Source organism: Phaenicophaeus curvirostris, chromosome 2 (assembly GCF_032191515.1).
Source record: "Phaenicophaeus curvirostris isolate KB17595 chromosome 2, BPBGC_Pcur_1.0, whole genome shotgun sequence".
Lineage (NCBI taxonomy): Eukaryota > Metazoa > Chordata > Aves > Cuculiformes > Cuculidae > Phaenicophaeus > Phaenicophaeus curvirostris.
In genome coordinates this window covers 66,275,130-66,336,077 of record NC_091393.1, presented here as the reverse complement: position 1 = coordinate 66,336,077, position 60,948 = coordinate 66,275,130, and the positions used below count along the sequence as shown (strand labels likewise).

Here is a 60,948-nt window from a genome sequence, read left to right as displayed (position 1 = left end):
AACAGGAAACTGCAGTCTCAACTGCATTTTAATCAAAGCCAGACCTCACTAGAAAGATCAAAGTATGAACATCCCCAACGAGTATCACATAGGCAGTGTCTGTCATGGGAGATGGTACAGCCCTAGAGCAGCTTCAGTGAATGCAACAGATTATTTTGTTGACCTGTACCCTGAAGTTAATTAAAAATACATCTCTGCCCTCTATGCAACGCTCTCCCTGCAAGGTGCTTCACTCCTTGCCAAGGGTGTATTTAAACTCTCTGCACCTTGTTGATGCCTGAGGCGCTGTCAGGAAGGCAAGAGGATTGATAAGTTAAGTCCATTGCCTAAAATGAGTGTTCTGAGATTGCTTGAAGTAACTATGTAGTCCTTCCTTTTGGTGGGTCAGCCCATGCTTCTCTGAGCTATGAAAACCTTTTGCATTCTTCGGGTCAACACAAGGCACAAACAGCTCCCGCTTAGCAGGCTGCTCAGAGTGGATGGACTGGAAAGGGGTTACAAACCTTCTGGCTCTCATAGGGTGCATTAGCTCTTGTTTAAAACTTGTTTCAGACACTTAGGACTATCTGAGGCAGAGAGGACTTGGTGCTGCCACAGCCTCACCCATGTCCCCATGCATCTTCCCCAGGGTTAGCAGGCACAGGGACAAGTCCCTCCTATGCCGCAGCCCCAGCTGTGAGGAGAGGGATGAAAGGAAACCTGGGAGTCCCGAGGGAGACGGAAAGCAGGGTGGTGGGGGCATGCTAGCTATCACCATACTCCTTTTCTGCTCCACAGCCAGAGCCCTGCCTCTCTGCAGTTACCATCCTGGCTACTGGCGGGAGAGTGGCACCTTGGTTTCAGAGCTTGTGCTGAAAAACACATGTTGAAAGAGTGAACCAGGAATGAGCTGAACCTTTGACAAGACGTTTGTTTTCATCGCCCAGAGGAGCTCAGCCTGCTTTGCCTATTAAAAAGGACATTGAGGGATGCTCATCTTCTTGGGGCAAGCTGATAACTAATGTAATGCGGTCTGTCACCTAGCAGACAAACACATAACAAAGCCCTATAGAAATGCTGCTTTTTGAACATTTCATTAGAAATTGTGCAGCCAGACAAAGGAAACAGGAATTTTTTCACACAGAATGTAATTAGCTTCTGGGACAGGGGATGAGAACTGGGGCAGAGTCTCTGTCAGGCTTGGAAACCTGATCTGTCCTAATACAACTACTGCTAAGTCTTGGGTCCCCTAAGAGGTCAGGGAAGAGCATCACAAGGATCATTTCTGCCTTTAAAAGACAGAATTGCATCTTTTCTCTCAACATCTCCTAATTTTTACATATTCACTAGTTCCTACTTCTCTGTATTGCTTTGCAGTACACTTCAAACCACCCTCAACTCAGTGTGGAGGATTAGAAGTTAAGTAACTTCAAAAAGCAGCACCCCTGCCTTTGATAAACCTCACGTCAAATTAATTCACTCCTTTCTTCACATCACAGCAAGTGCAGGTCCTTCTTCAGCGGCTGGAGCAGGCTGTCTGCCTCTGCCCCCTCCAAGTCCCACAGTGTCCCCTCTTCTACTGTCCATCTTTGCAATTTACCTTCAGTCTCAGAGCAGCTCTGGCCTCTCTTCTTGCAACCCAGGGAGGCTGCTCTCAACTTGCTGCTCCCCAGGGCTGCCTCATCTCCTCAAGGCCAGGGATGTTATTTGCAAGACATCCTAGGCAAATACTGCCTGCCTCCATCCTCTGCATGGGTGTGAGCAGCCAGGGAATTTTCTCAGCTCTGTGCATGGTTCAGCAGTACCACATCAGCCTCCCTTGGAGGCGGAGTACGAAATTAGGTCATCATTTTCTTTTCTATCGATTTGTTTTCTTAGAACATGCAGGAGGAATTTGAGTTAAATGGAGCGTGGATTTTAATTTTTGCATAATAAATTTCAAACAAGGCCTTATTACCCCATGCAAATAAGATTAAACTTCAAAAGCCACTAACTAAAAATATGGGGGACTTATTCCCGAAGGTTATATTGTACCTTATTGCTGGACATAAATATATTTGTATCACTGGTCATAAAGCCTCAAATCACAGCTGCTAATTGCTAAACAAATTCAACAGATCTTTGCCAATAATCGGGAAACCAGCCCAGGAATGCAGAATTAGGATTTTCTAATTCCCATTTAGAGTGATACTACTACAGTTTGCTGTCTTAGCAAGCATGCTAATTAATTTCTGCCCATGCGTGGCTAAGACAGAAGCTTTACAGTTGTAGGGTAATGTGGCATTGCAGGCCAGAATAAAATTAAAAGTCTAAATAACGCCCAGAAGCACAGCAACAATGCACTCAAAAAGAAGAAGGAAGTAATTTAATTCTTCTAGATGAGCTATTAGTTTTCATAGTCATTACGTTACTAGCAGCATGAACTTTGGCTGACGTACAGAGAGCACAGCTGGGTGAGTTGTACAGTCCTTATATGCCAGACACTGGAACAAGTTTGAAATGTAAACTGGTGCACCCAGTGGTGGCCGCATCTGAAGTTAATGTACATGCATGGGCAGGGATGGGGCTTTCCCAGTGAGGTGCTCTCACTTCACCTATTGTCATTGCTACCCCTCCTTAGGGCATATGGTATACGAGTCGAGTCTTCTTTTACTTAATCTCTCCTCACTGCCTGCTGAAGTGGTCCAGCAAGGTACCAGTGAGCCCTTAGGGACAGTCAGTAAAATATTGCCAGTCATATTATTAAATGGGGAAGATAAATTCAGAAGGTTGACTAAGTTTACTAGTCTCAAAAAAACCAGGCATAGAGAAACTTGAGTCCAAAATCTCTACGCTATTCTGGATACTTGCACATATACACCACATGTTCAGGACTAAGAGACCTCTGGGATTAGCACAATATGGGTTTGAGGAGCTTTGAGCCTTCAAGGAAAGTGGGTTTCTCACTTTTTAAGGTAAAGCTCTCACTTTTCTCTTTTCAGACATCTTGGGCTTTTAAAAGAGAGAAAGCTCCAATGCCGGGCAGTGCCCTGAGCCACATTTGGCTCTGGAGAGTTTTCAGCAGTGAAGCTGATTTACACTTCAGGCTTACGGGTCTGAACCTTTAGTGACCTTAATACAGAAAAGCCTGTTACGATAACAAGTATAATTTGCTTCTGAGAGAGACAGGCACCATCTACACTGGGGAAATGCCAATTCCCCAATTCATGGTACTTACAGTGCAAGTGAAGTAACAGAAAGCTACAGACAAGTAGTGAAAAAGCGTAATTCCACTGAACTTCATTTTGGATCACTTTTGGCAATGTCCTTCCTCCTGCTCTTCTCTGGAAGCATTTTCTTCTTACTCCTAGCGATAGGCAATGAAGACTGGTGAAAACTTTGTGGTTGCTTAGCAGTCTGCTAGTATGATTTTGTTCTGGTGTCGGCTGTCAGCCTGTGCACCTACTCCCAGCCACACTATCCCTCCTCATTCCCTAAAATTTGTCATTTGGCCCCAAATGCCACACATGAGGTAGTCTCGTTGCAGCTCAGGCAGTGGCTCTGACAAATCATCACCATCAGCAGCAGCAAAACAACTCTGCATCGCAGCACTCAAAATCGGGGACAACATGATGATATTCAAAGATCATTGGGACAAGAAAACCATGGTATAAAGCAAGTGGAATGGTAACTTAGGAAGTGACAGGACTAACACTGTAGGCATTAAAAATTACAGACTTCTAGTGCCTAATATACATTAGTGAGCATAAGAATTTGCAGTTAGTCACAGTAACTTCAAAAATTACTGTTTGTTTGAAACAAGCAACAAGAAGACATGCTTTTTTTTTTTGCTATCTAGAAGGTTCTTGATATCTATTGTGATAATGATGGTTACTAGTGGAACTCTCCATAGAGAACAGAAACCGTCCTCTTTTGTACTGGTGTACATCTGGAATAACACCACTTTCAGCTATAACAAACATCCTTTTGCTTCAGTAGAAGCAGAAACTAGAATAATAAATAATAATGGAATAGCATTAGGGCAGTAATGTTTCTAGCAACAGTAATGTTTCTAGTTCATCGCAGTGTATTTCTCACTACTATTTAGAAAGCAAGTGGTAATATGGAGTTGCAAGACTTAGCATCAGCAAACAGGTTCTGTGTGTATTCCTATCCACCCAGAAGGCAGCAGTGCATAAAAGGCCTTTCCCTGCGTTTCTTCTGGTTTTCAAGAGACCATCCCATGTAGTCACACTGTTAGTGCTACCCCACCTGGTTACTGCAAAGCACTTAACTTGAAACTGCTTTGTAGGAAAGCAAGAGGTAATTTTCATTTGCTCCTGCGTGGGACAGTCTTACTGACCAAAGCAGAGTACATACACTTCAGCTTAGCACATCTTCCACACAGCAAACGTACACTGACTGCCTATACCTCCTCGATACCATCACAGATCCAGAGTTGCACATTGGTGGGAGCTAGGAGGATATTCTGGGGAACTGCTGCTACATGCTTTCTCTCTCCTTACCCAAGTTCACATGTCTGCTCTTAGCTATTGCCAAAGACAAAATACTGGGCTAGACAAACTGGGCTAGTGGAATCCATGACTGCTGCTCTTGTGCAATTATTCTGACATATATGCCCAAACAGGTAACTTCTGTAGTGCTGGCATTAAAGCTGCAAACCACCCAAGTCTCTGAACTACTCACTTCAAAAATTACTCATTTCAGCCTTAAGCAAGTTTTGTGTTCATCCACACTAGGTGCGATTGGTGGCCCTGGGGAAGATGACATGTTCTCAAAGGGACAAATGTGGCTGTTGCTCAGCTGCAAGGTCTAACTCAAGTGGGTTCTTCCATTTTCTTTCCTCCAACACAACTGAATGGCCTGCCAGTTCTTTCCCTTGAAACAATAATAAAACATATTTATATTTAAAGGATGAAAGATAAAGAGAAGATGGCAAATGTCAGCTGTAACATGGGAATAAAGCTATTAATGGGATATACGCCTTGATCACTTGAAGACAGGAGAGTGAGGATAGGACCCAGGCATTTCTCTTCCGTGTACAAGTCATATGCTCACATTTATAACTTCCTCTTGCAACTCTCGTTTCAGCACCCATGCCCTTCATTTGGGTTTACATACACCCACTTCACAGTTTTCTCTCTGAAAAAGACAGGCACTTTATACTAAGGTTCTTGCATGACAATCCTTCTCCTAACCTGGATTCCAGTTTTAACTATTCTGATCTGGTGGGTTAGCTTCACAAGAAGATGTAAAAGCTGTAGGGAATAAAGGCCATTATTTTCATCAGTAGTACTGATAAACTACAATGATATTTTTTCAGATTTCCTCAAATACTGGACTAGTAAGGTTATAAAGACAAGATAAATGTTATATCACTATGTTTTTTTATTTGCTATAATCAGTCAGCATCTGAAACAAAGCCAAACACACTTCAGAATGCTTTTTTTTTATATAGGAATAATCACAATACTAAGCTACAATTAATATCACGTTTAGATAACACACTCTGGCATTAATCGTTCCTTCTTGAGTTCAGGAAAATTAACTGAAGGATGGACAATCTTGACAAACACAGACAGAGTTTTTGCATGGTACGTGCACACACATACCACTCAAGAAAACACTCCCCACTTCATAGTGCAGGCAGGCAATAGCCAGACTTTTTATTTAAGTTTGAAATAACAAATACTCACCTACATCACAGTATACCGCTTAGTTTATCGCTTCTGCTTTGAATTCTGTGCTTTCATTTCACGTGTCTACATTTTGCAATTGTGTACACACTGCAAAATTAACTTTGTACATCATTTAGCATCTGTGCATATCCTTTAGAGCTTAATGTTACACTGAATTTAAAAGAAATCTTGAATTATAAGGTACTGAAAACAAAATTCTACTCAAAAAAAAGGTATAAATGTTTCTTGTAGTAGTACAGTACTCTTGATTTTATGTCAGTGTCATTTTAATGCCATAGTTTTTAATTATTCACTGTATAAAGAGAAGTCTAGGGGAAAAAATACCTAAAATGCCATTCCTAAGTCTGTTAAACTCTGGTGATTTATGATATATGTACAGTATATAAATATATTTATGTATATATGTACATATATATTGGTTAACATTCATTATAAATAGACCTGTGTTAACTTAAGCAGTATAAAAATAGCCACTTTCCTGGGAACATGCAAACACAGTATGCTCTCATCTAAACTATAAAACCCAAAACAACCAAAACCTTTAGCTCTGGTCTTCTACAAATATAAATTTTAATTGAAGACTTTCAGCTGATTTAACCTCAAACTAAGTGCTTCCAGTAAAGATATAAAATCTGTTTGATGCTAGTTATAATTAAGCTCAAATACAGTATATTTTGGGTTATTTACTTTCAAGTATTTTTCCCATGTGTGCTAAATCTAGACACACTGCATTTTTTTCTTTTACAGTAAAACACTATTCAGCTCTAAACACTAAAAGCCAAATTACAGGCAATCTGGCATGCTAGCGCTGCAGGGAAAAGGCTCTCCTCTACATTGTTCCTATGTGGGAAGCTGTCCTAATATGGCTATTTGTGCTCCAGATCTTTTATTCATTCCAAAGCATTATCAAGATTCCCATATTGTAGATTCTTAAGGCCAGAAGAGAGAGTACTACAACCACTTAAGTTTCATCTCTTTCACTCTGAGGTCCCTGCATTCACCACAGTGACTGGTAGCTGGACTAATATGCCTCTCTTGTTACAGCCAAAGAGGTTCCAGCTTCAGAAGTTGAGCAAGATCTTGACTTTTTAGTGACTTTTCCCAAGGGGAAAAAATTTCGGTTCCATCTGAACCAAATGTGACATTTTTCCTTTTTTCTTGCCATCTGAAAAACTGAAAAATTATTTTGCCCTGAAACATTCCCTTCTCCTCCAAAGTGCTCTGAGTACTAGTTAGAAAAGCATAAGGAAAAAAAGAGGCTATGTTGAAAAGTGATGACAATTCTATTTCTCTGCTTAGCTATCAGCTGAGCAGAGAGCACACAAGAGGTTGGACTGTGGAAGAAACAGCACTGAGTCCTTCTGCTGAAGAGATTTCAACCATCTACCAGGAGAATGCCACAAGCACATGCCAATTGTGGCATATGCTGAATTTCAGTTCTCTGTTTCATTCCACTCCACATAGCTAAAATCCCACTCCCACCCTTTCCTACTACTTACAGAAAACAGAGAACTGAAATGCAGCTGTCTCCCTTCCCCACAACCCCATCCCGCCTAGATTGGTCTCGCTACCTCTCAAGAGTTTACAAAAGCATTTTATACAAACAGCTTGGAAGACTCAAGGCACACTCTCTTCAGGACAACATTTTTCTTGTGATTGGGGGACCTTTTAAGGAAGTAGGAAGTAGTAAATGGCATGGGCAAAGGAGGGATCAGAGCCTTATTTTTTCATCCCTAGAATTACTATTTGTATCTGCAAGCTATTGGGCAACAGAGGGATTATCTAGATACTTCCCCCTCCAGCAGATCTATAGATATCGCTCTGGAAATGTTTTCAAGATGTTTGGTGTGTTTGCATTAAATCTGTGACTACACTTGTGACAATCAGAAGTGCACATCCCAAAATCTGCTATGTCACCGAGCTGTAAGATGGGGCATGCAACTAAATGAGTTGGATGCTGGTGAAGGCCTGCTCTCCTACAGATGTTGGATGAAGCTGCTTATGCAAGCCTTTCTCCCTGAAAGTGGTACACCTAATTCCTTTTCCCTCAAGCAAAACGGCCTAATGTTCCCAGCCATCCTACATGTTTTCCCTTATTTCCACAGTTCCAGGGTGGTTCCCGTATTTTTCCCAGAAGTCTTTTCTATGTTGGAAGTGACAAATCCTTGTTAAAGTACACAGTCTTCCAGCTTTTATATTTTCAGGAAAAAAAAAACCAAAAAAAAAGAGGCTTTGTATTTCTTACAGTAAGTAGCATAAATGCACCAAAACATTGGTATGGAAACCCCTGTATTAATTGTTTAGAGAGCTGTCATTGGAAGTTGGGGACTGGGAAGCCACAAAAGGCTCATTTGCCTTCTGATCGTCCTTCATGGAGGCTGCTTGGTCTGAGATGGAAGAGAAGGAGAGCTGGTCATGTTCCATTATATTCACTTGGTCCTCTTCCTTGTCCTTCTTCACATAAAATAACTTCCTAAACTTTTTGAGTTCATGCAGCTCACAGAAAGTCTCAAGAACCACCAGCATTGCGATAAGGCCCAGCAACAGATAACCTAGGAACAACAACAACAAAAAGTCTTTTAATTATTAGTAATTGGGGCTGGAACAGTTTTAACCCTGCAGTTTTTCCCACCCCTGTCATCTCTGACTAGTATGTTAACTATGTTAAGTATGTTAATTTTCTTTATGACCCAGTTTCACAGTTGGACTTAGGACTGTCAAATTATTTTTTCCCCTGCTTCACTGTACAATCAATAAGACCTCACATAATCAAAAAAATAATGCTAGTAATGCTGTACAAGAAAAAGTGTAAAGGCATTAAGTGAAACAGAACACTAAATTTGCCATGCGCACCCTCCCATGCTTACTTACAACCTGGACGATCAACTGCTCTTCAACACTTTTTCCCCTTTAATAGTCCTACATGTTACAAATAGAAGTAAAAATATGGCAGCTAACTGTGGTTATCTGTTGTTTGTACCAGTTTAGCAGGACAAATCACTTATATTTATCACAAAAAGTACTGAATTATTTTCCTTTAAAATCATAAGATATCCAAAACCTTGAAGTGAGTGGAAAAACAAAGCAACTAGAAATGCATATAAAAACAATGAAATAAAAATGAAAAATCAGTGTAGAATTACTGCAGATATTTTTAAAACCTGACAAAGTTGCTACACCTTATGACATCTTGAAGATTATTTTCAATGTTTCACTAACATTCATAAACTATCCAAACTTGGAAGCATTACTTAAATGATATTACTGATTACTTTGGTGGTGTACTGACTGATTTTCAAACATGATAGACAGCTCTCATAGACTGAGACTCTTGGAAATGGAGCTTTGTATGGTTAACAGCGCTTTGTAGTTTTTTTCCCCCTACTCTCTGAAAATATCCACCTAGAATTTGAGGGAAGGTGTTAAAATGAGCATTTCTTCATCTCCGTGTTTCATTAGATCCCTGCTACTTTTCATTACAAGGAGCATGACTGCTTGAATATTTTATCATTTCAATGAGTGAATCAAGTAGAAGCTAACTGTATAGTTATTAGTACAACATGCTCATCCAAAGGCTGAACATTAAATATAGTGAAAGATCAACACAGATTAATTATTGCAAACTACATATGGTCACTGTTCTGTTACCTAAAGGCATAAATATTTCACCTCTAGTTACAGATTATTCACGGGCAATAACACTCTTCCTTCCAGAAGCACCATTAAATCAATATTACAATAGCAGGTACTGATCTAAATCAGCACTACTGCTAAAATTTATGAATTGCTTTTAAGCTTTATCTCATAACATCAAATGGGAGCTATGCATTAACACAAGGAAGAAATGACAAAGCTGTGCTAATTAAAAGGCATCTATAAATCTGCACTGAGAATTTTGTAATTATCTCTGAAACTCAGTCCAGCTGAGCACCATATGATTTAGAACAGGATTTGTGTTCTCCAAAAAAACTTTTGAAAAGCTCTTAGTATTTGTTCAGCACTTTCTGATGTAGAACTCAAAAAATTTTCTTGAACAAAATTTACAAGAGACATTTTATATATCCTGTTTGGTTCCTTGAATTGTTCACATGAAAGGAAAAGGAATAATTTAAAAGTTACAACATTAAAAAACAATGAAATGAAATAGTCTAAGGTCATAACTTTGTCTAAAAACTACTTTTTCCTTTAAGTATTTCCTGCAATTTATTTTCTAAGTGTTCTGGAACTTGTTAAAGGATAATGTGAGCCATAATGCTTTCTTCTGATTTTGATCTAGAGCAGCTAGAATTTTTATAAGGCCTTTACTATGTGTGACTTTCTGCATTCACTTCATCATTTAGCATCCCCAAGTCAACGCTGCAGATGAGCCCGGTAATAATTAAAAGCTACTGCTGGCAAGATAAACATGACAGGTCAAGGGGGATACCTCCTGCAGTGACAACGGGCCTGGAAAGAGAATAAAGGGTTCTGTTGGCTAGTTAAAAGCCCTGCTGCAAGGAAAGAAAATTCAAGGCCCAATCTTCCTTTAGGTAAGAGACCCAAGAGGAAAGGTTTGGGCTGTTCAGATCTTTTAACTGGTGTGTCCGATGACCCAGGACTGCACAGCTTGAGGCCATATCAGAAACTGAAATGCTTCAAAACTCTGTCACTGCAGAATATGTATGACCTCAGCATACTTTCCTTCAGTATGCCAACACAAAGACAACTTCCTTACCTTCACTTTGATCTAACAATTGGCCACTGTGCCTCTCTTCTGTGTCAAACATAATTAAACAATTTAACATTCGTGGTCTTTCTTTGTTAACCTCTCAACCTACCTCTATCTCTTTGACACCTGGTATGCAGTGCCAGCTTTAGCTACCTTCTGTACAACTGCATCCAGAAACTTTGCTATTCTGCCTCATCTCCCATTGCTCCTTGATTGATCTCTGTCTACCTGTCATCTCACCTCATGAGATGACCTCAGGTTATGAGGATCGTCTTCCTGGCTCTGTGATGCACTGAAATCTTAGCCCAAGATGCTCATAACCGCTTTCGTAACAGTAATGTGAGCATTTTTTTCTACTATCAATAATAGAATACGTACCTATGGTTTAGCAAAGTGGAATTCTAGTTTTAGCTTTTTCTTTCTCAGCTAATAAAACTGACCTTATTTAAAAGTTTCCTCTTTGCACAGCTACCTGAAATGCCCAGTTTGCTAGCTGACAGCTCACAAAACAAGCACCATCCACAGAACGGAAAAGGAAAGTCTGATTTCTTTTTTAATATAAATAAAATGCATTTTATTTAGCTAGTTATTTTGAGACTTACATGTAATTCCAATTTTATACAGCTCTCGGAATTTTTGATTGTAGCCTTCTCCTGGCACATAGTCTCCGAGGCCAATGGTGCTCAGGGAAATGAAGCAAAAGTAAAAAGATTCCAAAAAATTCCAGTCATCTTCCAGAACTGAAAAAATGGCAGCTGGGATTAAGAAGAAGCACGAGACAGTGATGAACCCAAGGACTACGGCATGGATGATTGCAACAACCTGCTTGGAAAAGCCCCAGCGAATGTGGAAATACAGCACAGGCCGCCTGGTGACATATACAATGATGCGCTGTACCACTGCTGTCAGGAAAAGCAGTGTAAATGGGATCCCAATGACCGAGTAGATGATGCAGAAGGCCTTTCCTCCATCAGATAAAGGCACTGTGTGTCCATAACCTGCAAGGAAGCACAGGAGGCATAGGTTAAGCCAAAGCTGGGAGCTCACATACCAGCTTGATATTGGCTATTTTACGAGAGTTAGAGATCTGCTTCACTACTGCTAATTCTGAATTGTGCTGTTCTTGACAAATGCCGTTCAAAGGCCTGTTTTAAGAAGGCAAACAAAGCCTGAATACTAGTAATAAGAAACATAATTGTATAAATGTTTATTTTCAATGAGAAAATAAAGCCTAGCCAGGAATGGGAACCTATGCCAGGAAATCTGTTTTATTCTGGGTTTTCCTGCTGACCTTTTTGTTTAGTTTCACAAAGTGATGTAACTTCTTTTACTTGCCTTGTCAACTGGAATAATGTATACTTCAGAAAAATGTTCCTAGATCTACTTTGTAGAAAATATTACAAGACCTTTTGTGAAAGTCATTTAAAAAGTACTGTAATCAGCATTCCATGCTATATAGTATATAGCATGGAATATATAACACTGCAAGATGTTTAGATGATAATCCAAGGATATATAAAAACAGAGCAAATTTTCACAGCAAAATTCCCCGAGATCTAACCACTGTGGCTGGATTTTTGCCTACTCGTTTGCACACTACATGTATCAACAGTGATCTGTTTAGAATGCAGGAATATGTCCATTGTTGGATATGCTGATCATGACCAGAAATCTCAATTCCAAAAATGTGTGCAATTACTCTTGTACCCAATGCAAGCAGCTGTGCTGTCAAAAGATACTCTGCCAGACAGTATGGTTTTAAACGTAAATCACAGGCACAGAAAAGAACAATAAATCCAGCATAAAACAGAAATGTTTGCCAATCCTCAAAAAAAAAAAATAAAAAAAGTATTTTGCTTTCATTGGTTTTCCTTGCAGGAGAAGTAAATTTCTTGAAATCTAGTTAAGGCAGTCTTTGCACTGATAACAAACCAAGCAAGCACAGACAGGTCCTAGCAATCCAGGTTATGTTAGTGCTGTACAATGAGGCATTTTCCAGAGCTACTGCAACTAGTTATCTTGAGGAGCCCAGGCAGTTCAGTATGCACAGAGCTATGCTGCTTTGCATCTCTGAACTGGGCTCACTCTGCATTTGCCCAGTCTGCCCAGTGCAGCAATACAAGAGACCTCCACTCTACAGTACTGAATTTAATAGTAGGAGAATTGCTCTTTTAAGTTTTCCATTGGAGTAAGAAAAGGAAATGTTCTTCTTATTAAAGATGCATAGAGACGCTTCCAGACAACGAAAGACAGGCAAAACATCATATCATTACAACGTACAAAATATTAGAGAAGAAATACACGAGGTATAGTTTTCCTCTGTGTTAGCTAACCTGACAGGAAACTTCAGTAGCATTTAAATTTTAATCACATTATGAATAATTGACCCAAGCTCAGTCTTTTGAACCCCAGAAAATCATATTAATTAATGACTTTTTTTCCTTGATCACCTTCTGTTTGCTTTATCCGTTTTGAGATAAGAGAACTGGAACTGCACAGAGCATGCCAGATGCAGATGAGTCACATTTATGAAGTTGTAGAGGTTTCTCACCTTATGTTCTACTCTGTCCGTAACAACACCCGGCATTTGACTGGCATTTCTCGGTATGACTGAGCTGACACTTTCTTGGCTCTGCTTATCACAACTCCAGCATCTTGCCTCTCAGAGGTATCGGAGGAGATAGCAGTGCAGAACCTATCACTTCCTATGTGAAACTATGACTGGTTTTGCTGTATGCAGCACTTAACATTTTATCTACATTAATTTTCAGGTGCTATTTTATTGCCCAGTTGCACTTCAGCTCTTCTATTATCCTTACTGCCTTAAACAGGAAATTTTTGCACAGTGAGAACAGTCAGCCATTGGAACAATCTCCCCAGGGAAGTGGTGGATTCCCCTACATTGGACACAGATCCAGGGGGACAGGGTGCTGGGCCATTTTGTCTATACTGTGCTTTTGGAAAGAAAGGTAGGACCAGATGATCCTTGAGGAGCCTTCCAAGCTGGTATCCTATGAGTCTACAAAATAATTTTGTGTCTTTAATAAACTTTATTACACCCCTCTTTCAGGTAATTTATAAATGAGTTGAACAGCACAAACCCCAACACAGGCCTCCAAAGAACACCCCTTGTGACACTGCCCTACTTCAAGTACTCACGATTTTCTCCTACTCTGTTTTCTATCTTTCCCTACCTCATATCCATATAATGATCAGTCCCACTAGCTTAATTTTCCTGAAAGCATCCTGTGACAATCAACTCCAAGCTTGGAAGAGAAGATAGATATATATTTTGAGTAGATCGAAGGTTATCTAAAACCGAACCATGTAACAAACACAAAAAAGGCAACTGCAATGCTCCATCACCTTACGATGCCTTCAGTAAACTGAAACAGAAGCACGTTATTTCGTTAAGACGCAGCTCAGAACTCATCTGGACTAGTCTATCTCATTCTGTATATTCACACTTAAAGAATTAAGTCACACTGGAAGAAGAGCAGAGCAGGGTTACTAAAACCATCAGAGGAAATAGACGCTATTTTGAGAGGAAGATAAAAGCATTTGGCTTCCTCAGCACAGCAGAATGGAGGCTGAAAAGTGATACAGTACCTCCCTCTTAATGCATCAGTATACAAGTACTACCAAGGGAAAAGAAATGCTTTGGATGAGGAATAATATTGCCACACAAACAAATAGCTTTGATGTAGCATGAAAAAATTTAGCGTAGAAATTAGAAAAAGGGTTTTAAATTTCAAGAAGAGTTTTGGTGCAGCCATTCACTTTCAGTACTGGTAAAAGAACCCAGCTATGTTTAAAATGGAGCCTGATGAAGCTTAGTAACTTTATGGATGGTGCAATATCATGAGGCTATATGTGACAAGCAGAAATTGAGTTTACAGACCTAGAAAGTCCCTTGCAAACTCCAGCTTCCTAAATTTAACATACGTTTGCACTGTACAACTTAATTCAAGCTTTCATTAATTTCAGCCCTAACATCTGCACCATGTGTACAAAAAAATAAAATATCTCTGACCTATTTGTTGGTTCATTATGCCCAAAGCAGGCTGACAGTGACTTAATTCCAACCTCTGCACTGACTCAGGCAGCAACCAGCTCATTTCTTGGTGAGGAGGGGTTCTGTTATTTCTCCAATACTTGTCTCACAATTCCTTCTGAAGGACAGAATTGTCCTTCCAGGTGCTACATAGTATGCACCTAGACCCAGAGGAAAGCAAAGAATGAAAAGACTTTACTAAAGTATAGTTTTCAACAAATTTATATTAAACTAGGTACTCAGACTAGCCTGCCTGCTTAACTCTTACAGAAATTTTTCCAATTCACAGGATTAGTTGAGATGCCTGAAGCAGATGCTACCTTCTAAGGTTTGCTTTGCCATTCTGGTGACGTTGCCACATCACTTAAGGGATAGCTGAGGGGACTGTGTATCTGCTCATCAACTGCTGACAGTTACAGATACATAATACTAAAGAGCTATGGCAGTTTCAGACTGAGAAGAGAATATATGCTCCACTCAGCTAGCAGCAGTAACAGGATGACATCTTCCAAAAGCAATGGATGAGTGATCAATGTTTGCTTGCTACTCAGAGTCACTACATGGGAATAATTATATTGAAAAGCTTGAGCTAAAACAGTTACAATTTACGAGGCTATGGCAAGCAGGGAGGAAAATAATCCGTATTTTTTTCCCAGTGTGAAATTGCTTATGAGATTTTTCCCTAACAACGTCTATAAATTTAGTCAGTGCTGTACAGAAATCATTAAAAAAACCCAAAACACAGCCGTGCATTAAAAGAAAGGAAATTGCAGATTCGATGCAGGAGATACTCCACATCTGCTTTCAACCACTTGTGCTCTATTGCCTCCCATCTCTGCTCCTGCACCTGTTTGCAGCTTCTTTGTATTGCAACCTCTCCAGGGAAATTCCCTCTATAATGCCTCTGTAAAGTGCCTAGCACATGTGAGTTCCACATAAATAATAGATAATAAAATGTATGTTGATTTCTCCTTTTCAGTGGAAACTACTATCTTCAGAAGCATTACAACTGCAATCCTAAGATATTTATTTTGTTATGAGAAAAGGATAATTGTGAAGAGTGGACTACTTATGAAGATATTTCTTTTTTCTATCAAGGAGACTAGAATTAAATTGCCTATGCAGCATATCTGATAAATGTATTACTGACTATGAAGACAGAGAAGACTTACTGAATTCTGCATTTTCCTATGTATAATGCAAATATCAGATAACAATCGCCTCTTTAAAAGCACTGACTTTTGAAAAATCGGACCCTCAGATAACCTGCCTAATCTCAGAAGGAAAGCGACACCAGAGACAAAAGGATATTACTCACATAATCCTTTATATTATCTATTCATAGCTTAGATATACCATGCATTCAAAAAACCTCACTGAAAAACACACATGTAAGACCAGCAGAATTTGCTAATTTAAAAGAGATCAACATTCCACCTAGCTCAGTGTCAGACAGGCCAGATCATACAAAGAGCAAAGCCCCACAAGATTTAGACAGCTGGCTTTCAGTTCTGTCCACATACGCGAATTTCTTCCTTAAAAGTAATTTCCTCTTATGATTTGAAGGACTTCTACTGTTATAAGTTTACATAAACATACAAAATGTCTTCATCTGTTCTGATGTAATTTGGAATGTCACCAGAGTCTAGAAAAGTCCTTATTCTTAAAAATAATTTTAAATGCTTAGATCTTTTTACATTGATCTTGGTGCTACATATATAACTCAGTATATATCTAAGTTATCCAGGTCAGTTGTGTTCAATAAAATATTTACTCTTCCATTTGCTGTTTCTCAATTTAGTCTTTTGCTCTTATATTTTTCTAAAAAGGCTTGGGCATGACTTCTCTATACTTTTCAGCACATAGTAGTCCTCTTGTGCAAGTTCCTCCTTTAGTTATTTTCTGTACTGTTTCACCTGTGTCTAATTGCTCCTGCTAGATCATGTGACAGAAATATGCAGAACTGATCCTCGATTCCAGGCAAGATATATTTTCTCCTTCCATTTTTATATACCATCAAATTTTGTTTTTCCCCAGTTTCTCAGTAGCTTACAACAATGTCCAACTCAGAACAGCCACTGCACATGAACTTTTCATGGAATTCTTCCACCCTGTGTTAGCTTGGTGCTCGGTGGCACTGAGTGTTTTCTCCTTTCATCCTTCTCAGATACTGCTTTGACCAGTCTAAGAAGTCATATGTTATCTCTGCTTTGCCTCTTCATAGTTCAGTCCCTTTTGTAACTCATTAACTGGCCACTTAAGAAACAGTGGCCTTCTTACAGGTCTTTTGGGACCCTGAATTGAGCATTTAGTGCCACAGTGCTGAGGTGTTGCAGTTCTGTTGTGATAACCCAGGCGGGGACTTCCATAGAGAGGACCTCAGAGGCTGCCCTGAAGACCAGATGTTTGAATCACAGAATCATAGAATCACTAGGTTGGAAAAGAACCCCAGGATCACCAAGTTCGGCCATTCCTATCTGCCACTAAACCAGATCCCTGAGCACCTCATCTACCCGTCTTTTAAACACCTCCAGGGATGGTAACTCAACAACCTCCCTGGGCAGCCTCTGCCAGTGCCCCATGACACTTCCCGTGAAAACTTCCTTTCTGTTATCTAGTCTGAACTGCCCCTGGCAGAGCTTGAGGCCATTCCTCCTTGTCCTGTTCCCTGTCACTTGGAAGAAGAGGCCAGCTCCCTCCTCTCCACAACCTCCTTTCAGGTAGTTGTAGAGAGCAATGAGGTCTCCCCTCAGCCTCCTCTTCTCCAGGCTAAACAACCCCAGCTCTCTCAGCTGCTCCTCATAAGACCTGCTCTCCCACCCCTTCACCAGCTTCGTTGCTCTTCTCTGGACTCGCTCCAGAGCCTCAACATCCTTCTTGTAGTGAGAGGCCCAGAACTGAACACAGGATTCAAGAAGCGGTCTCACCAGTGCCGAGTACAGAGGGAGAATAACCTTCCTGGACCTTCTGGCCACTCTTGGCCACCTGGACACACTGCTGGCTCATGTTCAGTCACTGTCAACCAACACCCCAAGGTCCTTCTCCTCCAGGCAGCTTTCCAGCCAGACTTCTCCTAGTCTGTAGCACTGCACAGGGTTGTTGTGCCCCAAGTGGCCTTGTTGAACCTCATGACATTGGTCTCAGCTCAGTGGTCCTGCCTGAATGTTATAAATGGATCTGACATCAGATGAGGCAAGCAACAGGCAAGCACAAGTTCCACAGCCCTCAAAGTTTTCCCCCAGACAGATTCTCCCTGGCTATGGTCACAAAGCCTGGAAGGTGTGCACACAGGCTGCAGCACCGGCTCTCTATCACCCATCTGTTACACACTTAGAGTATCAACTATCCATAATTGCTCTCATGGGCTGGTCCCATGAATGGGGACCACCATCCACAGCATTAAAGCTCATTCTTCTCCCTTCATGAATTAAAAAGTCAATGGCTTTCTACAATCTCTTTTCTTCTGCCAAGTGCTCTTCTTCCTCTTTCCTACCACAGGTTTTGTCAAGCAACTGCTTCCTCAGGCCCCTCTAGTCCCAGGTGACCTGTTGCAACACCATTAGCCCTATATGTGGCATGAGTGAGCTTCTCAGGGCAGGGAGGGGGTTGACTTCAGCACATCCAGCATCCTCCCCAGCACACCCACTCAGACAGCAGGATCATCACACCCAACTCCAATGTGTTTGTACAACATGATAAGCATGCCCAGCCCTTGGCTGGTTTGAGTCAGTGTCCCTGAAGAGAAGTCAGCCCTTTAAGTGAGCTCATAATCTCAAAATACTGCAATAGATGAAATGAATCATGTACTATGTAGTAAAGTTACGCAAAAATCTTTCATTCATACCAAGTGTAACATGACTCACTAGAATAAGATGATGATCAAGATCAATGATAACATTAATAAAACTTCTACACTGTTCTTTTTATAAAGCTTTGACATTTTCCACTGTGATTTAAAGTGAAATACATCCTTCTTCATAACTGGTCTATTGCCTTCTAAGACAAACAGGAAATGTCAGGTGACTGTAAGAGAGATCATTAAGTAAGTCTCAAATATTTTTGCTGTTGCAAGGAAAAGCATAACAGCAACCAAAACTATCAGAAACTTGCCCAATACAGTTCTAACCAAGAACATTATGACTGAAGTAGCTGATTAGGAACATTGTGTGAAGTACAGCAGCTGACTGGACCATAAATTTGCACGCAAAAAGTCACCTACGAGACAGAACCAAAGAAATGAGGAAAAGAAGCATATCTACAGGTGCCAACACACCTGCTCAGAAGCAAACTCATTCAGAAAAGGTATTTGCTTTTTCTGCTTCTATAGGGTGTGCACTGGGAAGGAGCAGCTTTAAAGATGGCTGATAGGTATGTAACCAGACTTTTAGCACACCACTGCACATAAACCTTTCTTCCCTGCAATACAGATAGAAAAAAAAGAATGTAAAGGACTAAACAGGCATGGGAAATGGTCCATAGATAAAAATTAAACATTACATTTTACATTAAACAATAGCATTGTGCTGCTAGAAAAGGCTTTTTCAAAACTCTTAGTCAAAGTTTGAAACACAGAAATGCCATTAAAACAAGACATGAATACAGAGTTATATGTTAAAATGGGATAAAAATGAAAAGTTCACCAACGCAGTTTTCTTAAGCAAACCTGAGCACTTTGTTTTGTAGCCAGGCTGAGGAAGATTACCCTATATAACAGAAAGGAGGAGGAAATATACCACTATGACAGGCATAATTAGGGAGGCAATGAAGGGTGTGGCAGAAAAATCTTAAACCAGTTTTCCCACTAAAGAAAACATTTATTAGGTTCATCTGCACACAGCATCACTTAGGGTGATTTAAACTTCCAGCTGAGGTGATTCAATACAGTGCTGTGCCAGTTCCCCTCAATAATATATCCCTCAAACCTCACTAGAATAGAAGTGGTAAAACCATATTTAAAGTACTAGATTAACAATGAGAATTAGACCTTCTCCATAATGATTTCTCACATAATCACTTCTCAGAATTGAATTATTTTGTTTTGCCAGTTTCTAGTGCCAAGGGGCTTAAAAAACCAACCAACCAAAACCAATCAAAAGAAGCGTGGCCAGCAGGTCAAAGGAGGTGATTCCACCCCTCTATTCCTCTCTTGTGAGACCTCATCTGGAGTACTGTGTCCAGTTCAGGAATCCTCAGTGTAAGAAGGATACAGAGCTGTTGGAACAAGTCCAGAGGAGGGCTACAAAGATGATCAGAGGGCAGGAGCACCTCGCATGCAAGGACAAGCTGAGAGAGCTGGGGTTGTTCAGCCTGGAGAAGAGAAGGCTCTGAGGAGATCTTATAGCAACCTTCCAGTACCTGAAGGGCTACAAGAAACCTGAGGAGGGACTGTTTAAAAAGACTTGTAGTGATACATCTGAACATATGTCTGAACATGAGCCAGCAGTGTGCCCAGGTGGCCCAGAAGGCCAATGGCATCTTGGCTTGTATCACAAACGGTGTGACCAGTGTGTCCAGTGAGGTTATTCTCCCTCTGTACTCGGCACTGGTGAAGAGGAGGCTGAGGGGAGACCTTATTGCTCTCTACAACTACCTGAAAGGAGGTTGTAGAGAGGAGAGAGCTGGACTCTTCTCTCAGGTGACAGGGGACAGGACAAGAGGGAATGGCCTCAAGCTCCATCAGGGGAGGTTCAGGCTGGACATCAGAAAAAAAAAAATTCACAGAAAGGGCCATTGGACACTGGAACAGGCTTCACAGGGAGGTGGTTGGGTCACTATCCCTGGAGGTATTTAGATGATGGGTCGATGAGGTGCTGAGGGGCATGGTTTAGTGGCAGATAGGAATGGTAGGACTCGATGATCCTGGGGTCTTTTCCAACCTGGTGATTCTGTGATTGGAATAGGGGCAGTGGGTATAAACTGGAGAGGGGCAGATTTAGACTACAAATAGGGAGGAATTTCTTCACCATGAGAGTTGTTAGGCACTGGCACAGGTTGCCAAGGGAAGTTGTGGAAACCCCATCCGTGGAGCTGTTCAAGGCCAGGAAGGACGGGGCCTTGGGCAGCCTGATCTAGTGGGACATGTACCTGCTCATCTCAGGGAGGCTGGAACAAGATGATTTTTACAGTCCCTTCCAACCCAAACTATTCTATCTATGATTCTATGATTCCAACACACTGATTTGCACATATCTACTAAAGATACATGGCTGCAATTCGTTCTGAGACTCTCCTTTGCCACCATTAGTTATCAAAGCCAAAAACTGCTAAGTCCTCAGAATCAATGTCCTGCTAGCTAGGTTTGGAGTTGCCCTGGAAAGGACCAGGTTCATATGATCAGCTCACGAATGTCACCTGCTGCACCAAGAAAGGCTGAAAAGAATTTGAACACAATTTAGTAATAAGGCTGTACCAGTAATTTGGCTGACTGTCAGCAACATCTGAACCCAAGAAACAAGCCAATGATAAGGATATATTGGCTTCTATGTTCACAGCCAGTTTCAAAATTAATTTGTACCAGAACAGCTGTATGTCAGAACAATTACACCTTACAAAGCACATGAAGTGTGCCACATTCATTCCTTCCCAAAGAAACCAAGCTAGAAATTGGGAAATCCAGACGTTGGGAAAAGGGGATGCTGATGAATGAAACCAGGGGAAATGTTTGAATGAGGACAAGGTATTGTTTAAACCATGCAAGGATTTGTACACATGCTAGCAAATCACTGATGTTCAGTTCCTGTACAAATATGATCTGGATCAGCCTAAATAACCAGTGTAACAGTGGGCATAGCTACCTATTGATATATAATGCATCCACATTCAGAAAGCATGGCAACTGTTAATAACAAGCAAACAAACTCACTCACTCAACATTTCATGCCAGGAACAGAAGTAGTAATGACTCCAATTTCCTATTGCGTCCATTCTGAGCCCTCTGAAAAGTTATCCACTTTCCTGCAGTGAGCCAAATCCCATCTCCATGCCTCTTCTGCAAGTCATACATGAAAAGACAGCAAAAGCTCATACTGATCTGGACCTATGTGCGGGGTAGAACTTCTGGTGGAAAAACACTTCTATAGCAATAAAATAAATAAATAATTTTTTAAATACTGAATTTTTAACGCCTTTTCATATGGATAATTATGTATATAATATTATTTTTAAATAACTGTAATAAGCATTTAGAACTTGATACATAACTATTTAAAACTAAACTAAAACTTGCATGAAAGTATTTCCTATATCCCATGGTATCACCACTATTTACATTCTTTTCAGTTGTTGTACACTTATTGTGCTACCAAAGCAGAATAAAAATATTTCCTTGACCTCAAAATGTACAACTTCAGTATAAAATATAAGGCAGCCAGTGAATATGAATGGAAATGCGGAAAAGAATAAGATGATACAGGGCAGCATGCAACACAACAGCATCTGTATGCTACCTGCATCATCCCTACTTCAGGTATTTATATAGACTGATGAACTCCCCCTGAGCCTTCTCTTCTCCAGGCTGAGTAGTCCCAGCCTCTCCCACCTCATAGGAGAGATACTCCAGTCCCTTCAACATCTTAATGGCCCTTCACTGGGCTCTCTCCTGTAGCTCTATCTTTTTTGTATTGAGGAGCTGAGGACTGGACACAGCATTCCAGGTGTGGCCTCACCAGTGCTGAGCAGAGGAGGAAGATCACCTCCCTTGACCTGCTGGCAACACTCCTACCTAATGCAGCCCAGGATGCCATTAGCACTCTTTGCTGCCAGGACACATAGCTGGCTCTCTGTCAGCTATTAATAATACAAGGAAATTTGTAAGTGCATGAGGTCTTTTAAGATTATTTTAATAATTGGGATCAGAATAAAACCATACATTGTTCATGTATTTATTTTCTTAGCTATAGAAAAATGACAGTATTATTTGTTTATAAGAACTCCTGTATCTTTTTTGCTATTGTAAGTCAATGTGCAATTTTCTAGAGCAATACATGTTGTCCCATTCTGCAGCTTAGCAGCCCTGGGAACTCCCAAGTTCCAAGAAATATTTTAACATTCCAAAATTATAGCACGAAAATACTTACATTATTAATGTTTACCATTAACCCATATTTTTATGATCTCCATGGAGTATACTTTTTTTCTTTCCAGCTAGGAAATGTGTTAAGACCCTTCATGCTTTGTTCCACCCTCGCTGCCAATGCCGGAGAGTTGTCTGTTTTAGGAGAAATTTGTGTACCCTGTAGCATATAAAGGTTGCTGTGCACCCATATATATTTTTATATAAATGCAAGCTATAGGAGGTGGGAATATTGATGTTGTGGCCTGGGCATGTCTTTCCAATTCCATTTCTTTTCTGTACCTGTTCTGCAGCAAGAGGAAGTGTTGTGACTTTAAATATTCAGGACAAATGAGAATAAAGCATAAACAAGCTTTTATTTCTTTCTTCAAATTCTGACATACCTTCATATGAGTTGTAATAAATATTTTTTCTCATCTAGAGATGAAGATGTCTTTCAAACTAGGAAAAAACCACCACATTCTTGAAGACAGATGAAAAATAGCCTTGCTTTACTTCTCCTTTGAGTTATCTGCTCTCATTATCAACAGATACTAATACAAAAATGCATGTTAAAAGCATTTTTCTACCAAATTCAAGTGACAAAACAAAGCAGTACAGCTACCCTGTTGTCATTTCAATCAGCAAGAGAAAAGCTGCAGTCAGTGCAGAGGGACCCCTGGAAATTATATATTTTCCATTTTAAAAAGCGATCATTTTTTACACTCTTCATATCGCACAGACAGTAGGAGAAAATACAGGATGCCATGATGAATAAAATATTTTCGTATTGTTGGGCTCGTTGGCAAAACTAGGCCTTCAAAACACAAAAATAGTTTGGTTATAACAGGAGCTGAGGTCTTATTTTAAAACTCTTGTCTGAATGTAAAGGGGGAAAAAAAGCAACATTTGATCATATTACTATAGGATCAAGTATCTGCTGATTCCTGCCAATTATTTTGAATATTAGTATGTGAATTATAGCAACAGAAAAAATAAACTAAGAACCAAACAAAAGTAACCGCATAATCACTTTGTTCACATTATTATCACAGCAGAGTAAATGTGGATCTATAGAGTGGAATACTTGGCAGCATGGACCTACGTCCATTGTTGTATTTAGGGAAGCCAGGGTTTATTTCACATTTGCTCTACTCTGTTTGCAAAGACCGGATGCCCGGTTAATAGCCGAGGTGTGCTTCACTGCTCTCCAAGAGTGCTTGTTTCATGCTGTGCAATCAAAAAGTAGTCCAGTCTGCACACTCCAAAACTGTTCAACGAGTGTGAACTGAAAGTGGGAGGTTGGAACGGCCTGGAAATTTGTTTCAGCAGTGCACTCTTGATCTGAACCAAAACACACAGGGCCAAGCAATCTGGCAGACTGCAGCCACCTTCAGAGTTTTAAATAGAAGTTAACAGCAGTTCTCTAGCATCAGCTCCTGCGCTCCTATTCAGCAGGGCCATGCCCGAGTGCCTTACAGAATCATGGAATCGTTTAGGTTGGAAAATACCCTTAAGATCATTGAGTGCAACCATAAACCTAACACTGTCAAGTCCACCACTAAATCATGTCCCATTTCCTCTCCTGCTATCACTGGTTATTTGGGAGAAGAGACCAACACCTACTTCACTACAACCTCCTGTCAGGTAGCTGTAAAGAGCAACTTAAAAACACTGTTCCCTGTAAGTGAAGTGTTTCCACTTCTCTGACAAGCTGCTTCGGATATTTTGTGGGCAAGACTTTCATTTGCAGTTTCTGATTTGCTATCATGACTCAATAAGATGAATAACAACAGTATTCACAGTCTGTGACGCTACCTGAACCACAAATCACTTGAGAACATACAAGGATGCTCCATGAAGTGAAGGGAAACTAGACATAACTCTAGGCCAAACCAAAGGAATGCTAATATTTTCTAATTCTAACCCAGATATTCTATGCTTCTTTTCATCAGAAAGTTCACCCATGTCTTGGTCACACCACCATGCAAGGCAATGCATGCCAGATGCAGTCCAAAGGCTTCAGTTTGATGGGCATACTTGAACAGCTGACAAGCAGTCTTGGGTTATTTACAGCAACTGCTGTTTTAGCCAGTATTTACCAGTAGTTATTTACTGCAGAAGTGGAAAAACATTATAACTGTATAGCAGCGATGTTATTCATAAAGTCATTCCCATACCAGCATGGTAGTGGGGGGAAGGTGTTACAAGGAACTGCTCAGTATAGATATTGCAGAGTAGAAGGCTGTACTGTTCAGGAGCACCGGACACAAATGCAACAAAACTGTAAACACATAAATCAGTATGTCCTTTCCACATCAGAGATCATTTGTTAGTGCTTGGTGAATTTCTCTCTCTTCTCAACAAAAAGTATTGCAGAGAAATACAGCTCAAAAAATAATTTAAAGGGGAAAATGATACCATTCCTTCATGCCACCATCTGACACTGGGTCTTGCTAATCCTGCCTGGATACATTATGTATAACTAAAACAGATATTATCAATTTAAGAGGACTGTTAGAACCTACTAGCACAGCCTACACAAAAGCACGCACTGCCACCAAAAAGCAACCTGCCATGTCTGTGACAAGGAGGATGGCAGGACTCCAAGTGAAGCACATAGTCCATTCCAGGGCTATTAAACACGCCTTTAGAAAGGACGCTCTCTCTGCAGGAAGAGCTTGGGTTGTCTAGGCACTCAGCTGGAAAAGCTTCCCTACTTGACCTGCGAGCACGGATTTTTCAAACCCTAGGTGTACAGGCCCTATCAAACTATCCACTGAGGAATTCTTTTTCTTCTTTTTTTTTTTTTGTTGTGACCCGCTAAACCTTCAGTCTGACATGAGGTTCATGTGTGTTAGACTTGTGCTCCCACAGAGCCCTGACAACTTCAGTCACGTTTTTTGAAGTGTCATTGTCATTGAAGACTTCATGCCCTCCATATGCACATTCACACAGTGCTGAACACAGGAGCAAAGACTAAATATGAGTGCATTTAGCAGACAGAGGTCTGCTAAACCTTGGTTGCACAGCATTCAGGCTCTACTTTTGTCCCAGGTGACAGTCAAGAGATAAGCGTGCATTTTTGTGTTGCTGTTTGGATTTTTGTGGCTGCTGTTATTTTAACATCAGCAGCACTTTTATTTTAAACCTGAAGTCTTTATCTTAAATCTAGGATAACACTTGGAGGAACAAAAGTCTAAGACCCTACAAGAGTTAAACTGCAGCACCAGATGGATCCTGTTTTGACTGGGAATTTTCTCCCCTCACAGATCTCTCAATAACAGCACATTTCCAGAAATAACTATTCAACTCATGAACATCACTTCTTTACATCTGCCTCTAGCAAACACTTAGCATAAGCAGAGGAACCTGTGTCTTGTTTCAATAGTTATTTTCCCTGTTATCTCAGATTCCTTTTTCAGTGGAGGAAAAAACTGAAAATTACAAAAGTCTGCTGATTAAAACCCAACCAACAGGTCGAAAGCAAGGTGAGACTTCCTAAGGGCTCCTCTGAGAATTAAGCCAGGAAAATTCTAATTATTGTTTTATTGGTTTACCTGCCCGCTAGGCAACAGATGGTCAAAAATCTGTATCAAAGTGGGGGCCCCACCAACAGACTACTTTATTATGAATGTTTCCTGATAGAAAAACTATCAGAAACTTAAATATCATAAAAGAGAAATACAGATGAGCTTTATTAGCAAAGTTTTTCTTGTTTTCAGAACCATTAGAAAAGAAAACAAGGCTTTTGTGCTGGTCTTTTGTTGGTTTTGCTCTGTTAGTTTTAGCAACATGTGTGTAGCAGCATTCCCACAATAATGGATTTTTAAAGTCACCAATCAACAAGATCAACATGAAATCAAGGAAACAGATCCATTAAAAACTTCTTAAGAACTTCAACACCAACTTCAAGATACTGATAGGTGTACAAGCCTTTCTGTAGCTTCTCCTGGATTTCACATCCATAAATATTTAAAGTAGGAAAAAAAAAAAATCTTAACATGGACAATGTTTTGGCAGAGACCACTGAAGAGAAAATGAAATTATCAACTAGATTTTAGCCTGGAGCTTGTCCATAACTGTGATCTTCTCGTTTCTCATGCCAGTTTGGTAAAAAGCAAGATGATTTTCACCTTCACTCCAGCATAAAGATGGCATGTCTTACCCAACAGTAGTACTTCCAGATATTGTCTGTAGATATGGCACTCTGCACCTATGGACAAACTCATTTTAGCAGCAAAAACGTATTTAGCATCTAACTGGCAGTGAGATTGAGAGGATACACGCTGTCTTAAGAGACTGGCAGAAGATGGAGCTTATTCTTTCCATGAAAGGTCTGGAACTATGTTTTCACTACACACTACAACTTTCTCCATCCCCAGCTCCCCTAATTTTCTTGTAACAGGTTTTAAAGTTCTACCAATTGCTTCAGCCTTGCACCACTTCAAAGACCTTGCTTATGCATGGTACGCCACAGGGATGTGCCAGCTGCAGTTGCTGAGCCCACCACCAGTGCAGTATGGTACTCCGCTTGAAGCCTTGTGCAGTTCACTGGGAAGAGTTTTCTTAAAATTAATGTTTGCACCTGTTACCATCTCAAATACACCCTGGGATGTGTCAAAAGCTTTGAATGTGTTGCAGTGGCACTTGCTGCAGTGCTTTAATCACATATCCAATTAGTGAAGAATACCTGTCTAGTCTTGCTAAGTTATCATTTCTTGCACTGAAATGAACCACAGTTGTCCTTCCTATCATCTGGGAATAAAAAACAACACCCAGCTGCAAATTAGTATGCTTCCCTCCTCCACTTCTGGAACAAAAATTGTTTCATTGTACCATCAGATGGAACAGAGCATGAAAACAGTGAATGAAACCAGTATTGTGGGCAGTAAGGAATTACCACACAAGATTAAAAAATTAGGCCATTTCACGCTGTGGAGTTAAAATCAAATCTGTAAGCAGCATCTTTGCATTAAAATGCAATCTCACATGGAAGAAAGCATTATCTACTAGATACACCAGGGGAATATAAATTTCTGCTTCTAATCTTGTTATCGATTTAACATGTGGAACTCACAGAAATTACTAGCATCAGCTCCCTTGTTTGGTGGCAGACACATAGTCTTTACCTATCTTTGTAAGATACTTCAATATTTCATACATAAATCAATCAGACATAATATATTTGCATAAAAATAAATCCTATTTGTCTTCTGTTTTAATAGCTATTTCACAGAAACACAAAGAATTAAACAGCAAAATAGAAGCAAATTAAACACAAATAGCAAAAATCACTAAATCAACCAACAAAACCACACAGAACTGAAGCACAGCAGTCTCCACTTTTACATGCAGCATATTCCACCTGGAAGATTCATTTCTAACTTAAAAATAATAATTCTGAGAATTTAGGGGACAATATTTACACAAGGGCCAAAGTGAGGTGCTTTTTCAGATGAGATGTCTTGTTCTAAACTCTAAATCACAGTCCTAAATAAAGTGCTTGATGGAACTCTACCATCTGAATATAGCCTAGCTGAATATACTCACAGTTTCATGCTCAAAATAGAACATTAATTTGGAAGGTCCAATGGGGCAATTCTTAAACTGATGTGAGAACCAGCTTACTGAGCCATAAGCAAATTTTATAGACACACTGGTCCTATTGAATCATTCACATGTTTAGGGCATCCTGCATAGCAAACACTAATTGCAGGAACCATAAATTTGTTTAGTATACTGGAATCAGGATACCCAGGACAACCATAACTCTCCTATCAATAAATAAAGGGAAAGGAAAATAAAAAGAACAGCATTGTAGTTGCACATACTATTTCTGCTCATAAGAGGATGAAATGTAGATACTTTTGCTTGTCTAGAAGTTATTTAGCAACTTAAATGCTGTGTCATTTTTTAACACTATTTTGTCTGTTTAGATTAATGGCAATATACGTTAAACCAGCAAACCTCTATTCAGTTTGTTAGACAAATGTATCTTGGTGGGATATTTGATGTTTCCAGAAATACAACTACAGGATTATCTTCCCAGTGAAAATACATCATTCTAACCTCCTAGGGGCGGAATAAGATAGCCCAGCATGTGGTGAGAGCAGGCAACATTAAATCGGTAGGACAATTCACCAAAAATGCTCCAACTGCCCAAATACAAATCTGAACCCACCATGTCAGTCAAAGACCATCAATATTGACCAATGATTTTGAGTTCTATTTCCTTAAATCCCACCACACTAAGGTAGCACATGTATCAGAAATGTTTAGCAATCACTTAGGATGAAAACTGAATCATGCCAAGTTTTCTCACGTGCAGCAACCTCCTGCCAGTGCTTGCATTTGCAAACTGTGGCCAATATGAAAAAAGGATGGATGCAGCCTGTGACTCTAAGGAAAGTGGGATGCTGCAAGTGACAGCTCTCAAACCCCAATATGAAGGGAGTAGGGTGTCAGATGGTTGGTAGTTCCAAAATAAAGACTGCACATTGAAGAGCCTAGGCAGCCATGCATAACTTGATAGTCAACGTAACTTTTCAAAGGAGGAACTTCTTTGCAAATGTCTGGCCCTATGAATTCATCCAGATTCTTGTAGTTGTCAATGATCGTAATTTGTAAACAAGTTACAATAATTAAACACAACAGTATGCCTACGTTAATTCTTTACTAGTTACAAAGACAAGGCAATTTATCACATAACACTAGTTACTCAGTGGGAAAAAATAAAGTTCCGCCTTGAGATGTGTGTACCTAAGGTATACCGAATAGAAATATTTGGGTGACGGCATTTGTATTAACGAAGAAGAGTCCTGTTAAGTTCTTTCAGCCTTCCTCGCTGTCACTTTAATCTTGCTTGAAATAATGCTCCTTTACAGGGGGCAGCCAGGAATTGTCAGATACATTATCATTACAGCTCCTTTCTTGTACCCATTGTTAATTTGGTTATGCACTTTTTATTCTTTCTGTGCTTTCACCAAGTTGGCACGTGAAATGTCTAAGCAAATCCTAGAGTTACTACTGAGAAAGAAGATCCTTTATTTTACGTAAGTCTACCCCTTTTTGCACTGATTGTAGTTTACCTGACTGCAGTAACTCAGAGCAAGCTAATCCAGCAGAAAGTCAAGCTTCTTCCAGTCTGATAAATCGACTTGGCTTACTGTTGTGGCCCAGTAGTCAACAGTCCTAGCACAGAGAACAAGGTTGGTCCATAGGGTGGGAATCAGGAGTCCAAGTTATCTTCTTTCCACTAGCAGAGCTGTTAGGTAGGCTCAGTCCATTTTGGTTTACGTCACCCTGAGCAAACATTTTACTAGATAATGAGAGGCAACCAGCAAGCTCAAGCAGAGTAAACACTGCCTTCTTCCCATAAAGGCTATTCACATACCTGATAAGTCACATGGGCTGTATTAACTGATGTTTATTTTGGTTTGGTTTCTACACACTGTACACAACTGAACAACTTCCTAGAAGGGAGTGGCAACATTTATGGAGTCTCCACTGAAGGAAAGAGACCAAAATATATATTACATACTTTAGTATGGCTTCTGTAAGTCTCTAATTGAGTAGCTGCAACTTCCTCTATCACAGAATCACCAGGTTGGAAAAGACCTCCAGGATCACTGAGTCCAACCATTCCTATCAACCACTAAACCATGCCCCTGAGCACCTCATCCACCTGTCTTTTAAATATCCCCAGGGACAGTGACTCAGCCACCTCCCTGGGCAGCCTCTGCCAGTGTCCAATGACCCTGTCTGTGAAAAAATTTTTTCCTCTAATACTACTGAGCCAAAATGCTACTACTAAAGGAAAAGAAAAAAGAATATTCAATGCAAGAAACTGAAAGCATGCTGAAATGCATCCACAGGATGGGAAATCAGCCTATTATCTGTGAATACAGCCTGGAAACAGGAGCAGAGAATTGCAAGATAAAATTGACAGACTCCTATTTTCAACCATACTAATGGCTCCAGCATTATCTTTCACAATTGTTTTTCCTCTTTGTTTGTCTTAGTTCATCCTTCCACAAAATACATACAGAAATACCACTCTAATCTCACAAGATTAAGAACATAATACAAGTGCTCTAATCAATAAAGCAGTCTCTAGTATGTGCATGCTTGCCCAGGGAGGTTGTGGATGCCCCATCCCTGGAGGTGTTCAAGGCCAGGCTGGATGGGGCCATGGGCAGCCTGGGCTGGTGGGAGATGACCCTGCCCATAGCAGGGGGGGTTGGAACTAGATGATCTTTAAAGTCCCTTCCAACTCAAACTATTCTATGATTCTATTATAAAAAGTGGTTCAGCAAGTGAAAGATTATTGCCATCTCCCTCATGGCATCTAAGGACATGCATATAATGAGGATAAAACCTAGAACTCAAACTTCTGTTTGAGATGCTGAGACTGTTCCTATTCCTTCATTTGGTTGAGATTCATGGCTAATAACTTCTACTGTAAATGACATTTTCCTCAAAGCAGCATATGAAATTCTGTCAGGTGGCAGTTACTCCCAGGAAGCATGACCTGGACATTCAGCTGGCTTCACTTAGTACAAATAGCTGCACTAAAAGATATGACTGAAAGATAAATCTTTATCTTTGCACTATAGATAAGCAGAATATAAATGCATAATAAGGCAGTTGGCTCTTAGATTTACTCTGTTCTCACCAACACGAATTGTGGATTCACACAACATCACGTAGTGTTTGTTCACAGTTCTTTGCTCAACTAGAATTGCAGCAGTGGACCAGAAGCCAGGCTGGGGACCTGGATTTGTCAGCAGATGTGCAAATGCATGTAGGTAAAGCAAATAATGTCTTGCCCTCATATAAGAGGGCTTCGTTGCCAACTATTAACCATTCAAATGATTTACAGCATTTTGCATTCATTTCTAGGCATCACTCTGAAAATTTACAGTAGCTAGGACTTGCAAAGAGTAATACATCTTTGAGCCTTAGTCATTTTTAGTATGCTGACTCAGCATGCCAATACTGAGTAAAAATGTAGCCATAAAAATAAGTAACAAGACATGCTGTGAAATGTTTAAAATTTAATTGCCCATTAGTAAATCACACAGCCTAGAGCTTCCAAAACTCTACAAGAGATAGAAGATCTCCAGTTTGCTTCAGGATTTTCTCATTTCCTTTAGGCTGCAGGGAAAGGTCTATGCCGTTCTTGTACAGCACGTAGTTGGGAAAATAGCTACTTAAATAATATAATGAAAGCATAGAGACTTCATGGCCTTCTCACATTAATCTGAACTACAACAAGCAATTTTTAGGGCTCTTTTTTTCCCTTTTATGAACTGAGATGTATGGGGACTTCATTGTACAAGCCTGAGTTAAACATCCAAGCTACTGAATTTTGTAGCAAATCTCTGAACAGTTGCTTCTTTCTGAACACAAGGATTTTTTTTCAATGCAGCTGACTTCAGAGCCATCTATAGGACAATCCTAGTCTATGGGGAAGAAGTGAAATCAAATTCTTTGCCTTGCCTGTGCATTTCGTGACTCTGAGGTAACAGTCCACTTTTCAAACTATATTGTAAACAAAGGATACCTACTCCAGCTTGCCTCCAGATTTTGGCACTACTACTGCATGTTGTAATGTCCAAGCCAGCTAATCACATTTTAAAACCTTCATCAAGCAAAATATGTGTGCATAGTGTGCTGTGTGGGTTTAAAACAACAAAGAAAGTAAAAGAACAAGTTTCATGCAAGACACAATTCAGTATAGGCTTTAAAATAAAAATGTGTAAGCCCCATTCTAGCCAGCGCTGCCAACATGTAAGATCTTCTGAAGGATCACTTTTGCCTCTTAATGCTGAGGAATCTAAAATTTTGAAAGAATTATAATTTCAGCATGTAATTAACCCTTGATGTAACAAAAAGGAGGAAGAACTTTCTGAAACAACAGTAAATTTCACAAACACTGTTAAGTTGGCTGCCTCCTTTTTCCTTGATGCAGGAGACCTTTTCCCTGCAATTCTGGGTTTAGCTTAGCTTGGAGATACTCATGTGTCAGCAAGTTTGCAGATGACACCAAGCTGAGTGGTGCAGTTGTCACACTGAAAGGACAGGATGTCATCCAGAAGGACCTGGACAGACTGGAGAAGTGTGCCTGTGAAAACCTCATGAGGTTCAACATGGCCAAGTGCAAGGTCCTACACCTGGGTCAAGAGAATCCTCATTTTCAGTATACAATGGGAGATAACATGATTAAGAGCTGACCTGCAGAAAAGGACTTCGGGGTGCTGGTTGATGAGAAGCTTGACATGAGCCATCAGTGTGTGCTCACAGCCCAGAAGGCCAAACGTACCCTGGGCTGCATCAAAAAAAGTATGTCCAGCAGGTCGAGGGAGGGGATTCTGCCCCTCTATTCCTCTCTTGTGAGATCTCATCTGGAGTACTGTGTCAAGTTCTGGAATCCTCAACATAAGAAGGATATGGAACTATTGGAATGGACCCAGAGGAGGGCTACAAAGACGATCAGAGGGGTGGAGCACCTCCCATATGAGGACAGGCTGAGAGAGTTGGCTTGTGGTGATAGGACGAGGGCGAACGGGTATAAACTGGAGAGGGGCGGATTTAGGCTTGATGCAAGGAGGAATTTCGTCACCATGAGAGTGGTGAGACACTGGAACAGGTTGCCCAGGGAAGCTGTGGCTGCCCCATCCCTGGAGGTGTTCAAGGCCAGGTTGGATGGGGCCTTGGGCAGCCTGATCTAGTGGGACGTCCCTGCCCGTAGCATACGGGTTGGAACTAGAAGATCTTTAAGTTCCTTTCCTACCCTAACTATTCTGTGATTCTATGTCTCGCCTTTAGGCCTGCTATTATAGAAAAGAAAATACAAAAGCAGATGTGCACTTGTAACAGAATTCCCAGCAGGCTTTGAAGTTGTATAATTTTCTGTAACATAGGCTTTTTCTTTCCCCAAAAGACCATGTGTTCATACTTTTAGTCTCACTGCATATTTCTATGTGAAAAGCCTGCCAGATGCAGTGCCTTTACTGTAAACAATAAATGGAGAATATTTAATCTTTAAATAAAATCTTTTCAGTAAAATTGGGGAAAGGATTCCTTTTGCAGTCAGTTCAGCATAATACAACTAGCAATATCATTCAGCCAGTACAACAAAGAAACTAAGTACCAAACCCAAGTACTGCCTGAAACAAATTTTATTTTGCAAAAGCCAGTATTCTGACATTAGATTCTTCTACTATTAGAATTCAGCTCCTGCTTATAAGGAAAAAGAAAAATGTAAAGAACAGTACAATGTATGCCTTACCACTATCACATCAATATTTAATTCTGGTCAGTACCCCTCCCTCCCCTAAATCAACCCATATTTCTATTCTTAGAAACCATTTGTGAAGTACCTCCTCTTCTTAAAGAATTTAAGGTTATTTAGCTGATTGGATTTAAACAGTCTTTAAATAATTGAAAGACACGAAGAGGTACTCGAATACTACACATGGAATGAAATTCAGAGGTACATTTTTACCTCTTCATTTTAACTTCTGGAGTTATTCTTAACATCTTCAGAAAATCATTCAGTGTGTGGAAATTAAATGCATGAAGAGCAAAACAGATGACAAAACCCCATTCTCATGGTACCACTTCTTTCAAAAGCTGCATTTGCAATGGTATTAAATTATGCTTGAAAGCGTTCTGTATAGAAGTTCTGGTTATTCCATCAGTTTTCATTTAGTGGTAGAGGACAGTAAAAAGATGCAGAAAGCTTCTACTCCATGTTAGAGTAGCAACAGTGTGGACTCAGGATTTTTAGGAGAATGGTGGAAAACTGCTGTTAAAGTTTCTACTGGTAAATAGTATGCAGCTTTGTCAGAGGGAACTGCTTCACTTTCTCTCACACAAGCAAGGTGGTGCTTAGAAGACTACTGGGTTGGCTTGTTCCACTGGCAAAACCTGTTTCCCAGCCCAGCCTCCTCCCTCTGCCACTGCCAGCAAATACTACCTAAGTGATTGCCTTGCTTCCACACCTGCATTCCCCCAGTTCCTCAAAGATATTGTGGTAACCTTCTGAAGCTTCTTAAGCTACTGGCACAGAATCAGTTTAGAGCACAGACTGTGGTAAAACCTAGAAAGCATCAGTAAGTAAATGTTTCGGATCTGGTGGCAGCTGGTATACCACTTCAATTCACATGTGGTTTTCCTGCAAGGAAGTTTTCACACTGTTTTCAGAGATGAATGTATATCTTTTTACTTCCAGGAGAAAGAAAATCCATATGTTCTTGCAAAAGCCACTCCAACACTTTTCTGAAGCACAGCCACTTGAAAAGCTGTGCTCCATTCAAAGCCACCTTACTAGTTTTGTCCTCATAAGAAAAACAATCTGCTTAAGTTTTCAACTAAGTTCTTATGGGAAAAAACTAACTGACATTTCTCGTAGGGTCTTCTGGGTCACCATCAGTAATTACTCTAGTACTTCATTGAAGTTTGTACAAATATCTTAACCTTCAAGCAGCTGAGGTCAGATCCAGACAGTAGGAGTTTACATGGACAATTCCCAAGAAACCTTTCATTGCTATTCCTTAATCTTGAAGGCATCAAAACTCATAGATATCCTGTTTTTTTCTCAAATTGCTGAGATTTCACTTCTGCACATGCCAAGGAATATCCTGGTCTTCGCATGGTCTAGCAGCTTGTGGCCTGCCTTACAAGCAACCTGGAGCCGTGGCTATAGAAGACATTTCTCCATAGGTTATGATGTTCTTTTATCCAAAACCCTACAGATTATTAAAATGATGATGCAGTGGGCCAAAGTGAAAAAAAAAGAAAGAACAAAAAACAGCCCACAAAAAAATAAAAACAGGAGAACCTACAGGTCTGAAAGAAGACTTAATCTAAATTGCATTCACATAGAAGTAAAAATCCTGCTCAGCAATGGTCAGGAACTGCAGATTTAATTGCTCAGTTTTAGAAGTCCTGCTCTGAAAGTGTACAGCTTAGGATTTCATTTGGAGATGTCAGTAAAATGGCAATAAAAATTCCAGCTTTTTAAAAGGATTACAAACAGAAGCTCCTAATGAAAGGCAATTTTTGAGACATTACTCTCTCCCTTTCAATAAGGATGTAAATACCACAGAACAAAATAAAGCCAAACAGAGTAATAATTAGAAATAATAGTAGAATAACACCAGGTCATGCAATATGTCTGCGACAAATGGCAAGTAATTTTAACATAACTAAATTAGGAAAAAAAACCACAGAGAAATAGCAAAGTTAGCATTTACACAGAATGAGTCAATTAATAAGCCCAGGGCAGAACACCATTAACTCAGACCTGACCTCAATTACACTCTGTGTATCGAAGTAAGTTTAATGGACTGGTTTTGTGATTTATTTATTTATCTAAATTTCAGCATAGGAAGAATGACTGTAGACCTGACAGACAGATTAGAGAGGCAGCAGTTGCTGTCCTTCACCTGTGGGGAGCTGCTGGACAGGCTCCTCGTCACTGGGAATTTAGCAAGGCAGTTGGAACAGTGGGACACAGAAGTGAAGACAGAGCTTATAAGAGAGATAGTCCATCTATCAGCAGACAGCTCTCCTCTAAACAATAATACAGTCATACTACCCCATGGCTTCTCTGGTTTCTGCCGAGTGATGCTTTTTACTACTTATTTGCTTGTAAAGCATACACATGGAATTAGAGCTACTATTGCCACCATTTGTTTCAGCAAGTACAAGCAGGAGCTTGGCACAGTTTATTACTGGAGTCACACAGGAAACCAGGAACTGCTACCCTGCCTAGAACAGAAGACAAGACAGACCTGGATTTTCTCTCTGCTACTTCAGTGGGGAAAACAAGAATTTTGTCCTGGACACAGAAGAGATAATATGACCGAAATGTTGGCTCTAACTGTCCTGTCTGATAAAAGGTGGATTGTACCCTGAAACACACAGCCTAACATCCCAAAAAGTTTAGTATCATCAAATTTGACAAATACAGATATTTTGGAAATATTCATAAAAGAGATTTTTGGTGGGTTTGCTTGGTTTTGTTTAGTTGGGTTTGTTGTTTCTTTTAAAAAAAAAAACCCCAAAATTTGTTAAGTTCCTTCTTTTCTGATCACAAATTTGTTTTCTATTTCACTGAATGTTCTTACATTTCTTGTGTTGTAAGACAGTGAGAAGAGCAACATCCAATCTACTTTCTCCATATTAGTCTACACATATTCATCATGCCTCCTCTTACAGCTTCCCTAGTCTTTTTGTCACCTATTCCTAAAGACAGCTAGGGAGCCTTAGTTCAAAAGCCCTTGTCCTGAGAACGGCATTAAGCAGAACTTGACTGAAACCTCCCACATCCCAGGAGACATCAACTTAACCCTGGGGCCAGACCAGAATATGACAGCAGCAAGTCTGGAGCTGTTCTATGGTGTATAAAATACAGGAATTTTCCCCAAGAGGAAAACGGACACACAGGCAGATGAATAACTCTCTCACTTCATGTTTATATTATTTAACCTGAGAGATGGGTCTCCTAATTCCAGTACAGTCTACTGATCTGTCGGGAAAGGGACAGCCTCTGGGTCAGTAGTATCATAGAATCACCAGGTTGGAAAAGACCCCCAGGATCATCGAGTCCAACCATTCCCATCAATCACTAAATCATGTCCCCGAGCACCTCATCCACCCATCTTTTCAACACCTCCAGGGATGGTGACTCAACCACCTCCCTGGGCAGCCTCTGCCAGTGCTCAATGACCCTTTCCATGAAATATTTTTTCCTGTTGTCCAGCCTGAACCTCCCCTGGCGGAGCTTGAGGCCATTCCCTCTTGTCCTGTCCCTTGTCACTTGGAAGAAGAGGCCAGCTAGAGTTCAGGTAGTTATAGAGAGCAATGAGGTCTCCCCTCAGCCTCCTCTTCTCAAGGCTAAACAACCCCATTTCCCTCAGCCGCTCCTCATAAGACTTGCTCTCCAGCTCCTTCACCAGCTTTGTTGCTCTTCTCTGGACTTGCTCCAGAGCCTCAACATCCTTCTTGTGGTGAGGGGCCCAGAACTGAACACAGGATTCGAGGAGCGGTCTCACCAGTGCCGAGTACAGAGGGACAATAACCTCCCTGGACCTGCTGGTCACGCCGTTTCTGATACAAGCCAAGATGCCATTGGCCTTCTTGGCCACCTGGGCACACTGCTGGCTCATGTTCAGTCGCTGTCAACCAACACCCCCAGGTCTTTCTCCTCCAGGCAGCTTTCTAGACAGACTTCTCCTAATCTGTAGCACTGCATAGTGTTGTTGTGCCCCAAGTGCAGGACCCGGCATTTGGCCTTGTTAAACCTCAAAGCTATGACTACCCTGTCCCAGAATACTCTCTAGCATTCAACCACTTTCCTAGGGTAAGGTTTCAAGACCTCCAGGCAAAGGAGGGAAAATAATGTGGTTTCTCACATACTAAGTCAGTGCCCACACAGTTGACCTGGTAAATGCAATCCTTCTTCTCTGGCATCTTTCTCAATCTACCTCTTCATTTCCTTTGCTTTTCTTAGGAGCGCTCCAGGATAAAAAACACTCTGTTGCAGAGCACAGCACAATCTTGCTTTGCTTGCTAGATCATACACAGCAAACTACCTTTTCCTGGACATGTCGTTGCTAAGTAACAAACAACTCTTAAAAGAGGAACAAAGTTCCTTCCCCAAGTTTGGCATCCCCACCCTGGTGAATAGCTGCAATGTGTCAAACGTATTTAAATGCCTTGAGTGTTATAGTGAGAGGAGGAGTACAATGAACCTTCAGTTTTCTGCTGCAGTCAGAGGTGATTACTAGCGAGACTGAGTTTAAACTATCACACACAAAGTCTGTATGTTTTCATGCAGGAGGCAACAGAGAATCTTGTGACAGGTCTCTAGACATATATTTGGTATGAATTATGAAATGGATTTATTTGGTGTGTATTAATGAGCTAATACAGATATCCTGAGGAACACAGACCATATGTTCTGATGCCAGCAAAGTAAAATACATATTTTGCATTAAATTTAAAAAAAAAAATTTTTTTTTTAAATCTGCTTTCCCTAAAGCTTCTGTGAACTATTTATCTTTCTAATCAAGTTAAATCCACATTCTTCTATAAGGTATGAAAGACCCAGGTAGCCTCTTCTACCCAAGAACTCCAATATAAGCACATAGGAATCCTACAGCGGAGTGCTACACTGACATCATGATGCTTTCGTGGCATACCCTAATCTTCCATGGATCTGTTAAGATCTGTACTGCACACTAAATATAGATCAGACATGGGGTCTATTCCCCTGTGGGGGAAGAAAACGAAAAAGACCACTTATTGACAGAAGAACATGGAGAAAATGGAAACTGACAGACTTCTTTCTCCGTGGTCTCTTCATATGGACTGTACCTTCTTTTGCAGTATGTTCCCTGACTCCAGGAGTCTCCCTGTCTGTTATCTTACATAAATAAAAAGATAGTTTCATTTCTCTTGCAATCATCATTAGTGATCTTACGAGAATCAGACCCAACAGAGAACACACCTATGAATAAAAGTCTATCGCTAATATTACCTCTTCAAACTGCTTGCCATTAAGACTCATACAAAATCTACTAAACTTGAATGCAAAACTTTTCCCGAAAGCCATATTCTTTCTTTATTTCTCCTTCAACCAAGCAGTTTCAGGGTAAAAGCCACTGCCAGCATTTAGCTACAACTACTACACAGGTGTGCCTTATTCTCTTCAGAATATAGCAAGCAGAAACCTGAATTCAGTATATCCTGGATCCCAGGTGTTATTCCTTTCAGTATTGCCTAACACATTCATCCTCAGCACCATCATGAAAACAGTACAGGTTATATTCTGGAGAAGATACTGATGTGCACAAACCACCTTGCAGACAACCACATTAAGGCCTTCAGAAGCAGTTGAATACTAACGGCCCTCTCCTCCTTTCCCTAACCATCTTGACTCCTGCGGCTCAGACGAGTCCCGCCTGATCACAACCAAAATTAAAAAGAAAACTGTGCACTGTCATTATAGAAGGTACAACTTCTCACTGTTCCTCTGCAAATTCCTAGATCAGGACAAGGCTATCCTATCTTCCTTGTAATGTGTATCTTGCCAACTCTATCACAATAGAGAAGGATCCAAAGCTCTTTCTCAGCATCCCTCTGATACCCAAATTTTAAATGAAACCTGAAGTCATATGGAGATAGAGGCAAAAATACTCAAAGCTGGGCAGTCAGAATAAGACCTACAGTCCTTCTACATAAAGTGCCATGGGATATCATGACACTGATAAGAATCCAAAAGTAAACACAAAAATACAGGCCCTAAGTTCCTAAATTGGCACTTTCTTTCCTTTCTTATCTGTTTTCCTTCAACAAACAGAAGCCACTTTACTCTTATATCTTGCAACATAAACAATATCAATTTCTTTTTACTCCATTCTACTTATAATTCATGTAGTGCAATAATCCTGTATTGCTCTGATATAGGATAAGATCTTAGAGTCTAAGAACATGCCAAGAACAGCGAAAACACACTAGGTGAGAGAGCAAACTCAAATGATTATCTTATTGTTAGAAATAAAACATATTTGTACAGATGGCCCTACAACAAAACTAACCAGAAACAACTGCTTCACCAAGATCATTCATGACATCTAGCACAGAGACGAGTGACAACCTTAGATGTGCATAAGGTCACAACTACAGATGCTATTTAAATGCACACAATTCTATATTCTTAGTATTTATGTTGTCAATGATTAATGACCAAATTGCTTCCTCTTACATGCTGCTCATTTGGTGTTCTGTACGACTGCTTAAATTGCAAAGAGAGGAATAAAGTTGTTAGAAGAGAAACCTGCTACCAGTCACTGCAATAATCTGCTGAAGCCTCACCCCCAGTCCATTTAACTGCCCTTTGTTTGTCCATATTTCAGGCAGCTTGTGACAGTCCTGTGACAGTCCATGTGTGCAGCAGTATCAATTGCTTTCAAGTAACAACTTGTGTCACTGTGATTACACTGCATATTAAAGGACTTTTCAAAATTCTTTACTGGTGTTACCATTTTATTAAATTATTTTTTCTAGTGAGTAAGAAGCCAAAGAATATAATAAGGGTGTGAGGGAATGGAAGTGGAGTTGGGGATGCTGAAATTAAACACTTTGCCTGCATGCTTCATATAGAGAACTCAAAGGCTGTGAAATAAGTCTTGCCCTCTATACAAGAGGTAGGTGTGCATTTCTTTATATGGTGAATGACAAATTCAGTCAGCTGAACACAAGGAAAATCCCAGCACTCCCTGCAATTTCACTCATACAAAGAACCAACCTCAGTTGGTACCATCAGCACTAGGGTTCTCTCTTCTGCATTTGTCCTTACTGTACTCAACAAAGAGAGGGCATTTCAGGTGTACGATTTATAATAACACAGCATCATTTGAATGTTCAAGAAGTTCTGAACAGCTGTTTGAAACAACCAGGTAGTTTCCGCTTCCTGCTTGCCTTTGACTTTTAATGACCATTTCAAAAGACCTGAAAAATTTCTTGCACAAGTGCAGAGTAAATGGGGTGGGGGTGAGGGAGGGTGGGGGGTGGAATGCACCTCACTAGAAGTCTGTGCACTCTGGGAAGAATTTGAGCAAATGTTGGACATACTATCATACTATATTAGTCAGGATTTACACTTGTCTGCTTGTACAGGTCCTTATTTATACTAGATAGGAAACAACTAAGCTTAAGACCACCGCATAAAACAAGAAACAGATGGATTTTTTAATAGGGGTCCAACCCAAAAGACTATGGACATAGGAGGAAGTACCACCATTTGTCTGTTACATCAATGACTACTAAATGACCTTCAGTTACTAAGATTCATAGAAGTAATAATAACACAAACACTTCAGACTTCTGTGTTATCTAACCGCATGCCACTTAAGTGGAGTTTTCTAAAAGGTTTTCAATTTGGACAATGGTACCTTGTGTTTTCAATACTTTCCTTCTAGGGCCGCTATGATCAAATCACCTAAACACACAGGGCCAGGTTATGCCTTGCCCTTAAGCAGATGTGCAGCAGGAAAGCCGTATTTCTGCTTGAAAAGTACTACTAAATCCAAACATACGGTAGCTGCGTCTTAGCAGGCAGCACTGAAGTGTTACCAACTCAGTCCCATCCCCAGTGTTCTGATTGTGAAGATTTTTGATCATTTCATCTCTGAAATCAATACTTTCAGATTTAAAAATAATAAACTACAGGGACTGTGGCTTAGATTTTTGTCTGCTCAAAAAAATGAGAAGTTAGGTACACTACGCTGCATAAGAACAAATAGAAAAGCGGGGACTTTTCCAATATGTGTTTTTTTTTTAAATGTGGGTTATTACCATATAGAAAAAAAATAATCTGAGTACAAAAATATCCCTGGGACAAAATAATTTATATTTTAGAGTACCAAAAAGTGAAATTCATTAGGAATGTAAACAGGCATTATAAGGTCAAGCTGGCACCTTAAGTTAAAGGTGCTTTATGGTTTTACTGAAAGAGAAAGGAAAAGAAAAAAAAAATTATTAAGTGCTGAAGTACTATCACATTTCCATGCTTTTCTCACAAATATTACTACTATATACTAATTAAAGCTTAGAAATTTATTCATTGAAAGTATTGAATTGTCACAAGCATGTAACTTTCTTCTAACAAACACTAACTGTAGTTATTAAGTCCGGCGGGAGAGGAAAATGTTACAGGGACACCCCTAACCCTATTTTACTTTTTTTTTTTTTAAACAAACAAACAAACAACCTCCTTATAACAAGCAGGCGACCTGATCTGTATACTCGAAGACAACTATTTTTAGGACAAGTATTGCCTGTTTGAGAACAGTCAGGAAGCACCAAAATAACATCAAGTAAATAAATTATTAAATGTCATTATTGATATCAGCTGATAATATTTCCCTCAGCAGAAAGAGTGCTTAGCCAGGGGACAGCAAAGCCTTGCATCTTTTATAGTAGCATCAATGTGCTGCCAAGACTCAAAGCCCTCTTGACTCATGTTAGGGCGCTTCTCTGAAAGCTTTTCTTACTTGAGAAGCTTTTGTTAGTTATTTAAGCGAGCCACATTCAAACTGCCACAGCCCAGCTTCCCAGTACAAATGCCCGCACTCATCCTTTACAACAAAGCTGTCCACTACAGTCTTATGTGGAACGCAACTGTGGTAAAAATAAGTAAAAACTACAGCCAAAGGAATGCTTCCTCAAGCATTCCAAAACACCAATAAAAGCTGCTATTTGGAAGCAAGCAGGCATTATGTTCTAGTCTTTTGCACACAAATAAATAAATAAAATAAACCGGAATTGAGGGCAAATTGAAATGAATGAAAATAAACTGAAATCTTGCTTCATTATTATGCCCAGGTTAGCAGTTCCCCCCTCCCAAACCAGACCGCGAGAAAAGCGAAGGAGACCGAGCCCTCAAGGAGAGGCCCCCAAGAGCGTTTAAAAGTTCAAAGAAAGAGAGGGGCACCTGGCTGCATCTCCCAAAGCACCGACATTCTGCAGGAGGGGGGTGCGGGGCGACCTCAGCATCTGGCTCCTAGCGCTAGATAAGGTGGGTTTTTCAAACAGGGGGGATGCACCTTGCGGGAGATGCCCCCGCACCAGCCCCAGCGCGTCCCCGGCGGCCCGCGGGCCTCCTCGCCAGGCCTCCGTCTCGCCTTACCCGTGGTGGAGAGGACGGTGCTGGCGAAGAAGAGGGAGGAGGTGAAGTCCCAGTTCCAGTTGCCCGAGGCGTTGCTGAGCACCGAGACGCCGTAGTTGCTGGCTTCCAGCACCCGCATCAAGAACTGCTCCAGCTGCTGCTCCGACAGGCAGGCGTGCTCCTCCAGGAAACGCTGCTTGAGCTTGCCCAGCTCCTGGCGCAGCAGGTCCTCGTACGGCAGCTCCACCGAGGAGAAGACCACGGCGCCGAACACCAGGTAGAGCAGGTAGCCCAGCACCAGCAGCGCGAAGCACCAAGCGGAGCGGTGCTGCTCCACCAGCCGCACGCAGGAGCTCCCGGCCAGCGACTGCAGCATCTTCCCGAGCCGGGGAGGAGGGGGGGGACGATGCTGAGAGAGAAGGGGGGGACGGGGAGGGGGGGAAAGGGGGTCGGGGGAAGGGGATGGGGGAGCGCAGCCGGCGCTGCCCTCTCCGCGGCCGCTGACTTTGAAGGCTCGGAGCGCTGCTGATGTGGCGCTCACGTGGCCGCGCGGCGCAGGTACCGCGGCGGAGGCGGGGAGGGAGGGAGAGATGGAGGGAGGGAGGGAGTGATGCCTTTGGTTGGTGCTGCCTCCGCCCGCCCAGCCCAGCCCAGCCCCGCCGCCGCTGAGAGAGGTGGTTTCTCTCTCTCTTCCTCTTTCTGTTTCTTCTCACCAAGCTCGGGGAGGCCGGCCGAGACGACACCCGCACCCCCCACCTCCCCCATCCTCTCCCACCTCCGCCCCCTTCCCCCCTCCCCCCCGCCCCCGGCTCCCCCTTCGCATCGTTTCTTTCCCTTTTCACACTACAGAATCTGATCATTTCCTCACCCCCACCCCCCCCGTCAACACTCCACCCCACCCCGAGACACCCCCAAACCACTAATTCCTTCTATTGTTTGGTTTTTTTTTGTTTTGTTTATTTCGTATTTCAAAAGGTGCTGGGCAAAGCAAGAGGGAGGTAGCACCAGAGACGGAGCAGTGTTGTTCAGCAGGAGGTTTAATTTCGGTTTTGGGGTGCGACGTGTTCAAGAAGGAACCCTGATGGCAGGTGTTGATGTCCTCCCTAAGGTCTGCTGGGACAGAACTTCAAAACGGAGCCTGCCTGGGGCTGTGGGTTTGAACCACGTAACCTCCAGAAGCCCCATTCATGCTAAATGAGCCTTTAAGTCTCTGCTGCCCTACTGGAGACACTTAGTTTTTAATGGTACAAAGCCTTCAGCTAGTGTTCAGAGCAGCGTCCACGATGAATACAAATGCGCCGTCCAGCCAGCCCTCTGTGTGGTCCCAACCAGTGATCTCAAGTTTCACTTCAAAAGCTCCTTTCTTTACCCGTCTCAAACTCATAGAGTTAACCCACAGAGAAGTTCCCCGCCACATGAAAAGGAGCAGGGAAAATGGTAGCTTCCCTTAAGGTGACTAAAGGCAGCTCCTGCTACAGGAGAGAAAGGAGATTCCCCCAACTGCATCCTGCAGGGCTCTGTCACTCTCCTTTCACATCTCAGCTAAGGGCAACTTGTACAGTCAAGGAGACAAAGTAGTAGCTTGTAAATGAGAAAATCACCAGGCCAGAGCCAGTGGATTCGAACAGAGTATATCAAATTCAGCAACATATCTTAAACTGTGATGTTCCCCTCTAAGCTGCAAGTACTAAAATAAAACACTTTTTCGTGCTAGAAACTTAAAACGATGTGTCAACATTTACTTTTATGCAAAAGCTGCACTGAACTGTTGGATGAATCTGGCCTGGCAGAACGGCTCATGCAGTTGCTGGCCCATTCCCTGCTGCCAGCTGCTGCTGAGTTGTTCCAGGGGCTTAACCCTCCCTCTCCTGTTGGATGATTAAAATGTAAATGTATTCATGCGTGTAAAAATCACCTGTTTGAATGCCCGGTCAAATAGCACACTTTGAGGATGTGATAGGTACATACCCGACAGGCCTAGCATGCAGACTTTTTATGCCGTGCTAGGAGTGCACGTGTTTGTGGTCTACAAATCTGCAGAGATGCCAGGTCCTTTGGCATCTTTCATCAGGTGTCTCTTTAAAATGTATTTTTTGCTGTAAACCAGTGATGTGTAGGAAAAAAGGTGATCTAAATCAATAGCAATGACAATTAATAATGGCTGCTGTCTTGAAGAATGTAATGCAGACGAGCTTTCGAAGTGAGTATTCCAAATAAATGTTTTATTGCATCATGCTAGGACAGTGTGCTTTTAAGCATCATTACAGAACAAGAGGTCAAGGAACCTCATTGACCAATTTGGTATGCCTGGCTAACTCCATCCCATTACTTAATCACTCGTCCCCTCGGATTCCAAATGACTGAGTATCTCCATCTGTAATAGAAAAGCCATTTAAAACAGTATGTTTGACACAGTGGGCAGCATTTTGATCAAGTGTACTCGGTTTGCCAGATGCCATGGGTTTCATAATACAATCTGATTTATGGCAACAACTGGTAGGTACAGTTTCACTCATGATAGGGAATGGGCATGTCTTTGCTATAAAACAATATTTTCGCAAACTTCAAGCCAAATATTTGTTTAAAGATTAGAAAATATTTGCCTAAGAACACACCCCTCTTCAGAGGTGAAAGGAAACTGTGGCTGGGCAGCTGAACAGTTTTATTTACTGGCCTCCTTCAGTTTTCCTTTTTTATGAATCACTCATTCTCCATTTATAGAAGTCTGTTGCGCTTAGAGGCTTGCTAGGCTAGAGAGAAAAGAGGACTCCCTGCTGAAGAGAACCTGCACTGCTCTTACAACTTGATTTTTCTCTCACAGTGTTTTGGAGGCATGGGCTAGAGGGAACAACAGTAGGGCAGCACACCTGTGTCACCAAAGCGTTCACATTCTTGCTTCCAGAGAAAATGTCTGGACAGTCTGAGGTTTAGCTACCATTGTTTATATTGATGTTTTAACTCAAAGCCCTTAAAATACCTGATAATTCAATTACAGATTTCATTGGTACGGGTGTGCAGAAAGGTGTCATAATGTTCATTTTTCTGACTTCAATTGATTGTATTTACTATGATATTATATGTGAGTGCAAGTATATCATTCCAGTTTCCATTCCAGAGTATGCTGTGTCCAATTTTCATAGTTTTTTGCTGGTTAACGATCAAGCTAGTGATGGATTCAGTGTACTGAATTCAGCGTTAGACACTGTATAACAGCAAGTCACAAGGAGTGACTGAAATTCTGGAGCAGGCTTTTACAGAACAGTCTTTTTCCAGAAGAAGTTTCATTCTGCTGTCATCATCCATCTTACTAAAACATTAATACATTTAATAAAGCGTACCACATCATGATATCACTCATCCACTATCTACACTCAGTGATGACTGGGCTCCTTGCTGCCACAGAAGTTGAGCTGTCAGTGGGGAGAAGAAACCCACTATTGGTAGATATTGGTACACTCTTATCACAACAAACTCCACTTTGAGGTGCTGAAAATGCAAGTACAAGCTGCCTGTCTACAAGCGCAGAAGAGAAGACAGTCATTGTAATTCACTCATAGAAATAGAAATCAAGTTTGTGTCCTAGGGTGTCAGAAAACCTTTGAGAAAGTTAGAGGTCTTTCATAACTCTGCTGCTTGGGGAGATCTGACAACTCCCTTATCACATCACTGGGTTAGCAGCTTCTCTGGTGTTGTACAGAGGCTGAGAAAAGCCTCTCATACACAGAAATGTAAGGCCCTCTCAAAACTGTGTGAATCACATTTTCTGTTAGGAAAGGTGAAATTGAAATAAAGAGATTTTATATTAATGGCAGCCTATTTTTTGTCAGCTTTTTTTTGTTAACTAAAAAAAATCTATTACTTAGACATTTCCAGTGAAATGCTGAAGTGCATCAAACACTGGCAGACAAGAAGATGGTTGTAGGCTGGAGGCAGACAACAGCCTGGTGGCAGGCAGTGACCAGAGGGCAGGACCCTGTGCTTCAGCGAAAAGCAAGAATAGTTCCCAGGAGTGCTCCAGTGCCCAGAAACTGCCCTACACTGAATGGTATATGACAAAGAGGAGATTTGATGCTGCATCTCTGCTGCTCTTATCATGAGCTCTAGACCCTGAGGAGGATGAGTCTATGGAAACAACTACATTTGGCATTGTTAGTAGTATCTAGACTAGAAAATATTTTAATCATCGAAAAGAAATAACTGAAAGTGACTCAAACACATAGAATTTCAAGTTGACCGAAAGGTTGGTTTTTGTTTTGTTTTTTTTTTTTCAAAAGAGCTAGTCTTATGGCAAAATTACAAACAAAATCCTCAATTTTGACATCAGTTTTAGAAGAAAATGTCCTTCCTCTCAAAAAAGTATAAATAATTACACTGAAGAACCCTAAGTCTTGAGTAGCATGGTCAATAAAATCAGTTACTAGGCAATACTTGTCCTGCCAAACCTGTTCTGCTCTGGCATACTTACAGCATAAGCTCACAGTACATTGAACAGAGGAGGTGGTGGTGGGGAATAGTGGGATGAACCAGGACAGTGTGGGAGCCGGTAGACAGTTATGTGCATGGAACATGAAATAGTATCAAAGCTGTGTCACCCTGACAGCTGAATATTGAATAGCAATAGGGAACTGATTTGTCCTTCGCAGTTTTTCTGCAGATTCGGCTTGAGTGTAAATTCAGTGGTTATAGCAAGTCTAATATGTCCTACATTATGTGTAATATAAGTCTGATATGTCCTACATTATGTGTACATAAAGAAAGATAGCCATAAATGCAAGAGTCCTTGAATTCACTTGCATTAGAGATTCTGCCACATTTAACTGTTCCATTAATTATTGGGTTTTTTTAAATGAAATTGAGAACAAGTAGAATCCTTCCTAACTTGCTGTATCTGTTGAATGAAGGCTGGAACATAATACATTGATCTAGTGGGACATGTCCCTGCCCATGGCAGGAGGGTTGGAACTGGATGATCTTTAGGGTCTCTTCCAACCAAAACTATTCTATGATTCTTTGATTCTATGAAAATGAAAACATTGCCTGTTGTAGAAAAAAATATAACTAAACAATTGTTTCCGAACACACAATTTTTGTGTTTTTGCAGAAGTTAATATAAAGTCATCTAGTGGCTCTGATTGAATGTCATGCCCCCATGGGCAGGCAGGATGTGGAATTATAAGAATCACATCCTCAGCAACACCAACACAAATGTAGTTAAGTTGAGAAGCAATCAGATGTGTTGCCATGCATTCTCTTTCGGATGGGTGAGGTGTTCTATTTTGGTTAAAAGGAATCATCTAGGTTTGGATCAAATAACATGAATCTTATGAAAATTGAAACAACATAACCTGACTTTATAGGAAAAAAATAATCTTTGAAGAGAAGATTCATTCCCATCTTAATGTAGCAGGAGGACAGAGGTGTGACAGGAGAGTACAGACATATTTAGGTCTTTAAAATTTATCACCGAGCAAGCTACTGACAGTAGAAATATTGCCCTGGAAGAAATAGTAAGTGAAGTCTGTGTCTGTGCCATTTCCAATATCCTGCCTGGCTGCATTCTACTTGAGAGAAAGAGGAGAAGGCTTAAGATTTAGTGCCTTCCTCAAAAAAATCATTTTATGCTGTTAACTTCATGGTGCAACGCTGTCCACAAAGGTTGAGACCACTGATCTGTGACAGCAAAAGAATGAATGTGTCTGGTTTGAGGGCTATGTTTAGGGGAAGGTTTACGTCATGGAGTAGTAGTATTTAGAATCAAAAAAGTTTATATGCATGGTCAGGCACAATTTCTTTCTTGAGTGAGTCATGCCTTGTTCAGCGTAAATGTAATTTTCCTTAGAGTTGCAATAAGCGTTCATGTTTAGCCAATGATTTTCTTGTCCGAATGGAGTAACTGATAGATAACAGTTGTTATATATCTAGATCTAGATCTCTCTCTCTCTATATATATATACACATATATATAAAGATAAGCATTTTATGTTATGGAAAATGTAATTTCATGTATACATGAAGACAGGGTTACCCAATGGCATTATTCAAAAAGAGACTTAGTCAATCTAAGAGGTATAGGGGATGAGGGTTGCACACATGTACATAAATACATACATTCATGCAGATATATATAAGTTTGGGTATAATTAAATATATAGATTGCTTCGTCTAACTTTTCACTGTTATATTCCAAGTTACGCCATGTCTTGGTATAAAGGTGATTTGTAGGAATGTGTTAACACCAAAGGAAAATAATAGCTTGGAGAATTCAGGATGTCAACATGACCTTATTAGAGCATTACTTTAAATAAAATTCAGTGTTTTAAAGAAAGTGACCTTGCCCTCTGAAGTCCAGTGGCAGTTAGCCAGCAGAATCAGTCTTTTTAACCTCATTCCAGATGCTGTAAAGAGGAACACCTGTTAAGCTACTTGATACATTGTACTGAAAATAAGGAATTGTAAGATCCTTTATTTGCTCTCCTTCCACCTTGTAGAATTTTTAGTACTTCTTGCCCCTTCTTTGGGAGCCTAGTGTTAAGTATGGTTAGGGAAGCAAATGAAAGAATGCAGTAGCTGAGGTGAACTCAAACAGCTGTGGGTGTCTAAGCCTCCTTCCCAATCTTATTACATTCAGGATCAGTCTTGGTTTTGTCTCATTGTGCTGGTTCTTGGGCATCCAGGAAATGACAGTGCCAGCAAAACCCACCAACTTTCTCTGAGTCACTTCCAAAACACACAGCTGCAGAAAGGGTTATGCTCTAAATGGCCTGCCTGTAATTGGTTTTTTTCCCAGTAGTTAGGCCACTTTTCCATGATTTCTTTTTTTGATTAACTGAGGGCCAGTCCCAGTCTCTTAGTTCAGTGCTGTCATTGGGGAGTATTGGCAGGTCCTTCTTCCTATTTTAATTCAGTTTACGGTGCCTTAGAGTTTGTATACTTGTCTAATCAATTTTATGCAACAGGCTGAGTTGGGCTTATTTTACAAGTAACTGACAAGTAACACACCATCTCACCCATTTATGGAAAGGTTCCATTAACTTGCCAAAATAGCTTTAGGCTTCAGCTCCACTTGACTCTTATTTTCTTGGGCTCGCATGTGTACACAGAATGGTACCGCTCTCAAAGTCCTCCCTGACCCAGGTAATTAGTTCAGCCTGAACAGCATGCGCACTTGGACTTCATGCACTCAACCTGGCATTCTGAAATCTGGTCCTCACACCGTGTGAGCTTTGACTCTGTGCTGGGCAGTTGCCCTCAGGTGGCTGGACATGTTTTTGAAGCTGTTGTTGTTTTTAACAGTGAACTTCTGGATGCCTGCAGCTGTGCTGGCCCCTATGAGACCTCCTGGTAACTACAGATAATTCCAGGGCAAGTTACTTTGGTAGCTAGGGAAGTCTTGTGCTATATATGGCTTTCCGTGTGTGTATCATACAGGGGCCATAAGGCAGGTTCTTAGGATGACTTTCAGATGCTGTCTAGATGCAGCCCAAGAAGTAAGGGACCTTGGGAGGAGTAAGGTTGCCAGCTCTGTGAAAGGATCTCTCTTCCTTCTGCAGCCATAGCTAATAGATAGGATGTACAGCAACTTGGCTTTTCAGGGACATAGACTCCTAGAGAGTTTAAATTCTAAAGACAGACTCATCTTACACGTTGTCACCAGTCTCTAATACATAAAACAGGCTTTAACCCAGATCCTCAACTATACTGAGAACAAGCCTTGTGTCTGACCTTGGCTATTTCTTGTGCTGATCCTACAACCTGAAGGAGCTTAATGTTTATCCGTAGGCTGGCACAGGCTCCAATACTTTCCTACAACTGTTCTACTGGGATAGAGAACCCAGGTAAATCTTTTCTCTAGGCATACAGTTTGCAGCAGCACGTGGTAGGGCTGAGCATTGAAGCAGACACCTTTCCCCTGTCATTTCTGCAAAGCAAATCCATCTCTTGCAGTCGTCAGTCCTGATGGTTCTGAGGTCTAATACCTCTGCACTGGGGGCACAGCACGAAACCAACACACTGTACCAGAAGCCTTCAGCCTTGGCATTTGTTCCTCATTGCTGAAGGTCTGCATTACTACAGTGAAGTAAGCCAGTGTTGTTACTCACAGATGAGGAAATACAAACCATCTAATCTGTACTACTCCCATCTAGCCGTGCTGTTTGGACACGTTAATTTTCCAGGCAACCCTTCTGCCTCAGCAGAGTTAAATTTTAATAAGTGCAATTCATTACCCAGCTGAACCAATATCTGCAACAGCCCATGGGTACTATTGCCACATGCACCTGCTGTAATGATTACCAAAGCCTACTTCAGTGACCTGGATCTTTTGAAAATTTAGTCCTTTATTTTTATCCCCTTAGAAGGAACACAAGCTGCAGTGTCCTACTTTTTTCTCAACCATGTCATCTGACTCATCAATCAAAACTGAATTTGAGTCCTATTTTCACCCACTGACTCTCAATCAGCCTAACAAACCTATCAGAAGTACAAAAGGACAATTTTGTCACTCAGCCCAAGATACCTTTGCAAATCTTGAGTCGTGAGATATTTTAAGGTTTTAGGAAATTACAATTTCAGCAAGGCCAAATTTTACACTTTCTCCTGAAAAGATACACTTGGATAGAAAGAACATCACAGAAGAAGGGAAGAAGTTCCGTGAAGTAAGAAAAACTTCAATGTGAGGAGGATTTATGCTATTGGGTTGATTAATTTTTAATAGAATACAATAGTATCATCATTTTATCCACTTCTGTCAGAGTGCACTATACATTCTTGTAACATTTACCAGATGTTCATAAGAGCATGTGTGATGAGAAAGAAATATAAAAACTGCCTGGCCTACAGTTGGTAAAAGAAATAGCTTAAAATGTAGGTCTATCCAGTAAAACCTCAGTTAAAAACCTGACAGTTTTTTTCCCTGCACTTTCAGAAATGCATGAAGTGATTAAAAAACAACAGCCACCCTACTGCCAAAATCTGGTTTTCTTGCTGTTAAAGCAGAAAAAGTATTAGTGACCCGATCCTGTTCTGTCCGGCTCATGAGACATATATGGGAAACAATTACAACATATGTTCGAACAAGGTCATTACTTCCTCTTGAAATCTGCTTCACAGAATCCAGCTTGCTGCCCTTCAAACAAGTCTTTAACCTTGCCAGGAATGAAGACTAAAAGACTGAAAAAGCCAGTGCCATCATTTCTCTTCTTATCTCTCACGCCTGATTTTAAGGCAGATCTACCAAATACTTTGAGAAAATGAGGCTGGCAAATAATATCTGCAGCCCTATTGAACACTGCCAACTTTGGATTCTGATTTTATGCTACATTATAATTTTCGCTATCTCCCCTACTTATTTTTTTTTAAACTAATGATACCTGTGCCTGTTCTTTTTCTTAGCTAAAATCCTTCTCTTCTACCCACCCTATACAGTAATTTTAGGTCTATATTTTCATTAACAGAAAAATTAAATAAAGTGAACACTATGTATATTTCTCAAGCTGTCCTTTTATTAATGAAGTCCTAAGCATTACTTCAGTGCAGGTAATTAATGATAAAATCTTAAACCAGGCTGCAGAAATGACCATTAGCATAGGTTTTCCAACAACACGTATTTGATATTAAATTAATTTAGGGATAGTACATATACAACTTAGTGTTAGGAAAAATTTTCCTGACAGGCTTTATGCTTTGGATGAATCTCTATTTTCTCTTCAAGTCAGCATCAGATCCTTCATCAACATAAAACAATCAAAGTATTAGTAATGAATATTAAAGTTATAATTAATAGTGATTAGTTATATTGCCACAATGACAATTACTCATATTTACTTTTGCTAATTAAAGGGAAGTATTTTTCTAGGCAGTGCATGGAGAAGGAAAGAAGAAGATGGAACCCATAATATTACTGGATTTTAGAATCACTTGTAATATTACAGTCAATAGGGACAAATAAATTGTTTTCATATTGTACTGATGTTTTCTATTTCACTACAGTTAAATTTTTGCAGTGTATAGTTGGACTTTAACATACAAAGGCTTTCATATGCTTTGTGGTTACCACACCATATGAAATGTTTCTTTTTGAAAAAGCTTTGTCAGCAGAGTACAATTTTCTTGCAACAGTGCAAATCAGTATTGGTGAGCAAAAGTGAATCTGCTGATGAAATTCAGTGCATCCAAAATCCATTACGGAATTGAAAGGGAAAGTATTGTTTATAGAAGTAGCAGCTCATGGGCTGTATACTCTTCTATATTTGAATTGAGGTTTGATTAAAATAAGGCACAGTATGTTCCAAGGAGCCAAAACAGAGAAGAATCGGGCTGTAATAAAAAGAAGTTTCAGCAAGATTTTTAAAGAATTATGCATGCTAATAGATTTTAAACATTAAACTTCCCTGATATCAATCACTTACTTAGGCTTGTGCTGAACAGACCCCTCAGTCCTCAAAGAATTCTCAGTCTAATCACACAAAGGAAACAAGCATGAGAAGGCAAGAAGAATATGTTATGCACCCAACAGTTAAAGGCTGAATGTTTTCCAGTTGGAATACCAGTAAAGACAAGTCTTCTCTAGCCAAAACCAGTGATAGAAACCTGTGGAGTTGCCTTAAATTGTTGAAGGCACTTGAGAGAGAAAGTTTCAGTGTTTTTAATCTTCCAACAGCTTTTGAGTGAGGAAATTCTGTTTTCCTTATTTCTGTATCTGGAAAATTGAGTCATAGAAACAGAAGTCCCAGTCACCATGAGTTGCAGACAGGCATTTAATAGCACAGTCAGGAGTGCTAGCAAAGCTCTGCTGAAATCATTAGGAAGTCACCGTGTACTGTTCGTAGTACTTTTCTGCAATCTCTTGAAGAACCTGCCTGCCTCCCTGCTTGGAGGAGAAAACAATCATGGAATAAGGCCTTTGCTACTGACAAATAAGTGTATGTGCAAATCACAGGCAAAGCGTATTTTTAAGCAGCATGTGGATGGGATGTCCGGTTTCCAAACTGGTCTCTGCCAGCAAATTTTGTCCCTTGGTGGGGTCTTAACTTTCTCCTTATCTGGGTCATTGTCTTTATCTGTTAGCACTTTCTGCAGTCTTTTCTTGATGTTTGTGTGCATGCAGGCATGTCCAAACCCCACCCATGTCCCAGCTGCTCTACTGCCAGTCACCATTCCCTTTCTACATGACACTCTGTCCTGCTAATTACACAGCATCTCCCACCATTGTCCTCCAGAAGAAATAGCAGTTGTTTTCAGTGGAAGTATCAATGGATGAAGAATCCTATGGGTGTGCAGCTCTTACCTTTGAGTATAACACTTCTCAGAGAGCTGGGCTTAGCCATTTATCATGGCATCCAAGCTGTGGTGGATGTGCATCATACCACAGGGATGCCCCAGCTGCTGGCATGCTGCTTGCTCCCATATGGCAATATGTGGCCCACGTATGACTATTTCCCCAGGCAAAGGGGACAACAGACCCAGAGGAGCCTTTTGCAGAAGGAACTGTAAGATCATGGCACCTTAGGGAAGCCAGGTGGCTTCTAGTTTGTTTCTCAAACATCAACTCAGAAACTTGAGGATAGACACTCTGAACTTTTTAGCCACAGTTTCTGCCTGCTTAGACATTCTCATTCATGTTGTGTGATAGATAGGCAGACGTTTTGGCAGAACAAGATGTGCTGTTACCACAGGGTCATATAAATCCTGGCTGTCTTCTGGGAAGTTCAGACTGAAAGAAAAGCTGGATGTAACTATTCTAAAGTGTTAAGTATTTATGAAAAATATTTATCACAGCATTTCATGTACAATTGTGCAATATACTTCTGTGACTTTTCTCCCAAGGTACTTCTTTAATATCTTAAGCTGCTGAAAAATGGCATGATGCTTTGCAGCAGGAAAAGATCTCCCCTCCAGCCCCATAAATGAACACCCTAAGACATATTTCTTCTGCTTGATGTTAAAGCATAAAACTGAATTTTCACCTCATCATTTTATATTGAAATCGTTTGGGTTATGAAAGTAGAATAATCAAGAAAACTACTTTAAATATAGCTTCACTAAACTACAGAGGAAATTACATTGTCTGCTGAGTTTGAAAATCTGTCTATAATTAGATTTAAATGATGTCACTCCTTTCAGCGCATTTCAGCATTTCTGTAGACTATAGACCTTGTGATATATATAGCTTCAGAGTATAGCCTTCCTCTTACAAAAATTACGATCCCATGGCATTTTTTCAGGAGAGCATGTCTTTGTATTAGCCATAAAAGGTAATCTAATAGCTGATACAGCTATTGACTAGTTTTCTCTCATTACCACAGTACTACTTTTTTATCTATGCTTTTTATCTATTTATTATTGTGTCCTGTAAGTTTGGAAGGAAAATGGTTCATCTGCAGCTATAATTATTTTTACTATAAATATCTATATTTCATATTTTACAAGTGATGCTTGTACATTTGAAATGTTATTGACATTATTTAAACAGTAGTGGAATTTCAACAACTGTAATATTTTCTTTTGTTCTGAGGTCTTCCTATGCAAATAAAGAAAAAAGGTTTTTGAAATGAAAGCTATTTATGTGGCTGTGCTTTTGCAGAAAAGATGCTAACTGACCATATGTTACATTATCTGTAATACCACAATAATGCCATCATTTATAAGGTTATGTTTTTTACTCATTCACTTCCAATGGCCATTTCCAAACTGAAGCTTGTTTGTTTGAGAAAGGAATTGAAGGGTAGAATTATAGAATCATGGAATCATAGAATAGTTAGGGTTGGAAGGGACCTTAAAGATCTTCTAGTTCTGACCCCCATGCCATGGGCAGAGACATCCCACTAGATCAGGTTACACAAAGCCCCATCTAACCGGGGCTTGAGCACCTCCAGGGATGGGGAAGCCACAGCTTCCCTGGGCAACCTGTTCCAGGGTCTCATCACTCTCATGGTGAAGAAATTCTTCCTAATGTCCTGTCTAAATCTGCCCTTCTCCAGTTTATATCCATTCCCCCTTGTCCTATCACCACAAGCCTTTATGAATAGTCCCTCTCCAGCTTTCTTGTAGGCTCCTTCCAGGTACTGGAAGGTTGCTATAAGATCTCCTCGGAGCCTTCTTTTCTCCAGGATGAACAAACCCAACTCTCTCAGCCTGTCCTCGTATGGGAGGACCTCCAATCCAGCCCTCCAATCATCTTTGTAGCCCTCCTCTGGACCCGTTCCAACAGCTCCATATCCTTCTTAAGTTGAGGATTCCAGAACTGGACACAATACCTCTTGTGAGACCTCTTGTGAGGTCTCACAAGAGAGGAATAGAGGGGCAGAATCCCCTCCCTCACCCTGCTGGCCACGCTTCTTTTGATGCAGCCCAGGACACTGTTGGCCTTCTGGTCTGCGAGCGCACATTGCTAGCCCATGTCAAGCTTCTCATTGACTAGCACTGCCAAGTCCTTCTCTGCAGGGCTGCTCTCAATCACGTTGTCCCCCATTGTGTACTGAAAACGAGGATTGTCCTGACCCAGGTGTAGGACCTTGCACTTGGCCTTGTTGAGCCTCACGAGGTTCTCACAGGCCCACTTCTCCAGCCTGTCCAGATCCCTCTGGATGACATCCCATCCATCCGGTGTGGCAACTATACCACTCAGCTTGGTGTGCACTCAATCCCACCGTTAATATCATTGATGAAGATATTAAAACAGCACTGGTCCCAGTACGGACCCGTGAGGGACACCACTTTGAGCCAGATGGAGTAAAATGTGACTTCTAAAAAAACTGTTGACATCACATTGATATTTCATGTAGTTATCAAGACTTTGCTGTGCTTTAATGCCTTCTGGATACACCTACAGCATGTAGTGCGGGAATGGGACGCATAGCCAGGGAGAGGGGAGGGACACAAGGGAGCTGTGGTGCCCCCCGGCCACCTTGGCTCTCTGTCATGTGTCCTGGTGATATGCACTCCCATAGTAGCAGCCACAGCACTGGGAAGCCTCTGTGATACTTTGCCCCACATCTTCCAGTCCACTTCTAACATTTGATCACCTCAGATATGACCCCCGAATCAGTCTCTGAGCAGTGAAAGGGAGTGGAGGGAAAGGGTAGCATAGATACACAAGGTCAGATCATTAGTCACCTCTGATCAGAGTAAACAGGGCCAATGTAGATGTTTTATCCCACCTGCATTTTAGATGTGGATGCCTCCAATCATGAGATAAGCAGAGCTGCACTGCCCTTTCTGCCACACATTGCTTGCTTGTTCTCAGTTGTTCAGCCACTGTTGGATTTGAGTTTAAAACAACTGAAATATAATGAAGTGGAAATATTTTCCCTTCAGGACCTCTGGTTTTCAGAAGAAATAATTCCCCTTGTTAGCCAGGAATACACTAAAAATCACTCTTCCGACAAAATGAATTCTGACTGTACTTGAAACTTTAACCTAATTAAACTGTTAACATCAAGCTCTGGCATAAAGTGAAAAAAAAGAACATTGTCATTTTTGACATTAGGTAGAAAAGGCAGCATATCCTATTTTAGCACATTTTGTACCATATAATGGTGAGTTCAGATATTTCAAATCTAATTAGGACGTATACAATGGACTGTCACTGAATTGTCATGTCAGTAGAGCCATCATATCCAGCACGAGCAGCTCAGGTGACCCAGCAAGCCTGGCCCTTATGACTTCCAGACAATGTGGCTGGATGAAACAACACAATTTCTTTTATCAAGAACTTGGGGCGCCAAAGATCTGTCACTGCAAATAGCCATAGGAGCAAGTCATATGTCAGCCTAAGAAATCGATACTGAGGAACAAATTGAACTATAACAGTCTATCTGTCTGGTTACTTAAGAACAAATGAACAAAGAAAATGCAAAGGACAGGAAGCAGGCAAGAGAGTTTTACTGAAATTGCTCCAAGGTGGAAAAATTGAAAAGAAACTTCTCCTTCCAGAAACAGCTTGGCTCAACACTCACTGAAACCAAACAAGCGGTTTCATCCATTGCCTTTGAAAGTCTCATCTGCATGTCCTCTAGGCCACATCATTTATGTTTTCTCAAATACAAATAGATAGTACCTAATTTCCTTTTTTTTGTGTATATGCTCATGCTAATGCCCTCTAATATTGCACAAATAGTGTAAAGGAAAGGGTCTTGGACGTGTAACAACCTAACCTTCATACCATAAACTTTCAAGGAACTGGAGCATAACAAAACCATCAACAAATAGAATGAGCTAAGATTGACCCAAGAGACCTTACTAAAGTTATGAGAGAATTATAGACACATTCAGAATTTTCTACTGAAAATTACTATTGAAACCTCTGAGCTGTTACGACTAACCTTTGGCAATACTCAGGAGACTTCCTATAACATTCTACAAAAGATGCAGTTCTCCTTTAAACTCCAGAGGGTGCTTCAAAAGCCTGCAAGGGTTATAAGCTTCTAATAAGCATTGTTGTACTGAGCAGTTCTTTTAAAATGCTTTTTCAAAGAAAAGTGTAATGCAACTTAAAAAAACCCAAACAACACAATGCAAAGTTTTCATGATAAAGAAAAAAAAGAAAGGAGAGATGAAAAAAATTAGTATGCATGTATTGGTAAGTGTGCATATTGTGAAACTCAAGGGTTGATAGGGAAATTATTTGCATTAATGAGTAACTAACAGTGATCTACAAATAATAAAACATTAAAGGCTTCTAAAAGTAGCGTATTGAATTTCTAAGAAATACCGCTAAACCTGGCTGTCTCATTTACCTCCCAAAGCTATGAAGGCCAAAAATTTTACTTACAAGTACCGCTGTCATTTATCTGTCCCAGCAGCTCAGAAGGCAGAAATATTCTTTACAACCAGAACTAAAGCTCTTTGTATGTCATCTGGATTTGCCATTTTGGACAACATTACAAGGATTGATTTGTGATTCCTGATGATTTGTGATTCCTGTGGAACAGCATGTAGGTAGGTGTGAAACTTGAGTTGACAAGTAATGTAGGGATTTTTAGAGAGCTTTGTGCCTGAGCTGGTAAGACCTGCAAGTCCACTGCTAGAAGATGTTAAGTTCCCGTGTGAAACCAGCTCTACTTATATGTTTCTGCTCTGCAGCACCAAGTCTGATGACCCAAACCCCTATAAACACCTGTTGCTTTATAGTTGCTGAAACTTATTCATTGTTCAGCATAGAGCTGACCTTAACTTCTGTAAAGAGGGCCACTTGTCTATGGTTATAATATATTCCTCATTCGAAAGCATTCACTTTTATGTTTGTTTGGGTTTTTTTCCCCTTTTATCCTTGGTAAGAAAAGTTTAAAGATTGTTTTTCAGCAGTGATTATCAGTGAGGAACCTAGGGAGCCTGGTAGTATCTTGAGCAAGTTCTTACAAAGCTTGATTGTATAAGGTATGATAAAATGCCTGCTGTGTATAAAACCTGAGAAAAACTAGATGTGATGAGTGGATAAAGCCTCGTGTTTTGTATCCTGACGTTCTGCTACATGGAAGAAAGTCTCTTTGGGCTTTGAAACTCTTTCTATCTGATCCTGTATGCATTTAGTGGAAAGAAAAGAATTCATATTACATTTATTTATATAACATTAGCCTGTGATTATTTTTTGCTTGAGAAAAATGTCCCTTTATTCATGGGGATGCTTGTGAATATGAATAGCTCCAGGGGACAACAACAGCCACTGAAAAGTTGGTATATGGGACTTGTCTAATTCCTGACACTTTTGTTGAATAAATACCTTCTGAAAGCCAGACTCACAGGAATAAACCTTGCTGGATACCATATCAGAGCAGGTAGGTTTTCTCTGGAACCTAACTTTGAAATGCTAATAATTTTTTGAAAGCTATTTCTAAATTAGTCCTAGAATTGTTCCATGCAGCTGTTCCTCTTCTCATCATTAACTGCTGTGGGACAAAGGGGAGCCTGTTGTCTCCAGCTTGTGACCAGTTGTTCCTCAGATCCTGGGCAGTACATTCACTACAGGAAAGACTCATTTGCTACCTGCACCTTGAATACAGTGCTTGGGTCAGTGGTACAGGAGCTTCTGGCTGTCAGCGAGCAACTTAGGTCATGAATTTCTTCCTGAATAGATTTTTCTGAAGAAGCTGAAATAAATGAAGTATATTGTTGTCTCTACACCAATACATGGCAGCCTGATCAACAAACATGAGGAGCTGGAAACCACCATGCTGCTGGAAAGCTATGACCTGGTGGCCATTACTGAATGCAGCTACAGGCTGTTCAGAAGGGACAGGTGAGGAAGCAGGGGCGGGGGTTTGCCCTCTACATCAAAAAATGGATGGAGTGTGAAGAGCTGTCTCTGAAGAATAGCCATGAGCATGCTGAAAGATTGTGGCCAGAAGCCAGAGACCAAGGCAACAAAGGGAACCTAGTGGTTGCAGTCTGCTACAGGCCACCCAATCAAGAAGAGGCTATTGATGGAGCCTTCTTACTCCAGCTTCAGGAGGCATCGTGCTCTCTCAAGCTGCTGTGGGACTTCAACCACCTGGACAACTGCTGGAAGACTGGTATGGTGAGCTGTAGGGTGGTAGAACACTGGAACCTGTTGCCCAGAGAGGTGGCAGGTGTCCCATACCTGGAATCATTCAAGGTCAGGTTGGATGGGGCTCTGAGCAACCAGATCTAGTTGAAGATGTCCTTGCTCACTGTAGGGGGGTGGACTAGATGGCCTTCATGGTGCATTCTGATCCAAACCATTTAATGATTCTATATTAGCTTGTTTTACAAGAAGTCCACCTTGCGTTTACTGAGATAATTACCCCACAATCATAT

At 40.7% G+C, this 60,948-nt stretch overlaps 1 protein-coding gene across 1 annotated transcript; it reads right to left on the bottom strand.

Annotated features, from left to right (window-relative positions):
- Positions 1–7,238: 7,238 nt before the first annotated feature.
- Positions 7,239–43,561, bottom strand: KCNK1 (potassium two pore domain channel subfamily K member 1). The gene is made up of 3 exons (XM_069852386.1): positions 43,198–43,561; positions 10,989–11,384; positions 7,239–8,230 (listed from the first exon to the last, which is right to left on the bottom strand). The coding sequence occupies exons 1-3, from the start codon at positions 43,550–43,552 to the stop codon at positions 7,971–7,973; spliced, it is 1,011 nt and encodes a 336-aa protein (XP_069708487.1). The 5' UTR covers positions 43,553–43,561; the 3' UTR covers positions 7,239–7,970.
- Between the last annotated feature and the right edge of the window lie 17,387 nt (positions 43,562–60,948).

Bases quoted from the DNA above. Each gene is read 5' to 3' on its own strand.
- KCNK1 (XM_069852386.1), bottom strand. From the start codon at position 43,552: ATGCTGCAGTCGCTGGCCGGGAGCTCCTGCGTGCGGCTGGTGGAGCAG. The intron at 11,385-43,197 runs GTAAGGCGAGAC...GCTTCCTTGCAG, and splicing joins CACCGTCCTCTCCACCACGG to GTTATGGACACACAGTGCCT. The intron at 8,231-10,988 runs GTAAGTCTCAAA...TGTTGTTCCTAG, and splicing joins GTATAAAATTGGAATTACAT to GTTATCTGTTGCTGGGCCTT.